This window comes from Macaca thibetana, chromosome 3 (assembly GCF_024542745.1).
Source record: "Macaca thibetana thibetana isolate TM-01 chromosome 3, ASM2454274v1, whole genome shotgun sequence".
Taxonomy (NCBI): Eukaryota; Metazoa; Chordata; class Mammalia; order Primates; family Cercopithecidae; genus Macaca; species Macaca thibetana.
The window spans coordinates 160,556,953-160,623,198 of record NC_065580.1 but is presented as its reverse complement, the minus strand read 5'-3'; the positions used below and the strand labels follow the sequence as shown (position 1 = coordinate 160,623,198).

Here is a 66,246-nt window from a genome sequence, read left to right as displayed (position 1 = left end):
AAAAGTTAAGAAACCTTTTAGAGCCACAATTTGAGAGTCATCAGGACCCAATATCTTGGTAACAAGACAGAATAAATTTAAATTTGAATATAAAGGATTTTTACCCCAACCTGGCTAACAATATTTAGGTTATGTATGTGCTTGATATGTGAATATCTAGAATTTGGCTGTAGTTTTGTGTGTTTTTTTGTGGGGTATTTTTTTTTTTTCTTGGAGACAAAGTATCACTCTGTTGCCCAGGCTGGAGTGCAGTGGCATGATCACAGTTCACTGCAGCCTCGACCTCTCAGGCTCAAGTGATCCTCCCACCTCAGCCCTTATGAGTAGCAGGAACTACAGGCACATGCCACTGCACCCAGCTAATTTTTGAATATTTTGTAGAGACGGTTTGCCATGTTGCCCAGGCTGCTGCAACTTCTAGCCTGAAGCAATCTGCCTGCCTTGGCCTCCCAAAATGCTGGGATTACAGGCGTGAGACACCATGCCCAGCTGGCTGTATTTTCATAATAAAATGTAATGGTGTTTTATATTCACAAAGGAGTCAAGTCTTCCTAATCTCCCATGGGGTTCCTTTTGGAAGTGAGGCCCTTGGTTTGTGCTGTGATCTGAACCAAGACTCAAGGTAATTTGAGTATATAATTTTTTTTTTTCCTAGGCAATTGTCCCTTGTTTTGTGACTCCCTTGGTGGGAATCCCTCTCAAAATGTGATATTCATGGAGGCAATTGAGGTACCAGCAAGCTTGTCCAACCCACCTTGCTTAGTTGTTTTGTTTTGGGTTTTTTTTTTTCCCCAGGCTGGTCTCAAGAAATTCTGGGCTCAAGGGATCTGCTCACTGTGGCCTCCCAAAGTGTTGGGATTACAAGTGTGAACCACTGCTTCCGGCCTTAAAAAATACATATTTTTGAGACAGGCTCTTGCTTTGTCATCCAGGCTGGAGTAGCAGTGGCGCGATCACGGCTCACTACAGTCGTAACCTCCCAGGCTCAGGTGATCCTCCCACCTCAGCCTCCTGAGTAGCCAGGATCACAGGCAGACGCCACTATGCCCAGCTAATTGTTGTATTTTTTTGTAGAGACAGATTGTTGCCTTGTTGCCCAGGCTGGTCTCAAACTCCTGGGCTCAAGCGATGCACTTCCCCCACCTCTTAATCTCTCAAAGTGCGGGGATTACAGGAATGAGCCCTAATTTATGGTTTTGTTTTTTTGTTGTTGTTGTTTTTCTGTACTCTGTATACTCCAGGGTATTTCAGATGTAAGGTATTTCAATACATCTAATAAATTTCCTTGTCTAGACTTGGTGACAGCCATTTCTCCAAGAGCTCTGCTTCGTTTTGTGGGAAATGCTATTTGAAGACCATAATCTAGGCACAGATATAGTCATTGTTTTTAGTTAGGCCATTTCTTTTTCTTTTTCTTTTTTTTATTCTTTTTTGCTTTTTTTTTTTTTTTTAGACAAGGTCTTGCTCTGTTGTCCAGGCTGGAGTACAATGGCATAATCATAGCTCACTACAGCCTCAAACTCCTGGGCTCAAGTGCTCCACCTTCCTCAGCCTCCCAAGTACCTGGGACTATAGGTGCGTCCCACCATGCCTGGCTGATTTGTTTTTTTTTTTTTCTAGATACAGTGTCTTGCTACATTGCTCACGCTGGTCTTGAACTCCTGGGCTGCTTCAGCCTCCCAAAGTGTTGGTATTACAGGCATAAGCCACTGTGCCTGGCCTAGTTTGGGCATTTCTAGGCCTTTTTAGTGGACTGAACTAAAAGAGACTATAGTCTCTTTTGCTGAAAATCTTGGTTCCTAACCACATAATTATTTGCTCTTCCCAATGTATACATAAATACATATGTATGCATATATGTAACAATACCAGTATTTTCTAGCCATAGTATGACTGGAGGTAAATTTTCTTTGGGGTAGTATAAAATTTCTGTGTTTGCCAATCACTTGAAATAACTCCTTGTGTGCATCACAATGTTTCTTCATCCATGTTGCTGCCTGTGTCAGTCAGTGTAGAGTTCTCCAGAAAAACAGAGCCAATATGATAGATGCAAGAGATTGATCAGGAGGAGTGGCTTAAGTGGTTATGGAGGCTGAGAGGTCCCATGATCTACTGTCTGCAAGATGGAGACCCGAGGAAGCCAGTGGCATAACAGTCCCACTCCTAAGCCCTGAGAACCAGGGACACCAATGGCGTACGTCCTGGAGTCGAAAGGCCTGAAAACCAGGAGCTCTGACATCTGATGGTGGAAGATGGATGTCCCCAACTCAAGAAGAGACAGAATTCGCCCTTCCTCCACTTTTTGTTCTTTTCCGACTCAACAGGTTAGATGATGCTCCAGATACTGCCCAGGTTGGTGAGGGCAGATCTTCTGTACTCAGTCTACTGATTCAAATGCTAAAGTCTTCCAGAAACACCCTCATAGTCAGAAATAATGTTGACCACCTCTCGGGTATGTCTTAGCCCGGGCAAACTGACACATAAAATTAACTATCACAGTCAGTATTTCTTTTGGATTACTGAGTAGAATGCTGTGGAATGAATATGGCACAGTCTGATTACCTTTTCTCCTGTGGGTGGACATTTGGTGTCTTTCCAGTTTGGGGCTATTATGAATAATGATTCTTGTACGAGTTTGCTTTTGTTTTCCTGATACATATGCCAAGGAGTGGAATTGCTGAGTCATGGGGTAGGCATATCATTACCTTTATTAGACACTGCTGAACAGTTTTCTAAAGTATTTACATCAGTTTATACTTCTACCAGTAGTGTGCCAGAGGTCCTGTTGTTGCCATTCTCCTGTACTGATTTCTGTCATTTCTCCTATTTTTCTTTTTTTCTTTTTTGAGACTGAGTCTCTTTCTATCACCCAGACTGGAGTGCAGTGGCATGATCTTGGCTCACTGCAACCTCCGCCTCCTGGGTTCAAGTGATTCTAGTGCCTCAGCCTCCCAAGTAGCTGGGATTACAGGCGCCGCCACCATGCCTATTATTATTATTATTATTATTATTATTATTATTATTATTTTGAGATGGAGTTCTGCTCTTGTCGCCCAGGCTGGAATGCAATGGCGCAATCTCGGCTCACTGCAATCTCCGCCTCCCAGGTTCAAACGATTCTCTGGCCTCAGCCTCCTAAGTAGCTGGGATTACAAGCGCCTGCCACTGCGCCCGACCTATTTTTTGCATTTTTAGTAGAGATGGGGTTTCACTATGTTGGTCAAGCTGGTCTCGAATTCCTGACGTCAAGTGATCCACCCACTTCAGCCTCCCAGAGTGGTGGAATTACAGGCATGAGCCACCACGCTTGGCTTCTCCCTATTTTTCTTATTCTGATATTTCCTCAACATTTTTTTCCAACCCTTTACTGAACTTTTTATTTCTGTTATCAAATTTTTTTTTTTTTTTTTTTTTTTTTTTTGAGATAGAGTCTCACTCTGTCGCCCAGGCTCCCAGTGGTGCGATCTCAGCTCACTGCAACCTCCGCCTCCCGGCTTCCAGCGATTCTCTTGCCTCAGCCTCCCGAGTAGCTGGAATTACAGGCACACACCACCACTCTGGATAGTTTTTGTATTTTTAGTAGAGAAGGGGTTTTGCCATGTTGGCCAGGTTGGTCTGGAACTCCTAGCCTCAAGCAGTCTGCCTGCTTTGGCCTCCCAAAGTGTTGGGATTACAGATGTGAGCCACCATGCCTGGCTCAGATTTTGATTTTAGAATGTTCACACTTACAAATGGAAATTAAAGTGTGTTGAGAAGTTTTTTTCGAAGCTGAGTTAAGAGTTAGTGCTTTTTAGCCGGGCGCGGTGGTTCACGCCTGTAATCCCAGCACTTTGGAAGGCCGAGGTGGGCGGATCACGAGGTCAGGAGATCGAGACCATCCTGGCTAACACAATGAAACCCCGTCTCCACTAAAAATACAAAAAAATTAGCCGGGCGTGGTGGCGGCGCCTGTAGTCCCAGCTACTCGGGAGGCTGAGGCAGGAGAATGGCGGGAACCCGGGAGGCGGAGCTTGCAGTGAGCCAAGATCGCGCCACTGCACTCCAGCCTGGGCGACAGAGCGAGACTCCGCCTCAAAAAAAAAAAAAAAAAAAAAAAAAAAAAAAAAAGAGTTAGTGCTTTTTAGCCGGGCGCGGTGGTTCACGCCTGTAATCCCAGCACTTTGGAAGGCCGAGGTGGGCGGATCACAAGGTCAGGAGATCGAGACCATGGTGAAACCCCGTCTCTACTAAAAATAGAAAAAATTAGCCGGGTGCAGTGGCGGGCGCCTGTAGTCCCAGCTACTCGGGAGGCTGAGGCCAGAGAATGGCGTGAACCCGGGAGGCGGAGCTTGCAGTGAGCCGAGATTGCGCCACTGCACTCCAGCCTGGGCGACAGAGCGAGACTCCGTCTCAAAAAAAGAAAAAAAAAAAGGCCGGGCGCGGTGGCTCAAGCCTGTAATCCCAGCACTTTGGGAGGCGGAGGCGGGTGGATCACGAGGTCAGGAGATCGAGATCGTCCTGGCTAACATGGTGAAACCCCGTCTCTACTAAAAATACAAAAAACTAGCCGGGCGTCGTGGCGGGCGCCTGTAGTCCCAGCTACTCGGAGGCTGAGGCGGGAGAATGGCGTGAACCCGGGAGGTGGAGCTTGCAGTGAGCCGAGATCGCGCCACTGCGCTCCAGCCTGGGCGACAGAGTGAGACTCCGTCTCAAAAAAAAAAAAAAAAAAAAAAAAGTTAGTGCTTTTATATCAATTTTCATTATTAAAAAGTTCTCAGGAACCAAATAACATTGGTCCCCTTAAATTGAGGCAGTTCTGCCCAAAATGGATGCTTGGGGCCCAAGCTGAAGGCCAGTGGTTGTTGAGGAATCTAGTTAGAATTGCGTTAGAGGAATTCCTTTCTTTTTCTTTTTTTTTTTTTTTTTGAGATGGAGTCTAGCTCTGTCGCCCAGGCTGGAGCGCAGGGGCACCATCTCAGCTCACTGCAAGCTCTGCCTCCCAGGTTCACACCATTCTCCTGCCTCAGCCTCCCCAGTAGCTGGGACTACAGGTGCCCGCCACCACGCTCGGCTAATTTTTTGTATTTTCAGTAGAGACAGGGTTTCACCGTGTTAGCCAGGATGGTCTTGATCTGCTGACCTTGTGATCCACCTGCCTTGGCCTAAAGTGCTGGGATTACAGGCGTGAGCCACCGCACCCGGCAGGAATTCTTTAGTCCAACATTTGTGGTGCAAACTTTGAGGTTTTGAGCAAATAACTTTTCTTTTTTTTTTTTTTTTTTTTTTTTTGAGACGTAGTCTTGCTCTGTGCCCCAGACTGGAGTGCAGTGGCGCGATCTCGGCTCACTGCAAGCTCCGCCCCCCTGGGTTCACGCCATTCTCCTGCCTCAGCCTCCCGAGTAGCTGGGACTACAGGCGCTCGCCACCTCGCCCGGCTAATTTTCTTGTATTTTTAGTAGAGACGGGGTTTCACCGTGTTAGCCAGGATGGTCTCGATCTCCTGACCTCGTGATCCGCCCGTCTCGGCCTCCCAAAGTGCTGGGATTACAGGCTTGTGCCACCGCGCCCGGCCTCTTTCTTTTTTTTTTGAGAAAATATTTGAGATAGCCCAGGGCCTCTCTCTGGAGCCGCATCCCCTGCCCGTGTTGGCTTATCAAGTTGGCACTGAAGTTGGATCTCTAAAATGTTCACCAAGAAAGCCAACTCCTTCGTGTACTTTCAGTACTTAAAGCATGTGTTTTTATCTTTTAAATCCACGTTCAGCGTCGTGACACTTCAAGAGGTGGGCAGATTATTCGTTTGTGAATGAACAGCATTTATGAGAAATTTGGAGAAATTTGATGTTGAAGAGACACGAAGAATCCCGAGCTTTCCAAAACAGACTGAATGAAAATGCAAGCTCCTGGAGCAGGGGCCTCTGCTGGATGTTCGGAATCATGGGGCTGGTAGGGCCAGGAGTCTGTACTTTCATAACAGCCAAATTATCTAAAGTATATAGTCATTCCCAGTCCAAACTCTGTATGGAGAGAAAAAAATCTAAAAATGGCATATTCGGATTATGTTATTCTAGCTTCCTGTAGAAATCAGGCTTCAAGGAGCATACAGCCATTCTTATCAACATGAGACACTGATTTTTAGGCAATATCTGTACCTTTCATAAAGCTGGCTAAAAGCATCAGCCAGTATTTATATAAGAATCCATGTCTGTTCTTTTTTTCCAAAAATCCTAGAGCAGTTGGTTCCTCAGATAAACCTGTGTGTTTCTTTTATCCAGTAAAAGCAGCGCATCCAGAGGTACTTGTTTCCTGGCCTTCTGCGAAGCCCACAGATAAATTAGGTCTCATCTGGAAACGTCCCATTTCAAAAGGCCTGCGGTATCTGTGCCTACCGATCAATTTACCGCCTCACTTTAAAATGTGAGTCTGTTCTTAGAAAGGATTTATAAGGCCGGGCGCGGTGGCTCAAGCCTGTAATCCCAGCACTTTGGGAGGCCGAGACGGGCGGATCACGAGGTCAGGAGATCGAGACCATCCTGGCTGACACGGTGAAACCCCGTCTCTACTAAAAAAAATACAAAAAACTAGCCGGGCGAGGTGGCGGGCGCCTGTAGTCCCAGCTACTCGGGAGGCTGAGGCAGGAGAATGGCGTAAACCCGGGAGGTGGAGCTTGCAGTGAGCTGAGATCCGGCCACTGCACTCCAGCCTGGGCGACAGAGCAGACTCCGTCTCAAAAAAAAAAAAAAAAAAAAAAAAAAAAAAAAAAAAAAAAAAAAAAAAAAAAAAAAAAAGAAAGGATTTATAACTGCGTCTACTATAATAATAAAATGTAAGCAACCTTGCGCTAGGTACTGAAGAATTTCATAGCTTTGAACTCTCCAAAATGTTCTAGAAGCCAATATAGAAACCCAGAGATCTCAGTTTTTGTTTGCAGAAGGGACAGGAGAACCGGTCGTGTTCGCCCTCCCAAGTGCACAGCGCCAGCATAGGGTCTAACACACAGCCCAGGCTCTGTAAACGTTTGCTAAAAGAACGAATCAACAAGGAATAAATAATGGATAATAATAATAAATAATAGTGAATCCATTCTTCCTGCAGTCGTGGGTCTGGCGGGAATAAATTCCGGCCCGGATTCCGACCCCAGGGCCAGACCGGGACTCGCCTCGGCGCCTAGGAGGGGGCGGGGCTTCCCTGGGGTGCCGCCCACGTCGGGCGGGACCTGAGAGGTGCTTGAGGGGCGGGGCGTCCATGAGGTCCCACCCATGCGGGGGGCGGGGCCTGCGGCGCGCGGGAAGCGGCGCGCGCTGCGCGGGAGGTGACGGCGCCTCTGACCGTCCGGGTTCCTGCAGGTACGGCTTCCCGGGGCTGGCCCGGGCGGCTCCGCGGCTCTTTTGGTCGGGTCGATCTGGAGCCAGAGGCCCTCGCCCAGGGCCTGGGGCCCGGGATAGCTCCGGAGGGCGCGCGTTCGGGCGGCGGGGCCCCGTCCACCCCCGGCCCCGCGCGGCCTCCTCCCGGCGGCCTCTGTCCCAGCTTCCCGGGCCCAGCGCCCGGTCCCTGGGAAAGGCGGGGTTCTGCTCTCGCCCCGCCGCCCCGGTCCCCTACCCCGTTTGCCCCCCTCTTCCGGGAGGCCCCTCCCGGGGCGGGCCCCTACCTGGGCTCTCAGGGCGCGCCCCTAGACCCTACTAAGCGGGGACAGGCCGTGCAGATGGCCGGGGCCCCTAGGTAGCCTCTACCTGGATGTTTGGTTTTGCTTTTCTGGACGTAGCGTCGTATCATAAACTTGTGGATGTCAGGACCCAGCGAAGCATTTTAGGTGGAGCTAGCAAGGTGTTCTTGTCAGATGGCAACGTTAACATCCTTTCCCAATGCAGTGTGCATTTTAAATGGCTCCTGCCCTATTCAGCGCTCAGTAACCCTTCGCTGCTGCTAACACTGTTGTTTAATCCATCACCAGCATTTTGCAGCTTTCCTCCGTCTTGAAGTAGAACGGTGCCCGAGAAACGTTTTGCCCCTTCAAGACTCAGGAGGATGAAAGTCATCACTTGTGAAATAGCCTGGCACAACAAGGAGCCCGTGTACAGCCTGGACTTCCAGCATGGGGCGGCCGGGAGGATCCACAGACTAGCGTCTGCGGGCGTGGACACCGCTGTCAGGGTAAACTGGGGCAGAGATAGCCATCTGGGAACACTGCTTGAAGCAATAGTTTTCATTCTTTTATTTAAAACCAATGTCGGCTGGGCGCGGTGGCTCACGCCTGCAATCCCAGTGCTTTGGGAGGCTGAGGTAAGAGGATCACTTAAGTCCAGGAGTTCGAGACCAGCCTGGGCAACATAGCCAGAAATGAAAAAGTAGCAGGACGTGGCGGTGTGCAGCTGTAGGCCCAGCTACTTGGGAGGTTGAGGTGAGAGGATCGCTTGAGCCTTGGAGTTTGAAGCGAGCAACCATCACTCCACTGCACTCTAGCCTGGGTGACACAGCCAGACCCTTCTCTTAAGTAAATGAATGAATGAATTGAACATATGTCAACAAATTCAAACTACTCTGTCATCTAGCCCAGAATGCTAAATTTCCAGGGCCTGCGGTGAACAATGAAAGCAAAAGAGAGCTGCTTTTTTTTTTTTTTTTTGAGATGGAGTCTCGCTCTGTTGCCCAGGCGGGAGTGCAGTGGTGCAATCTCGACTTACTGCAACCTCTGCCTCCCAGGTTCAAGCTATTCTCTTGCCTCAGCCTCCCAAGTAACTGGGACTACAGCCACTCATTACTACACCCGGCTAATTTTTGTATAAAGTAGAGATGGGGTTTCACCATGTTGGCCAGGCTGGGCTCGAACTCCTGACCTCAGGTAATCCACCCACCTTGGCCTCCCAAAGTGCTGGGATTACAGGCCTGAGCCACCATGCCCTGGCTCTGCTTTCTTATTTGATTCATTTTCCCTAGATTATTGTAACTGGACGTTCATTGTTTTGGGATTCTGATCCTGGTTCCTATTGGGTAACAAGTTGCTCTAGAAAGAAGGCGGAGGGGAACAGTAGACATTTATGTTTTAGATAGGGATTTCTTTCTGAAAATAAGCATAGTTTTTTTTTTTTTTTTTTTGAGACAGGGTCTTACTGTGTCGCCCAGGCTGGAATGCAGTGGCCTGATCTCGGCTCACTGCAGCCCTGACCTCCAGGGCTCAAGTGATCCTCCCACCTCAGCCTCCCGGGTAACTGGAACTACAGGCATGTGTCATCACACTTGGCTAATTTTTAAAATTTTCTGTAGAGACCAGGTCTCACTATGTTTCCAGGCTGGTCTTGAACTCCTGGCCTCAAGTGATTTACCCACCTTGGCCTCCTAAACTGCTAGGATTACAGTTGTGAGCCACCGCACCCAGCCCATAGTATTGTTTTAATACAAACAGTATAATATGTGCCCATTCTATGTTTTTCAAATGAATGTTTTGGTATTGACAGATCTGGAAGGTAGAAAAGGGACCAGATGGAAAAGCCATCGTGGAATTTTTGTCTAATCTTGCTCGTCATACCAAAGCTGTCAATGTCGTGCGTTTTTCTCCAACTGGGGAAATTTTAGCATCGGGAGGAGATGGTGAGTATTGCTGTTCTTCAGAGATTCTTTAGGCACCAGATAGATACCTGTGTGTCTCGTGTCAGATAGTGAGATTTGAGCTGAATATGCTTTTTTAGGAGGGGTGGGATAGAGTGTTGCTCTTATTCCCCAGGCTGGAGTGCAGTGGTGCAATCTCGACTCACTGCAACCTCCGCCTCCCGGGTTCGGGCGATTCTCCTGCCTCAGCCTCCCGAGTAGCTGGGATTATAGGCACCTGCCACCACGCCCGGCTAATTTTTTTTTTTTTTTTTTTTGTATTTTTAGTAGAGATGGGGTTTCATCATGTTGGCCAGGCTGATCTCGAACTCCTGACCTCAGGTGATCCACCTGCCTCGGCCTCCCAAATTGCTGGGATTACAGGCATGAGCCACCGGGCCTGGCCTGGATATGCTTTTTATTTCAGATATGGCCGACCTTCTCAATCTGTCATTTAGGTAGTTCAGTAAAATAATGTTCTAGGGAGTGCGGTAGAATCGGAGAGGGAGGACAGCAAGATGACACTGGGAACACCTGTTTGAAAACAGCTGCTTTCCTGCTAGGTCCCACTGGGCTCTTCCGAGACAAGATGGAGAGGCACTTACCTTTCCATCACATCCCAAGTAAGGCGGCTGTTCTGGTTTTGTTTGATTGTTAGTTTAATATCTGTGGTGATCAGAGTCAGTTCAGTGTCTCTGTATAATTAATTAATTGGCTTTAGGACTGCATTATTAATTAACTGCCTTTGGGAGTTTTTTTTTTTTTAAACCAGTCATCTTTTATTTGGGTTTTTTTTTTTTTTTTTTTTTTCTTGAGAGAGTCTCACTCTGTCACCCAGGATAGAGTGCAGTGCCACGATCTTGGCTTACTGAAACCTCCGCCTCCCGGGTTCAAGCGATTCTCCTGCCTCAGCCTCCCAAGTAGCTGGGATTACAGGCACCTGCCACCACCCCGGGCTAATTTTTGTATTTTTAGTAGAGATGGGGTTTTGCCATGTCGGCCAGGCTGGTCTTGAACTCCTGAGCTCAGGCAATCTGCCTGCCTCGGCCTCCCAAAGTGCTAGGATTACAGGCGTGAGCCACCGTGCCTGGGGTATTTGGGCATGAATTCTAAAGTGGGATATGAAAGAATTCAGCAATGGCCAAGTTCCTCATGGAGGGGTGCCATGCTCAGAAGCGCAGCATGCCTCCCACTGGCCCCTCTTCAATGGGCTCTGAGTAGCTGCTGGTGTTTGATCTCCCTGTAAGAAAACTAGTAGCTGAAAAGCACATAAGCTGCCAGCACTGTGGAAAGCCCCACGATGCTCCCCTTCCCCACAGTGACATACTTGTTGTAATACCCATAGTAGCCTCTGAAACGCTCCAGCAGTGCCCGTCGGGGTAAGATCCCACATCGGTACCCAGCTTGGCAGCTCCTCTGGTCTGACATCCATGCGTTTTCTCCCATTCCCTGCTGTGCCTGATGCTGCTTTGGAGGCCTGGTGTCTGCAGTGCCGGGCTGCTGGAGGGTGCTGGGGAGGGAGCATACCGGGAGTGTCGTTAATGAATGGTCTTGTGATTTGTGCTTACTTGTTTGGTGGGAATAGATTGATTCTTGTTTTCTGCCTGTGCTTAAATGGGATAAAACTATATGGAAAAAGTAAACCAGGCTGGGTGCGGTCGCTCACACTTGTTATAATCCCAGCACTTTGGGAGACCGAGGCAGGTGGATCACTGGGGTCAGGAGTTGGAGACCAGCCTGGCCAATATAGTGAGACCTTGTCTGTACTAAAAATACAAAAATTAGCTGGGCATGGTGGTGCACTCCTATAATCTTCGCTACCCGGGAGGCTGAGGCAGAGAATCGCTGGAACCTGGGAGGTGGAGTTTGCACTGAGCCAAGATAGGATCATTGCACTCCAGCCTGGGCAACAGAATGAGACTCTGTCTCAAAAAAAAACAAAAAGTAAACCTTCCTTTTTACCATACTTTGAAACAATCTAGAAACTATTACAAAATAAAACAGAAATCTAAAGTTTTATTTTTGCAGAAGGAGGAAAAGAGACCTGGTTGAGTTCAGTGCCATGATGCCCAGAGCGCATGACGGGGGTGGGTGGGTGTGTGTGTGTGTGTGTGTGTGTGTGTGTGTGTGTGTGTATGTGTGTGTGCACGCATGCACGCATGCTGATTTGTAGAGGGAAAGGTGGGGAGCAGGAGCGTCACCTAGGGGTGGCTGCCTGCTGTTTGCCCTGAGGTTGCACATGGCAGCCCCCATTTTCCAGAGTCCCTTGGCCTTGGAGGCCCAGAAACCTGCTGTTGTCAGCACACAGAGAGTGTTCATCCATCAGGGCCAATGGCATCTTAACCAAGCTCCCAGACTAATGTGTGCAACCAGGATTCCGGTTAACTTAGCATGGGAATGCAGGCTGGGTGCGGTGGCTCACGCCTATAATCCCAGCACTTTGGGAGGCTGAGGTGGGCAGATCACCTGAGGTCAGAAGTTCGAGACCAGCCTGACTAACATGGAGGAACCTCGTCTCCACTAAAAATACAAAATTAGCTGGGTGTGGTGGTACATGCCTGTAGTCCCAGCTATTCAGGAGGCTGAGACAGGAGAATCGCTTGAACCTGGGAGGCGAAGGTGGCGGTGAGCTGAGATTGTGCCATTGCACTCCAGCCTGGGCAACAAGTGTGAAACTCCATCTCAAAAAAAAAAAAAAAGGAATGGGAATGCGCATGTCCTCACAACCTCATTCATTCACTCTCCTGCTGTGCACATTTCTAAAGGAAGCCAAGGGATGGTCAGAAGGTTATGTGGTAATCGTGGAGTCAGAATGTGGAGAGTCATCGGACTCAGACAATGGGTGACCTCGGGCTAAAGTACCTGATATGTCTATAATGATTAATAGCTGACACTTCCATGGGGCTTACTATTTGCCAGCCGTTGTGTTGTAAGTGCGTTATACACATTGACCAATTTAATCCTCACAACAGCCTGTGAGGTAGATATATTGTTTTCCCCATTTTTGAGACAGGGTCTTGCTCTGTCACTCAGGCTAGAGCACAGTGGCAAGATCAGGACTCACTGCAGCCTCTACCTCCCGGACTCAAGTGATCCTCCCACCTCAACCTCCTGTGTGGTGGGACCACAGGTGTGTGCCGCCACACCTGGCTAATGTTTTTGGTTTTTAGTAGAGACAAGGTCTTGCTGTCTTGCCCAGGCTGGTCTTGAGCTCCTGGGCTAAAACAACCCTTCCGTCTCAGCCTCCCAAAGTGCTGGCATTACAGGCGTGAGCCACCCCACCCTGCCTATTGTCCCCACTTACAGGTGAGGAAACTGAGACATCAAGATGCTCAGTGACTTGCTGAAGGTTTCTCAGCAGGAACATTTGCCAACCCCTGCACTAGGGGTTCTTTGCTGTTTTGTTTTTCTGTTCGGCTATTTATAGATTATGCCTTCAGTTTTGTTAATGTAGCCAGTGTCATTTTGCAGTGGCATTTTGCTGGCCTAGGACCCTTCTGTTTCAGGTGATTTTGTATAGCTCTGATCTATTATGAATTTAATTTTGGAGTTTTAGCTGAGAAGGCAACCCTACTTTCCCTGTTGAAATGCTTGGAAGTAAATCATCGTGGCCATGGTGTCCACTGAACAACATAAATGTTGTTTTAATGCCCTAAAAATCCTGATGTGCGGCTCATTCTTTTGTATTTTTAGTAGAGACAGTTATCCAGGATGGTCCCGGGAGGCGGAGGTTGCAGTGAGCCAAGATCGTGCCACTGCACTCCAGCCTGGGCGACAGAGCGAGACTCCGTCTCAAAAATAAATACATACATAAATAAAAATCCTGACATGAAGGAGTGTGGGTGAGGCGTGGATCACTGTAATTGAATCGCCCCGCAGATGCCGTCATCCTGTTGTGGAAGGTGAATGATAACAAGGAGCCGGAGCAGATCGCTTTTCAGGATGAGGACGAGGCCCAGCTGAACAAGGAGAACTGGACAGTTGTGAAGACTCTGCGGTAACTTGGGAGGGACCCTGGCAGTGATCTCTCTTTACTCTGAGCGCATTAAATGGAATATACATTTTGACTTTTTTTGGGTGTGTTTCTTTTGAGATAGGGTCTCATTGTCACCCAGGCTGGAGTGCTGTACTGTGATCACAGTACCCTGCAGCCTTGACTTCCCGGGCTCAAGTGATCCTCTCACCTCCCAAATAGCTGGGACTACAGGCACATGCCACCACACCCTGCTAATTTTTACATATTTTGTAGAGATGGGGTCTCACTGTGTTGCCCAGGCTGGTCTAATTTAGAAGTTTTATTTATGTGAAACAGTCCTAAGACAATAGTTTTAAAGGATGAAAGCATAATTAAAATGGATTTTCTTAGTTTCTCCTATGAATTTTTCTCAGTAAAAAGGATTCAATTTTAAAGATACAGCTATCCTTTTTTTTTTTTTTTTAAGATGGAGTTTCGCTCTTGTTGCTCAGGCTGGTCTCAAACTCCTGACCTCAGGTGATCCACCCACCTCAGCCTCCCAAAGTGCTGGGATTACAGGCGTGAGCCACCACGCCTGGCGAGATACAGTAATCCTTGAAAGTAGTTTTTTATAGCTAATATAGTGCCAGTGGAAATTTTGGAATCTCATTTTATGCATAGTTCTGGAGCTTGCCCTTATATTTTTGATAACTTGTCCTTTTTTGAGTTAATAATTGTTTTTTGTTTTGTTTTGTTTTTTAGATGGAGTCTCACTCTGTCGTGTGGGCTGGAGTGCAGTGGCATGATCTCAGCTCACTGCAATCTCCACCTCCTGGTTTCAGGGGATTCTCCTGCCTTAGCCCCCAAGTAGCAGGGACTACTACAGGTGTGCGCCACCATGCCTGGCTTTTTTTTTGGCTAATTTTTTTTTTTTTTTTTTTTTTTTTTTTTTTGAGACAGAGTCTCACTCTGTCGCCAGGCTGGAGTGTAGTGGCACAATCTCAGCTCACTGCAATCTCCGCCTCCGAGGTTCAAGTGATTCCCCTGCCTCAGCCTCCCGAGTAGCTGTGTCTACAGGTGTGTACCACTGCACCCAGCTAATTTTTTGTATTTTAGTAGAGATGGAGTTTCACCATGTTGGCCAGGATGGTCTCGATCTCCTGACCTCGTGATCTGTCTGCCTTGGCCTCCCAAAGTGCTGGGATTACAGGCGTGAGCCACCGCACCTGGCTGATTTTTGTATTTGGAGTAGAGATGGGGTTTTACCGTGTTAGCCAGGCTGGCCCTGAACTCCTGACCACAGGCAGTCTGCCTACCTCGGCCTCCCAAAGTGCTGGGATTACAGTTGTAAGCTGCTATACCTGGGGAGTAATTGCTTTTTTCCTCTTTGTTTTTGGATTCTAGGGGCCACTTAGAAGATGTGTATGATATTTGCTGGGCAACTGATGGGAATTTAATGGCTTCTGCCTCTGTGGATAACACAGCCATCATATGGGATGTCAATAAAGGTAAACTATATGTTTTTGTTATTAGCAGGAAGAAATATTCTAAGCATCTATAAAAGCCTAAAAGCCTAACTTGCTTTAACTTTTTTTTTTTTTTTTTGAGACAGGGTCTCGCTTTGCCGCCCAGGCTGGAGTGCAGTGGTAAGATCTCGGTTCACTGCAACCTCCACTTACTAGGTTCAAGCGATCCTCCTGCCTCAGTCTCCTAAGTAGCTGGGACTACAGGCATGTACCACCACACCCAGCTAATTTTTGTATTTTTAGTAGAGACAGGGTTTCATCATGTTGGCCAGGCTGGTCTCAAACTCCTAACCTCAGGTGATCTGCCCACGTCGGCCTCCCAAAGTGCTGGGATTACAGGCATGACCCATCGCTCCTGGGCTTAACTTACCTTAACTTTATTTTTTATTTTTGTTTTTTTGAAAACAGAGTTTTGCTCTTGTTGTCCAGGCTGGAGTGCAGTGGCACAATCTTGGCTCACTGAAACCTCCACCTCCTGGGTTCAAGCAATTCTCCTGCCTCAGCATCCCGAGTAGCTGGGACTACAGGTGTCTGTCCCCAGGCCCGGCTAATTTTTGTATCATTAATAGAGACGGGGTTTCACCATTGGCCAGTCTGGTCTCAATCTCCTGACCTCAGGTGATCTACCTGCCTCGGCCTCCCAAAGTGCTGGGATTACAGTCATGAGCCACCATACCCGGCGTACTTGCTTTAACTTTAAAAGCAACACAAAAAATTGTTTTAGTGAACTAGAGCAGGTGGTTGGCTCAACAGGATAGGGTTTAGTCCCATATGCCATGGATTGTCAGAGGGTAAGAGGCTTAGTAGTGGTGCTGCAAGTTACTGATACTGAGGCCAGGCAAATCCCACATGGTGGGGCCAGCAGATAAGATGACAGGCCCGAGCCCTGCCTTTATGGAGGTTAGGATCTCGGAAAGATTAACAAGTCACTTATAATTTATAGGGCATTGCATGCTAGTTGATGGAGTAGGTGGGATCAGGTTTCCATTTTAGAAGATCAAGGAAAGCCAGGGACATTCTGTTCTCCAGCTGGGGAGACAGTGGACATGTGAAAAGTTATAGTGGTGTAAAAATAGCTGTGAAATGCCAAAAGCAAGTAGTGGCTAACTCCTAACCATTTTTATCTCCCGCCATCCTTTACTCAAACTTTGTTTTCTCCCAAACCTCTTCCTGCCAATTCTACAACTCAAGTACCTGGGTAAGGAGTTGTTATTGGCTGCCCCTGCAGCACTGTGTCAGCCCAGTTCTCATCAGCCTATAAAAATTGTTGCTCTTTTTAGTTCCGTGCTGTCCAGCCAAGCCATCCTCCATCCTCCATTCTGTCTTGTTTCATGTTTTTTTTTTTTTTTTGGGATGGAGTCTCCTTCAGTCGCCCAGGCTGGAGTGCAGTGGTGCGATCTCCGCTCACTGCAACCTCCGCCTCCCAGGTTCAACAATTCTGCCTCAGCCCTCAAAGTAGCTGGGATTACAGGCGCCCCCCCACCCCAGCTGATTTTTGTATTTTTAGTAGAAATGGGGTTTCCCCATGTTGGCCAGGCTGGTCTTGAACTCCTGACTTCAAGTGATTTGCCTGCGTCAGCCTTCCAAAGTGCTGGGATTACAGGCGTGAGCCAGGATTTTAGGTTTTACCATAAGTGTGATGGGTTGTTACTGAACCTCACCAAAAACCTCAAAAAAAAAGAATGACTTGTCAGGCACAGTGGCTCACACCTATAATCCCAGCACTTTGGGAGGACTGTGGAAGCCTAGGAGTTAAGACCAGCATGGGCAACATGGCAAAAACCTCTCTCTACCAAAAAAAATGCAAAAATGAGCTGGATGTGGTAGTACATGCCTATAGTCCCGGCTACTAGGGCTGCTGAGTCTCTTGAGCCTGGGAAGTTGAGGCTGCAGTGAACTCTGATGGCACCACTGCACTCCAGCCTGAGCAACAGAACCAGACCCTGTTTCAAAAAAAAAAAAACAAAAAACAAAAAGGAATCGCCAAAGCTTCATAACTCCCTTGTCTTTTCGTAACTCCCTTGTCTTTTTATGCAGGCAATCTCTGTGTGCTAAATATTTTCCCCAGAGCCCCTTGTTCATCCCTGCTCACACTGTCTGCTCTGTGATGAGGAGGGCCCTCATCTCTCTCTTGGTCTACTCTGTCACCTCCTAACTAGCAACCCTCTTTGTCATCTTCTAAACCTGTTTCACCTTTAAAATGCAGGTGACTCCTCAGCTCGAATGCCCACAGCCTTTTCCTTACACACAAGGTCTCTGTAACACTTCTCGTTTCCTCCTTATCTTCTGTTCTTGGCCCTCCTGTGTGCCCATTAGCAGTTCTCAGCTGCCTCTCACTGCTCCATATTCTCTTCACTAAGGTGTCTTAACCCGGGGATTCCCTGACGATACCTTCTTCCACCCTTCATCTCCTCTTCATCCTGCCTGACCTGGGGAACTGAACTTAGATCTTCTCAGACCCTCTGCCCTGTGCTGTCAGCTCCCCTCCCCGGGTCCACGTGTGTGATGCTTGCCTGTTGATGGGTCTGTCTGATCTGTGAGCTCCCTGAGGGTGGGGACTGCATGAAGTCATCTTTGTGGCCCCAGAGCCTGACACGGGGTTCAGTACGGAGTCCCTCACTTACTGCCTGCTGAGTGATGCATGGTAAAGGGAATAATATTTAAGTCATAGTTTATACTATTTGGGCTCAAATAGGTTTTGATAATGCTGTTTCGGTATGTGTGTTTTTTTGTAGGACAAAAGATATCAATTTTTAATGAACATAAAAGTTATGTCCAAGGAGTAACCTGGGACCCTTTGGGTCAATATGTGGCTACTCTGAGCTGTGACAGGTAAATTTAGCTTTAGCATTTACTTGGAATTTCTTTGTATTTACTTGTAATTTTCTGAAGAGAGGTATTTATTGCCACTTAACCAAGATTTATCATAGTCTAGCTTTGATTCTTTTGTTCTTGTTTTCATACTCATTCTTACAACATAATCAGAAATTGGAAATTAATTAGGACAAGTGCCTTCCACGAAGTTTGTACTTAGTAAATCTTTTTTTTTTTTTTTTTTTTTCTTTAGACAGAGTCTCACTCTGTCACCCAGGCAGGTGTTGTGGCACAGTCTCATAATCTCAGCTCACTGCAACCTCTGCCTCCTGGTTTCAAGCGATTCTCCTGTCTCAGCTTCCCTAGTAGCTGGGATTACAGGCACATGCCACCATGCCCAGTTAATTTTTGTATTTTTAGTAGAGACAGGGTTTCACCATGTTGGTCAGGCTGTTCTCAAACCCCTAACCTCAAATGATCTGCCCGCCTTTGCCAATATGCTGGGATTACAGGCATGAGCCATCACACCTGGCCCTGAACTTAGTAAATCTTTATTATTATTACTATTTTTTTTTTGAGAGAGAGGCTCACTGTGTCACCCAGGCTGGAGTGCAGTGGCGCAATCACAGCTCATTGCAGCCTTGACCTCCTGGGCTCAAGCAATCCTCGTACTTCAGCCCCCCAAGTAACTGGGACTACAGTTGTGCACCACCACACCCGGCTACTTTTTGTATTTTTTGTAAAGATGGGATTTTGCCATGTTGCTGAGGCTGTTCCTGAACTGTTGAGCTCAAGCCATCTGTCTGCCTTGGCCACCCAAAGTGCTAAGATTACAGGTGTGCTACAGTGATTTTTATTTTTATTTTTATTTTTTAATTGTTTTTTGAGACAGAGTATCACTCTGTCCCTTAGGCTGGAGTGCAGGAGTGCGATCTCAGCTCACTGTAACCTCCACCTCTGAGATTCAAGCGATTTTCCTGCCTCAGCCTCCTGAGTAGCTGGATTACAAGCATGTGCCACCATGCCTGGCTAATTTTTGTATTTTTAGTAGAGACAGAGTTTCACCACATTAACCATGATGGTCTGAAACTCCTGACCTCGGGTGACCTGCCCGCTTCGGCCTCCCAAAGTGCTGGAATTACAGGCGTGAGCCACCTCGCCAAGCCCAGTGATTTTAATGACTCCATTTAAATCGATATAAAAATAAACTATTTTTGTCCTTTCTGAAAAGAAGTCTTGTTGCTGTGTTTACTGGCATAATTGCATTTAATTGTATTGTTGGAATAAATATTTTAAAAATGAGGAGTGCCTCCTATATTACTTAATAGTCCTTTTGGATATTTATCTAACTACTTTTAATTAAAACAAATTGAATATAAGATGGCCTTGTAATAAAAGTGGTAGGGAGGAGTTAGTGTTTATTTTTCATAGAATTTCCTGTTGTATTCTAAATACCATTTATTTTCTGATAAGTGTGTTTTATTCAGACAGTCATCAGTAAAACAATCTGATTAGCTAGTGGGAGTAATGTGACTTACCAAAATTTTTTTTTTTTTTTTTTTTTTTTTTTTTTTGAGACAGAGGCTCGCTCTGTTGCCCAGGCTGGAGTGCAGTGGCATGATCTCGGCTCACTGCAACCTCTGCCTCCTGGGTTCAAGTGATTCTCCTGCCTCAGCCTCCCGAGTAGCGGGGATTACAGGCGCCCACCACCACACCCGGCTACTTTTTTGTATTTTTGGTAGAGATGGGGTTTCACCATATTGGCCAGGCTGGTCTCAAACTCCTGACCTCAAGTGATCCACCCGCCTCTGCCTCCCAAAGTGTAGGGATTATAGGCGTGAGCCTCTGCGCCCAGCCTGTGATATCCTTTAGGTTGTTAATGCTTGCTTCCTTCTTCATTACCCAGTTGTGAATATCATGGGTAAAGGCTTTTGCAGACTGAAAGTTGCTGAGGTGGTGATAGGCTGTTGGTAATAAGTTGTTTCTGTGTGAAGCATAATTCATTTACTACAAGTGGTAAATCAGACATGTTCCTTCTTCAGGGTGCTGCGAGTGTACAGTATGCAGAAGAAGCGTGTGGCTTTTAATGTTTCGAAGATGCTGTCTGGAATAGGTGCTGAAGGAGAGGTATAAAATATTTTGCTATTCTTTTTCAGCAGCGCTTTAACTGAGACTTAGGAAGTCTTGAGCTCCTCCCATACCCTTGCGGCCAAATCACTGGTCTCAAGGAGCCGATTCCTGAACTACAATAAGGTTTCCTTTTGGACAGTCAAGGCTCAGTTACTGTGGTGGGCTAGTCTGTATGGAAATGGGGACATCTGGAGCCCAGGGGAGAGCCACTGATGGAGGATAGGACAGTGATTTTCCACCCTGGCTGCACCATGGAATCACCTGGGAAGAATTACAAATATGGTTGCTGGCCGGGTGCGGTGGCTCATGACTGGAATCCCAGCACTTTGGGAGACTGAGGCGGGTGGATCACTTGAGGTCAGGAGTTTGAGACCAACCTGGCCAACATGGCCAAACCCCATCTCAATGAATTACAAAGATTAGCCAGGTATGGTAGTGCAGGCCTGTAATCCCAGCTACTAGGGAGGCCGAGGCATGAGAATCACTTGAACCTGGGAGGTGGAGGTCTCAGCAGTGAGCCAAGATCATGCCACTGCACTCTGGCCTGGGCGACAGAGCGAGACTCTATTTCAAAAATAAAATGAAATAAGGCTGGGCATGATGGCTCACGCCTATAATCCCAGCACTTTGGGAGGCTGAGGCGGGCAGATCACCTGAGGTCAGGAGATTGGGACCAACCTGGCCAACATGGTGAAACCCCATCTCTACAAAAAATATAAAGTTAGCCGGGCACATGCCTGTAATCCCAGCTACCCAGGAGGCTGAGGCAGGATAATTGCTTGAACCTGGGAGGTAGAGGTTGCAGTGAGCTGAGATCGCGCCATTGCACTCCAGCCTGGGTGACAAGAGCAAAACTCAGTCTCTAAATAAATAAATAAATAAAAATAAAATAAAAATAAAAATATGGATGCCATGGCCCCAGCCTCAGTGGCGTGATTCACTTGGCTGGAGCTAAGCAGGGCCTCCGTGATTCTCAGGTGTAGCAAGGGCTGGTCACTACTGGTCTGGGAAGATCCCTACACGAGGCAACAGAAGACAGGCAGGTCAAGCGTTGGATCTGTCTGGCAGCAGGCAGTTTACTGTCTTGGCAGGTAGGTAGAGAGCTTTGCTAGCAGACAGCAGAGACCCAGCCAAAACACTGGTATTTAGGAATAGAAAGGATTTTGACTTTGAAAGAATTGGCAAATGAAAATAAGACCCTATTTCTAAAGGAATCAAGGCTACTGAGGCAGGCAGCGAGGTGCAGGCGAGCAAGCTGGTTATTGGCTCCACACGGGGACAAGGTGCAAATGCACCCAAGGAACCAGGGTAAGGCAGTGTGGGCTGGACGCTGACAGGCACTGAGAGGTCACACCTGTGAAGTAAGAATAGTAATGCTGGCCAGGTGTGGTGGCTCATACCTGTAATCTCAGCACTTTGGGAGGCAGAGGTGGGCAGATCACCTGAGGTCAGGAGTTCGAGACTAGCCTGGCTGACATGGTGAAAACCTGTCTCTACTAAAAATACAGAAATTAGCTGGGCATAGTGGCGCATGCCTGTAGTCCCAGCTACTCTGGAGGCTAAGACAGGAGAATCACCTGAACCTGGGAGGTGGAGTTTGCAGTGAGCCGAGATTACGCCATTGCACTCCAGCCTGGGCAACAAGAGTGAAGCTCTGTCTCAAAAAATATATATATATAAAATATATATTTCTGTATATTATATAATATATATTATATATTTTATATATTATATATGATTTTTTATATGTTTGTATTTATATATTACATATATTTACATATTTTATATTACATATAAATAAATATATATTACATATATTTGAATATATAAATTCAATATATATGAATAGTAATGCCTGCTTCCTTGTAGTCTTAAGAATTAAATGCTTGTTTGTTGAGACAGTGTCTGGCTCTGTCACCCAGGCTGGACTGCAGTGACACGATCTTGGCTCACTGCAACCTTCAATTCCTGGGTTCAAGCGGTTCTCCTGCTTCAGCCTCCCGAGTAGCTGGGATTACAGGTGTGCGCCACCACACTTGGGTAATTTTTGTATTTTAGTAGAGATGGGGTTTTGTTATGTAGGCCAGGCTGGTCTCGAACTCCTGGACTCAAGTGATCCGCCTGCCTTGGCCTCCCAAAGTGCTGGGATTACAGGTGTGAGCCACCATGTCTGGCAAATGCTTGATGTTTATAAAATGTCAATAAATAGTAGTAAAAACTGTCCCACACAGGTGTTCAAGAAATGTTGTTTTAAAAGATTAATGGTTACCAGTTTAATAATCCACAATTTTCTTTTTTTAAAGGGTGCATTTATTAATAGCTGGATGTGGTGACATGTGCCTATAGTCCTAGCTACTCAGGAGGCTGAGAAGGGAGGATTGCTTTGAGCCCAGAAGTTCTAGGTTGCATTGACCTATGATTGCGCCACTGCATTTGAGCCTGGGTGACAGAATGAGACTGTCTCTAAAGAGTGCGTTCAGTTGGAAATTCTAAATGAATCCGCACAGATAGAAAGCAGAGGCCTCCTGGTCATCTTCCCAGTATCTCCCAGTCTCAAGCCCCAGACATGCCACTGTTGACCCTGTGGTTTGTGTTCTTAAGAGTTTTTAAAAATAATTTTAGAACACATAAAACACACATATATACATATAGCTTTACCTAACAAAAACATGTGGTCAGTTTTCATGAACGTTTACCCTTGCGGTATTGTCCAATTATCTGATTTGTAATGTTTCAGTTTCATTTATGATTATGTCAACAATAAATGACACTATGTAAAGAAAATCATAGGCACATACAGCAGTTGGGAAGCCTTTATTGTGAGTGTAAAGATTTGGAAAAATGTTTAAACTTTGTGTGTAGAAAAGAAAGAAAACAAAATAATAAAAAAAATAATAAAAATAAATGTTGTGTGCGACAGGCAAGAAGCTACCGGATGTTCCACGACGACAGCATGAAGTCTTTCTTCCGTAGACTGAGTTTCACTCCCGATGGATCTTTGCTCCTCACGCCAGGTGTGTTTTGTAGTTTTGGACTTAAGGGAATGAGGGCCGAGCGGGGATGTCTGCTCCCGTTTTACGCTGCTGCTTATCAGTTCAGTGAATGCTGGTTAGAATGAGGGTCCCTGACTTACCTGCCCATTGGAACCTCCAGGAGAGCTTAAAAAAAAAAACGCTGGCTCCTATGTCCCACCGCCAGAGATTATAGTGTAATTGGTCTGGGTGGCGTGGCTTTTGGAATTTTAAAAAGATTTCCAAGTGATTCTAACGTGCAGAAAACTTTGGGAGTTATGAGATTAAAATGATAGGCATTTTCTCTTAGATAAATTTAACTTTTGGCCGGGCATAGTGGTTCACACCTCTAATCCCAGCACTTTGGGAGGCTGAGGTGGGTGGATCACTTGAGGTCAAGAGTTCATGACCAGCCTGGCCAACTTGGTGAAACCCCCTCTCTACTAAAAATACAAAAAATTAACTGGGTTTGGTGGCTCATACCTGTAATCCCAGCTACTTGGGAGACTGAGGCAGGAGAATCGCTTGAACCCGGGAGGCAGACAGTGCAATGAGCTGAGGTCGCACCACGGTACTCCATCCTGGGAAACAGAGTGATAACTTATCTCAAAAAAATAAAATAAAATAAAATAAACTTTACTATGTAAACCTTTTAATGAATGCTTTTCCATTCATTAACATGTATATGGAAGTCATAGTGCTAAAGCCAAAAATAAAGCTCCTTTATTGTTTTTATTCTCCGCAATAAAGAAGCGCATTTGTGACAGCATTAGACACATGGACAAACTTGTAAAGCAGCACTGGTCAAAATCAAAAGGTCAGCCAAGTAGCAAGGACAAGATAGGTTTATTGTCCCTAGGAAGGAAAGGAGCTCAGCCCAGCAAGTAAGGCTAGGCAGTGTTGTGGCCACAGTGTTCTCAGAGGAGAATGTCTGCTCATTGCCATGGCTCCAGGGCCATCCTGTGCACAAAGATGACAACAGAGCCCAGGGTTGGGCCAAACGGGAGGGCACCGGCCAGCTTTGCCACTGAGTCCCATCCCAGCTGAGCCAGGGAGTGCCTGAGAAGGGTGTGAATCACACATGCAGCTGTGTGGGTAGGGCTTTAAAGAACACTGCAGAACATGTGGGAACGACACTGTGGCTCAAGAAGTCTCAGGCCCAAGAATAATTGTTTAGGTTATATTTACTAAAGTTAGTTACTAAACATTTATTAGAAGTTAATCACTAAACCCGGTAATAAATCATTTTTCCTTTCGAGACAGAATCTCGCTCTGTTGCCCAGGCTGGAGTGCAGTGGTGCGATCTCCGCTCACCACTGCAACCTCCGCCTCCTGGGTTCAAGCGATTCTCCTACTTCAGCCTCCTGAGTAGCTGGGATTACAGGCGTGCGCTACCACTCCCCACTAATTTTTTTGTGTTTTTAGTAGAGACAGGGTTTTACCATGTTGCTTAGGCTGACCTTATGATCCACCTGCCTCAGCCTCCCAAAGTGCTGGGATTACAGGCGTGAGCCACCGCGCCTGGCCTTTTTTTTTTTTTTTTTTTGAGACGGAGTCTCACTCTGCCGCCCAAGCTGGAGTGCAGTGGCCGGATCTCAGCTCACTGCAAGCTCCGCCTCCCGGGTTCACGCCATTCTCCTGCCTCAGCCTCCCGAGTAGTTGGGACTACAGGCGCCCGCCACCGCGCCCGGCTAGTTTTTTTGTATTTTTTTAGTAGAGACGGAGTTTCACCGTGTTAGCCAGGATGGTCTCGATCTCCTGACCTCGTGATCTGCCCGTCTCGGCCTCCCAAAGTGCTGGGATTACAGGCTTTTTTTTTTTTTTTTTTTTTTTTTTTTAAAGGAATCTCTCGCTTGGTCACCCCAGCTGGAGTGCAGTGGCACCATCTTGGCTCACTGTAGCCTCCACCTCCTGGGTTCAAGCGATTCTCCTGCCTCAGCCTCCTGAGTAGCTGAGATTACAGGTGCCTGCCACCATGACTAGATGATTTTTGTGTTTTTAGTAGAGACGGGGTTTCGCCATGTTGGCCAGACTGGTCCCAAACTCCTTATCTCAGTTGATTTGCCCACCTTGGCTTCCCAAAGTGCTGGGATTACAGGTTACAGGTGTGTGAGCCACCGTGCCCGGCCCCAGTTTCAAATCCTTTACTAAGTGGCCACTCTAAAAATATTTTCAATTAAAATCAAGCAGGGTGGATGTCTGTTATCAACATTATTATTCTTTGTGGTGTTAGTGTGGGAAAAACAGGAAAATGAAATTACAAAGATCGGAAAAGAAGAGATAAAAATCTGTAATACGATTGTGTTTCTAGAAAATCCAAGAGATTTAAAAAATACTATTAGAACAGAGCTTGCAGTGAGCTGAGATCCGGCCACTGCACTCCAGCCTGGGTGACAGAGCGAGACTCCGTCTCAAAAAAAAAAAAAATACTATTAGAATTTTTAAAATAATTTGATAAGATGGCTGGATAGTGTAAAATATATAAAAATCTGTGATCTTTCGTCTATATTGGCAGTGAGTACTTAGAAATGGAAGGAGGAGAAATATTTTATTCATTGTAGTGCAAAGCCTGCAAAACACATGGAGTAAATGTATTTATTTATTTATTTATTTTGAGACAGGGTCTCACTCTGTCACCCAGGCTGGAGTATGGTGGTGTGATCATGGCCCACTGCATCACTGCAGCCCTGATCTCCTGAGTTCAGGGAATCCTCCCATCTCAGCCTCCCTAGTAGCTGAGACCATGGGCATGTAGCACCATGCCCGGCTAATTTTCTTATTTTTTTGTAGAGACAGGGTCTTGCTGTGTTGCCCAGGCTGGTCTTAAACTCCTGGGCTCAAGCAGCCTTCCCATCTCAGCCTTCCAAAGAGCTGGGATTACAGGTGTGAGCCACCACACCCCGGCAGAAGTAAATTTAATAAGGAAGGGGCAGGACCTTTATGGAGAAGCCTAGAAGGTCTTATTGAAGGTTATAAAACAAGTTCTGAACAAATGGAAAGATATATCATGTTCTAACAATTAACATACCAATTTCATTTCCAATTAGAATTGCATTAAAGTTTTTTTTTTTTTTTAATTGGATGAAATTTCAGCTTTGTTTAGTAGAATAAATGCTGAAGAATAGCCAAGGAAGTATGAAAAAAACCCAGTGATACTTGGTTGGGAGGGCATTTGCCTCGCCACATGTCAGAAGATACTATAACACTACTTTTATCCAATCAGTATGGTGTTGCTAGAGGACCAAACAAATAGATTAGTGGACCAGAACACAGAGTTCAGAAGAAGATCTCAGGATATAAGGCAATTTAATATATGACCTCAGGTACTGTTCCAGTGGAAAAAAAATCTGTTATTTATTTGTAATTAATTGTATGTTACTTAAATAATTCTCAAGAGAATTAGACACTGAAGGCAAATAGGACAAGAATTTGTCATTAAGAAGGCTGGGAAGTGTTGAGATTGGACAAAGACCTATTCCTCTTTTTTTTGAGACAGAGTTTCACCCTTGTCGCCCAGGCTTGAGTGCATTGGCGTGATCTTGGCTCACTGCAACCTCCATCTCCCAGGTTCAAGCGATTCTTCTGCCTCAGCCTCCCGAGTAGCTGGGATTACAGGCGCCTGCCACCATGCCCAGCTAATTTTTGTATTTTCAGTAGAGACAAGGTTTCACCGTGTTGGCCAGGGTGGTCTCGAACTCCTGACCTCAGGCGATCCACCTGCCTCAGCCTCCCAAAGTGCTGGGATTACAGGCATGAGCCACCACACCCAGCCTCCTCTCTTTTTTTTTAATTGACAGATGAAATTGTATGTAGTTGTGTATGACATGTTTTGAAGTATATATATGTTGTGGAATGACTAAATCTAGCTAATTAGCATAGCATGATCTCACATAATTAGGATTTCTGTGGTTTGAACACTTTATATCTACTCTCTTAGCATTTTTCAGGAATATAGTACATTGTTATGAACCATAATCACCATGTTGTACAAGAGATGGATCTTGCAAAGGGAAGACTCTGTTATTGAATGAGTAGTGCTGGGGTAGCCAGATATGTGGAAGAAGATAAAATTGGACCCCTTCCCTAGATATAAAAAATAAATTCCAGGTGAATTCAGTACTTAAACACAAAAGGTAAAAATAGAAAACTCTTATAAGGAAATATAGAAGGACATTCTACGAATGGAGAAGACCCAATTAAGACTGGAAACTGGCCGGGCGTGGTGGCTCAAGCCTGTGATCCCAGCACTCTGGTAGGCCAAGGTGGGTGAATCACCTGAGGTCTGGAGTTCAAGACCAGCCTGGCCAACATGGCAAAACCCTGTCTCTACTAAAAATACAAAAATTAGCCAGGCGTGGTGATGCACACCTGTAGTCCCAGCTACTCAGGAGGCTGAGGCAGGAGAATTGCTCCAACCCAGGAGGCAGAGGTTGCAGTGAGCCAAGATCACGCCAATGCACTCCAGCCTGGGCAACAGAGTGAGACTCTGTCTCAAAAAAAAAAAAAAAAAAAAAAAAAGTGTATGTTCAAGTATGCTTATTGCAAGCATTGTTTATAGTGGTAAAAAACCAAAAGCAAATAAATACTCATTAACAGAGGTTGGGTGAATGAATCTTGCAGTAAATATTATGCAGCTACAAAAAAATAATGCATCAGTGCTATGCAAGTTAATTTTCATGAGTAGTGGATTGAAACTAGCAAAATAAGGAGAAGTGTCAATAATACCCTGCTTTGTAAAACAAATGGACTAAATAAAAAAAAATCCTCCGCCAGGCGCGGTGGCTCACACCTGTAATCCCAGCACTTTGGGAGGCCAAGGTGGGTGGATCATGAGTTCAGGAGATCGAGACCATCCTGGCAAACACGGTGAAATCCCATCTCTACTAAAAATACAAAAAGATTCGCCAGGTGTGGTGGTGGGCGCCTGTAGTCCCAGCTACTCGGGAGGCTGAGGCAGAAGAATGGCGTGAACCTGGGAGGCGGAGCTTGCAGTGAGCCGAGATCGTGCCACTGCAATCCAGCCTGGGCGACAGAGCTAGACTCTGTCTCAAAAAAAAAAAAATCATAGAGGTATATATGTGATTGAGTTATAACTGATTGTAATGATTTTGTGAGCATGGGGGAAATATACAGATGACATAATGGTTTGTTGAATGTTAAAATGGATTTCTTGGGGATGGAAGAATGGAGTGGGATGAAAAGAGGGGCCTGGGTGCAGTGGCTCATGCCTGTAATCCCAGAACTTTGGGAGGCCGAGAAGGGCAGATCACTTGAGGTCAGGAGTTTGAGATCCCTCTGGCCGACATGGTGAAGCCCCATCTCTACTAAAAATACAAAAATTAGCCGGACATCGTGGCAGGCGCCTGTAATCCCAGCTAGTCAGGAGGCTGAGGCAGGAGAATTGCTTGAACCCTGGAGGTGGAGGTTGCAGTGAGCCAAAACCCAGTCTTGCCTGGGTGACAGAGCAAGACTCTGTCTCAAAAGAAAAGAGGGCAGCTATGTAGAATGTATTAATTAAAAAAAAAAAAAGACTATTGATACTGTCTACTGCCCTCCCTGGTAGATATGAAACGGTCATATGTAAAGTTATGTGTGTGTATATGTATCAAGAAATAACATAAAACAGGGAGATGTTAGTGTAAGAGCAGCAGTGTATGATGGTCACTCTGACAGGCCTGAACTGTTTTAAGTACAGCACGGGGTGAGTGGAGAAGAGCTCTCAGATGGAGACTGTTCCCCAGAGCAAAGTCAGGTTCTGAAGGAGGCTGGAGGTTTCAGCAGAGGGCAAGGTCTCCTGGCAGCCTCATGGCTGGATAGGGAAGTTGGGGAAAGGCTAGTCTCAGCCTTTGGATAGCATCCAAGGCTGGAATCCAGGGAATAGAGATGAGGGTCTTAGGGAGAAAGGAGCCTGGGCAGCTGAATCTAGTCACGGTGCATCAATCGAGGAATTGCCTGGAGGCTCAAAGGTGCCCTGTGGCAAAGGCTCACTATGTTCTCCCGGCCCAAGATCAGAACCGGGTCCCCAGGGACTGCCCACAGGTAGGTGGAGATGACAAGTAGGTAGAACTGGAGTAAAGGCCGAGACCAGACAGTGCTGGAATATTTGTTTTTGTGCTCAGTCACAACATTGTCTAGAGAATATAACTTCAGGGGGAGCTATTTTGCAAACCGGAACTGAAGGCTCTTGAGTTTCCGTTGGTGAACAGAACAGAACAGTTTGCTGAAACAGTGACTTTTCTTTCCTCTCCCTCCCTTCCCTGCTCCCCAGCTGGATGTGTGGAATCTGGTGAAAATGTAATGAATACCACTTATGTTTTCTCCAGGAAGAATCTTAAAAGGTATGCAGTCAAGGAAATGTTTGAAATATTTACCTTTATTTTAGTCGGAGTTTTGCTCTTGTTGCACATGCTGGAGTGCAATGGTGCGATCTCTGCTCGCTGCAACCTCTGCCTCCCGGGTTCAAGTGGTTCTCCTGCCTCAGCCTCCCGAGTAGCTGGGACTACAGGTGCCCGCCACCACCCCCAGCTAATTTTTCTGTTTTTAGTAGAGATGAAGTTTCACCATGTTGGCCAGGCTGGTTTCAAACTCCTGACCTCAAGTGATTCGCTTGCCTCAGCCTCTCAAAGTGCTGGGAATACAAGCATGAGTCACTGCACCCGGCCTGTATTTTTTTTTTAGTAGAGATGGGGTTTTGTCATGTTGGTCAGGCTGGTCTCAAACTCCTGACCTCAGGTGATCTGCCTGCCTCCTCCTCCCAAAGTGCTGGGATTATAGGCGTGAGCCACCGTGCCCTGCCGAAATGTTTACCTTTTATTTTTGCTTTCGCTGAGTCACAGTGCCTTTTCCTAACACTGCAATTAATCCATTAGGCCCATCGCTCATCTTCCGTGTCCTGGAAAAGCCACTCTTGCTGTTCGCTGCTGTCCGGTCTACTTTGAACTGAGGCCAGTGGTGGAAACAGGTATCCTCAGTGCCTCAGGGTGCATTATGTTTTCTCTCCGAAATGGGTCACCAGAGTGGGGTGGAGATTCGGATTCTGTCTTACAGGGAAAGGTGTGTATGTGGGTTTGGTTCAGTTCAGTTATTTTTAAAATATTTTATTTTTACATTTAAATCTATTTATTTATTTATTTTGAGACCAGGTTATGAGACTGGTTAATTTTTGTATTTTTGGTAGCGACAGAGTTTCAGCATGTTACCAAGGCTGGTCTTGAGCTCCTGGACTCAAGTGATCCACCTGCCTCGGCCTCCCAAAGTGCTGGGATTACAGGTGTGAGCCCCCGTGCCTGGCCCGGTTTAGTTATTCTTAAAAGCTGGAGCAAAGACTGAGGTTATCAAAATACATGTCAGTTTTTTTTTTTTTCTTTTTTCAGGATTTATTTTCTTAAGGCACTTTAAAAGGAATAGCCGTACTCCTTTTGTTTGTCTATGTCTCTCATTATCACTTTTCTTTTCTCTTTTTTTTTTTTTTGAGATGGAATCTTGCTCTGTCGCCCAGGCTGGAGTGCAGTGGTGCAATCTCAGCTCATTGCAACCTCTGCCTCCCAACCTGTCCTCCAGAGTAGCTGGGATTATACGCACACGCCACCACACCCAGCTAATTTTTGTATTTTTAGTAGAGACGGGGTTTTGCCATGTTGGCCAGGCTGGTTTCGAACTCCTGACCTCAGGTGATCTGCCCACCTCAGTTTCCTCTTGCTTCTTAAGCCTATAGAATACAGTTATAATAGCTCCTTTAATGTCCTTGTATACAGGTTGGTTTTGATTTTTTTTCTCCTCCTTGTGGGTCATATCTCCCTGTTTCTTTGTTTGCCTGGTACTTTTTGATTAGATACCAGACACTGAATTTGACCTTAGTGGATGCTGGATGTATTTTATTCCTATAAATATTCTCTTTTTTTTATTTGAGATAGAGTCTTCCTCTGCCGCCAAGGCTGGAGTGCAGTGGCACAATCTCAGCTCACTGCAACCTCCGCCTCCTGGGTTCAAGTGATTCTCCTGTCTCAGCCTCCTGAGTAGTTGGGACTACAGGCACACACCCGCATGCCTGGCTAACTTTTGTATTTTTGATAGAGACGGGGTTTTGCCATGTTGCTTAGGCTGGTCTCAAACTCCTGAGCTCAAGTGATCCACCCAGCTCGGCCTCCCAAAGTGCTGGGATTCTAGGCGTGAGCCATTTTGCCCGGTCAGAAGCCTTGTTTCTGTGGTTTTACTTTGTCTCTGTCCCCGACCCCCAGGTGTGGAGCTGATGACTCTGCCCTACCGCCTCGTGTTTGCTGTGGCCTCGGAGGACTCCGTGCTTCTGTATGACACCCAGCAGTCCTTCCCTTTCGGTTACGTGTCTAATATACATTACCACACGCTCAGTGACATTTCATGGTGAGTGGCTGCTAATGAGGGAGAGTGAGTGAAGGAGCCCATGGCCGTACCCTGGAAGAGACCCTGGGGTTAGGGAGCATTTCGTTACTAAAGATGGCTTTGGGGGACATATTCACCAATTTTGTTTCTTATTTGCTTTTTTGAGACCAAGTATCACTCTTGGCGCCCAGGCTGGAGTGCAGTGGTGTGATCTCGTTTCACTGCAACCTCCACCTCCCAGGTTCAAGTGATTTTCATGCCTCAGCTTCCCAAGTAGCTGGGATTACAGGTGTGCACCACTACGCCTGGCTAATTCTTGTGGTTTAGTAGAGATGGGGCTTCGCCACGTCGGCCAGGCTGGTCTCAAGCTCCTGGGCTCAAGCGATCCTCCTGCCTCAGCCTCCCAAAGTGCTGGGATTACAGGCATGAGCTACTGCACCTGGCCCAATTTTATTTTTTAAATGAATCAACATTAAAAGGAAAAGCCATTTCTAGTTTGCCATAATACTTGCTTCTTATTTTCACACTGGTGGGTTTTGATGGCATTCAGATTGCCTTGTGGGGTTAACTGGACTCTGATAAACTGAGCGGAGGCCCTGTAGACTCCCTGGCCATCTGGGGATTCCTGAGGCCCTCTGGGAAGAAGCCCTCCCCTGCATGTCCCTGCTGCCCAGGACAGGGAAGTGCCCCGAGCTGGGCCTGTCTAGAGAATGTCACTCACCGCTGCCCTTCCACCATCTTTGGGTCCCCAATTCAGCCCCCACGGCTTGCTTGGCTCAGTGTGAGTTTTTTTTTTGAAATGGAGTCTCAGTCTGTCACCCAGGCTGGAGTGCAGTGGCACAGTCTCAGCTCACTACAACCTCTGCTTCCTGGGTTCAAGCGATTCTCCTGCCTCAGCCTCCCGAGTAGGTGGGATTATAGGCGCCTGCCACCATGCCTGGGTAATTTCTTTGTATTTGTAGTAGAGACAGGGTTTCACCAGGTTGGCCAGGCTGGTCTTGAACTCCTGACCTCAAATGATCCACCTGCCTTGGCCTCCCAAAGTGCTGGGATTACAGGTGTGAGCCACTGTGCCCGGCCTATTCAAGTGCAAGTTGCTAGTAGCACAGATAGGTTGCAGTGACTTAGCAAATCGTGATGAAACTGCATGAGTGAGTTGCTATCACACACTCTTTTCCAGTCGTATCTTTTCCCTGGTCTTTGCCTTCAGACAAGCTTGTGATTTTGCTTGAACTTCCCTCTTCTAACTAGATGTGAGAGTGTTGGTAAGGTCTGTAACTTTTCCCTATTTTGGGGATGAAGGTCCAGCGATGGCGCCTTCTTGGCCATTTCTTCCACGGACGGTTACTGCTCATTTGTGACATTTGAGAAAGACGAACTTGGAATTCCTTTGAAAGAGAAGCCAGTTTTGAGCATGAGAACTCCTGATACAGCAAAGAAAACCAAGAGTCAGACACATCGAGGGTCTTCGCCAGGACCCAGACCAGTAGAGGGAGCCCCTGCCAGCAGAAGCCAAGACCCCAGCAGCCCCGGCACAACCCCTCCTCAAGCCAGACAGGCCCCAGCCCCAACAGCCATCAGAGACCCTCCCTCCATCACTCCTGCTGTCAAAAGCCCCTTGCCGGGGCCTTCAGAGGAGAAGACCCTGCAGCCCAGTAGTCAAAACACAAAAGGCCACCCATCCAGGAGGGTCACTCTGAACACACTGCAAGCCTGGAGCAAGACAACGCCCCGGTAAGACCTTGTTGGAACAAGTTGTCATTGCAAAATGAAACGTGAAATGCAAACAGAACGCTCCCACCCTGCCGCAGGTGAAATTCCAGGCGGCGAATACTTCATGCCAGTAGGTTGCCAGAGAGATTCTTAACTTCAAATCCGAGAGTGTCATTTCTTGCATATAGGCCTGTTTGTTCCTTCAGTTCCTGCCTGTCAGATAAAGCCCAGGCTTGTGATTTGGCTGCAGCCTGTCATCCAGGACTGTGGCCACTCTCTCTCCTGAGTCCGTGGCCTTCATCTCTAGCCCAGTCCTGAATGTCATCTTCCCAGAGCACACTCTGCCCTTTGAGGCTTCTGTCCTTCCCTTCTCTGGGGAAACCCTGTACCTCTCTTCCTCTTGGTGACGCCAGGAGTCTTCTGAAAGACCCATGTGAATGTAGCCTCTCTGTTCGCAGGCTCTGTGGCCCTTCAGCCTTTCCCTTGTCACCACACATCAGATTCTGTAGCAGGTGCTTTGATGCTTCAGTTTCCCTGCTGGTTATGAGCCCCCAAGGACAGGAAGCAGAGCCTGTGTTTTATTTATGCTGTCCTGCCCAGGATGTAGGCAATTCCAGGAGTGTCTTCCTGAGACTCCGTTTGATGTCTCCAGCAGTCTGGTCCGTGAGAAACGGGGGTCCTGATCTCATAAATAATCCCCAGGGAGGTGCAGAGTCATTTCTTCCCTGCTTACGTCTGTGTCTGGCACGCACGCCTGTGTCTGCCACTCCTACTGGATACAGAGCCGCTTAGCACATCCCTCGCCGTCAGGCAGCACAGCCTCCCGTTTCCATCCTTCCCTGCGGCTGATATCCAGTTACTCCTCTGATCCTGTGTAGTTCCTTCTCCACCAGGCCCTCTGCCTCCCAGCCTGCCCATAAACTGAGTCAGGAGGAGGGCTGGGGAGTGGCATGCAGAGTGGAGTGGTGGGGACGCCGAGCTGGACAGAGCGCCCTGTGCCTCTCAGCCTCTCATGTGCCCACAGGTCTTCTTTGGCAAGTTCATAATATGTGTGTGGGTTGCTGGCTTTACTGCCCTCTTAAAATCTCTCATTTCTTTCTACAGATTAGCAACGTATTTTACAATTTTTCTATTTGTTTTTATGTGACGGAAGGTATTCCTTGAACTATTTTTGGTATTAAATTATTTTCCCCCTCTTGATTTCTTCTGAATTATTTACCAAGCTTCTTGAAGGTGTAATCTTCTACAAACAAGAATAGTTGTTGAAAATTAAGACTCTGGGTTTTTATTTATTTATTTATTCATGTGAGACAGGGTCTCTCGCTCTGTTGCCCAGGCTGGAGTGCGATGGCACGCTCTCTGCTCACTGCAACCTCCGCCTTCTGGGTTCAAGTGATTGTCCTACCTCAGCCTCTCAGGTAGCTGGGATTACAGGTATGTGCCACCATGCCTGGCTGACTTTTTGTATTTTTAGTAGAGATGGGGTTTCGCCATGTTGGTCAGGCTGGTCAAAAACTCCTGAGCTCAGGTGATCTGCCCGCCTCGGCCTCCCAAACTGCTGGGATTACAAGCATGAGCCACCTCGCCCAGCCCAACACTGTGGATTTTTAAAAAGTATTATCTGTGTTTTGGCACTTTCTATGTGTAGAAGCCATATCTGACTGCCTTTTACAGCAGCCAGCAGAGTGGTCACAAAACCATGGATAATGAACAGAACACAGGTTTTGAAACTTTTACATGACTGGTTATGGTTTAAGTTGACTATTATAAATGTGATGGTTTAACTTAATACATGAATGTAACCCTCAGTTGTTAAACAAGTGGTCACATCTTACTATTTAATGCCTTGAACCATATGTTCAGCTGAAAATCTAAGTATTTCCTTTGGTAGTTTTGAAGGTTGGTATGGTACATAAATAATTCCTGTGATACTAATGGACCATGCACCCCTCTACTTTTTTTTTTTTAAATGAAGGAGAATAAACTTAACACCCTTAAAGACAGACACTCCACCAAATTCTGTACCAACCAGTGTGATTTCCACCCCTTCTACAGAAGAAATTCAGTCAGGTACGTAATATTGTTACTGGTTTAATATAATTAAAGGTGCAATATCTTTTCTTTTGTTCTTTTGGAAATTAATGCCATCTAATTTTAAGTCAGTTCTGAGACAGCAAGGATGCACCTTATTGGAACCATTGTTTAAACCCACTGGCTGCGTGTTGACCCCTCAGCAGGGAGACACCTGGCCAGTGAGAGCATCCTGGTGAGCCATGGAGTGGGTTCAGTAGGAGATCGTTTAGCTCAAGTGTCTCCACCTGATGGCTATTGACCTTTTGGGCCAGGTAATTCTCAGTTGTAGGGGACTGTCCTGTGTATTACAGGATGTCTAGCAGCATCCCTGGGTGCTACTTCTTGGCCATGACATTCTTTTTTTTTTTTTTTTTTTTTTTTTTTCCTTTTTTTTTGAGATGGAGTCTCGCTCTGTTGCCCAGGCTGGAATGCAGTGACACGATTTCGGCTCACTGCAACCTCCACCTCCCGGGTTCAAGCAATTCTCCTGCCTTGGCCTCCCGAGTAGCTGGGACTACAGGCATGCACCACCACACCCGGGTAATTTTTGTATTTGTGGTAGAGACAGAGTTTCACCATATTGGCCAGGCTGGTCTTCAACTCCTGACCTCAAATGATCCACCCGCCTCAGCCTCCCAAAGTGCTGGGATTACAGGCGTGAGCCACCGTGCCCGGCTTGCCCATGACATTCTAAAATGCCACTAGGCATTGCCCACTGTCCCTTGAGAGGCAAAATCACCCCTGGTTGAGAACCACTCTATAGACCCTTCCCTTATATCAGTATAGGATCTTGCCAGGCAGCTCAGTTCCATGTCTTGGCTCTGTATTCTGTAAATGTCAGCCCTTGACTTCCAGAATTCTTCATTTACTTGCCAACCTTATGTTTGTTAATGTTGCAGAGACGCCTGGAGATGCTCAGGGCAGTCCCCCAGAGCTAAAGCGGCCCAGACTCGATGAAAACAAAGGAGGCACGGAGAGTCTGGACCCTTGATGGGACCCCGGCTTCTGCTTGACACTTACCAGGCCCCCGGTGTGTGCAGGGAGACGGTGAAGCTGGAGGTGCCTGAGACCAGGGCTTCCGTGGAGTGGGACAGACACTGTAAATGGATTTCTGTAACAGAAGTGACACGTGTACTGATTTTTCTCCAGAAATATGGGTGCCGTTGTATTCAGTATCCATTTTTAACTTGGGGACATGAACATCTTAACATTGTAAATCCTCTTTTTGATGAGTTTCTGAAACTGGAGCGGTTCACCGTTATCCCGTGTGAAAATCAGTGAGTCCCCCCTGGCATCCTCGTGAAAGCGCACACACTTCATGGAGGGACTCCTTTTAAATAAGAATTAGGAAGAGGAGAAAGTAATTCGAGATTTTACTCTGTTGAATTTTAGAGTATTTGAAGTGATTGTTAGATTTCACTTCTAAGGAGTTTATTGATTAAACTTTGGAAGGTAGTTGTGTTTGTTTTCTGATTTTAAAGGTAACGGTGCTTATTCTATTAGTAACGAAGTGAAGTGAAAAAGATGGGAATCACCCATCATCTTCCCACCAGAAGTAACCCTCGTTAATGTTGTGGTATATTTCCTTAGCATTTTTGTGGATCTATTTATTCTAAAGAGAGAGTTGAGATTTTATTTCATATACAATTTGGTATCTAAATAGGTTAGTTTTTTAGATTGGTTTTTCAAAGCAAAAAAAGTATCTTTTTTGTTTTTTGAGACAGGGTCTTGCTGTGTTGCCCATGCTGGAGTGCAGTGACGCTGTCTCGGCTCACTGTAGCCTCGACCTCCTGGGCTCAGGCGATCCTTCAACCTCAGTTTCCTGAGTAGTTGGGACCACAGGCATGTGCCACCATGCCGTGCTAATTTCACACACACACACACACACACACACACACACACGATATATATATATCATATATATATATGTACACACACACATACACATATTATATATGTATATTTTTTTCTTTTTTATTTTTTGAGATGCAGTCTCGCTCTGTCTTCCAGGCTGGAATGCAGTGGCATGATCTCGGCTCGCTGAAACCTCTGCCTCCTGGGTTCAAACGATTCTCCTGCCTCTGCCTCTCAAGTAGCTAGGATTACAGGCGTGCGCCACCATATCCAGCTAATTTTTGTATTTTTAGTAGAGATGGGGTTTTGCCATGTTGGCCAGGCTGGTATCTTAACTCCTGACCTCCGGTGATCTGCCTGCCTTGGTCTCCCAAAGTGCTGGGATTACAAGTGTGAGCTAATGCACCTGGCCTATTTTTAGGGGAGACAGGGTTTTGTCATGTTCACCAGGCTGGTCTCGAACTCCTGGGCTCAAGCGATCCTCTCACCTTAGCCTCACAAAGTGCTGGGATTACAGGTATGAGCCACTGTACCCGGACCAAACAAAGTATCTTTACTTAGCAATTTATGTCTGCCTTTGCTTTCTCTAGGCCGGGATGATCATGTGTTCTCTTTGTTAGAAGTAAGCATGAGAGTTGTGGGCTCAATGTACAAAGTGATGCTGTCGACCGAAGGTGGCAGTCACATACATTGGAGTCTTGTCTTAGCTCAGGAGACCCCTGGCTGCCTGGATGAGAGGGTTGAGGCCTCTAGAAGCTAGTGTTGCTACCTCCCCTTGAGAGATGTTGTCACAGTTGAATTTCCTAATGTGCGATGCTGTTGCTGTGACATAGGAAGGCACTAACCTCAGGGCCATCTTCACAGTCTGAAGCTGGCCAGAGAGTTCAGTACCTGCAGTTCAATCTGATGGAAATTGCGCTGAGGACTTGAGGAGGCACTTTTGGTTTTTTTTTTTTTTTTTTTTTGAGACAGAGTTTTGCTCTTGTTGCCCAGGCTGGAGCGCAGTGGTGCGATCTTGGCTCACTGCAACCTCTGCCTCCCGGGTTTAAGCAATTCTCCTGCCTCAGCCACCTGAGTAGCTGAGACTACAGGTGCATGCCACCACACCTGGCTAACTTTTGTATTTTTAGTAGAGACGGGGTTTCATCATATTCGTCAGGCTGGTCTCGAACTCCTGACCTCAGGTGATCCGCCCGCCTTGGCCTCCCAAAGTGCTGGGATTACAGGCATGAGTCACCGCGCCTGGCGAGGAGGCACCTTTTTAACGTAGGTCACCAGCGACAAAGAAATTAGTTGGAAAGAAGTATCACTTTATTGCTTAATCCACAGCCTAGTAAACCAGAGAGTCTGCCTCCGTTTTAGATGGAAGGTGGTAACCTAGAGATAATTTACACTGTAGAGAATGGAAAGGGGAACACATGTATACTTGTGATGCAGGTGTGGCTCACATTCAAGATGAAAAGGTATTAAAATGTCAAATGATATCTGTTTGTTTGTTTTTAGAGATGCTGTCTTGCTCTGTCGCCCAGGCTGGCATGCAGTGGCCTGAACGTGGCTCACTGCAGCCTTGATCTCCTGGGCTTAAGAGATTCTCCTGCTTCAGCCTCCTGAGACCACAGGTGCACACAACTGCACACGGCTAATTTTTCAAACCTTTTTTCTAGGGATGGGGCTCTTGTCATGTTGCCCAGGCTGGTCTCAAACTCCTGGGGCTCAAGTAATCCTCCCTCCCCAGCCTCCCAAAGTGTTGGGATTACAGGCGTGAGACACCACGCCTGGTCAAATGGTATCTGTTTTGACGGGTGGTTCTCAACTGTAGCTGCATATTGAAACCACCCAAGAGTTGACATACCAGTGCCTGGGTTCCCGCTCCGGAGGATCTGGCCTCATCGGTCTGGGGCATGGTCTGAACATTAGGATTTCTTAAAGCTCCGGGAGTAATTCTGATGCACAGCCAAGGTTGAGAAATCTAAGGGAAAAAACTTTCCCTGGATACGGTCTGTTCTGGTTAAATGCATTTCCACTGAAAGCATTTTATTTTATTTTTTTGAGACACCCAGGCTGGAGTGCAGTGGTGCCATCTCGGCTCACTGCAACCTCCACCTCCCGGGTTCAAGTGATTCTCCTGCCTCAGCCTCTCGAGTAGCTGGGATTACAGGTGCACGCCACCACGCCCGGCTAAATTTTGTATTTTTAGTAGAGACGGGGTTTCATCATGTTAAGTCAGGCTGGTCTCCCACACCTGACCTCTGCCCCGTCACTGATTGACATCCTTCTTTACTGGGGCCGCTGGACTGAAGGAGAGTATGTAGGAGGTGCTGTCAGCTCTTCTGAAAAGAGATAGCTTTCAGTGTCATGCAGCTGCTGTGAGGTGGGATGTGCAGTTGTTGATCTTGTGCAGACAGATGAGTGACCATGGGTCCCCTGTCCTTAGTGAGCAGCCCGCTTCCTGGCCACACCTGGGGAGGAACAGTGTTAGGTTTGCTGGGCGCGGTGGCTCGCGCCTGTAATCCTTGCACTTTGGGAGGCCAAGGTACACGGATCACTTGAGGTCAGGAGTTCGAGACCAGCCTGGCCAACATGGTGGAACCCCGTCTCTACTAAAAATACAAAACTTAGCCAGATGCGGTGGCATGCACTTGTAATCCCAGCTACTGGGGAGACTGAGGCACGAGAATCGCTTGAACCCGGGAGGCACAGGTTGCAGTGCGCTGAGATGGCACCAGTGCACTCCAGCCTTTTTTGAGACTGTCTGAAAAAAAAAAGAAAAGAACAATATTAGGTTTTACAAATCTGTTTCTTATGCATTGATAGTGGGGGTTCGGGTTGGGGGCAGGGTGCGCCTTCAGCCTGAAGTGCGCATTTATTGGAATGATGGCCCGCCTGTTCTCAGCCATCATCCTTAAATATAAATCAAAATTGGCAATAAAAGACCAAGTGAAGTCACCTCAGTGTCATAGTGTAAAACTGCCTGCGACCATCTGGGCAGTGCACTGGGAAAGCCTTTGCAAAGGGAGCCCAGCCTGAAGGCTGGCAGGGTTCCGCCTGACAGTGGGTGCTGTGTTGAAGATGCTTCCACCGTTCTGGATCTGTACTTGGAGGGGTCTTTGTTTCTGTTTTGAGCAGTGTTTCCAGATGTCTCCAGTAACACTACTGTTGAATATTAGTTCCTGCTGCTGGGGGTGCCTAGAAGAAAATCAGGCTCAGGCTTGGGGAGACTGCTTGGGAGAATTTGACCTGCGTTCCCTGGAATCTGGGACTGTGACGATAGGTCGGGCGTTCGAAGGAAGAAAGCTGGAGGCGCGGTGTGGGCAGCAGAGGGTGAAGCCTCCACTTCATGCAGAGGCACGTACGGTGGCCTCGGGTGATCGTGGATAACGGGCCCAGCCATCCTTGGCAGGTGCCCGCAGGGCCAGGGTCCTCCAGCAGGGAGAGGCAGGAGGATGTGCCACGGGGCAGGGGAGAAAGTCTCCTGGGGTCCTTGTTTACTCCAATTTCCTCCCTCACATCCACTTCCGTCGTCTTTGCTGAAAGCACATCTGTGTAACGATGCCCTTGGCCCTTGTTACCTAAATAGTTGTCAGCGTTCACTTAAACAACATAGGTCTGAGTCCTTGGCTCTGGAAACATCAAGTAGGGAGAGGGAGGAGGTGGAGGATGAGCTGCTCCAGCCCCTTCTTCCCTGGCCTGGGGTCTCCCAGGACTCCTGCAGCTTCCGTGGTTATTTGGCTACAGTTCAACCTTGGGTGTATGTGTAGGACAGACAGACAGACCTTGAACAAATTACTTCATGAGTCTGTGCCTGTTTCTTCACCAGAAAAATCTCTACAGCTAGAAAACCTTGGATTTGCTTGCTTTGGTCGGGGAGAGGGGTAAGAGAAAATGCAGGGGAGTCACCCAAGCAGAAACGAGAAACTGAAATAACGCGACTGGAAGTTGAGCCAGATCGCACTTCCCTTCCCTGGCATGCGGAAGTAACAGACACTTGTTTTCGTGCACAAATCCTCAGTGGCCACTGGGGGTCACTGTCCCCACTGAATCCACTCAGCAGTTGTGCCTCCTAGGCCTGAAGGCCCCATCTCTCCGCCCTACCTCCTCTAAGTGATCCGAGTCCCTGTCCGGTCTTGGGAACAGAGTGGCCTTAGACGCCGGCTTCCGCCCCTGGTGGCCAGACCCGGAGTGGAGCATTGTTGAGCAGACACGGGTGGGAGAGGATGGTGAAAGCAGTATGTGCATGGCCATGCCTTTGTTCGTTCGTTCGTTCATTCATTCATTCATTCATTCATTCGAGAAATGTCTATCAAATATCCTTTGGTACACACCTCAGGAACAAACCAGACAAAAGCCACCACCGTCATGCGGCCTACCTCCTGGCTCGGGGAGACCAACATAAGTAAATACAGGGAAAACAGAATGGTGACGTGCCCTGGGAGAGCTGGGTTGGAGACTGGGTTGCAGCCTGGAGTGAGGAGGGCCGAATTGAGAAGGTCAAGAGGCAACACAAGAGAGAAGGGAAAGTGATTGGATGGGGTGTTATAGATTTTTCTAGGAGCAGGATATCCTTGTCATCTAGGGTAACCGGTGTGTTCTCTGGGCAGCCTGGGTGTTTTGGGGTCCTCTATTGCTTCCCCACTTGGCATGAATCCCCAGATTGGCTGGAGTTGCCCTGTCCATCACCCGGCCTCCCTGTTATCCTCGCCTCGGGAGTTGACCCCATGCCTGCTTGTGTGCAGCCTCTGGGGATGTGGTTGGGTGGCCCTCCGTCTCTGGTCAGAGATCTGTCCCAGATCGAAGGCAGAGCTACGTGACATCTAGCTGTTACCTTCCATGTTCTGCTTTTAGCAAATTCTGTGGTGGTTTTAACCTCTCAGTTGCGAGAGGTGGTGGTTGTGGAGGGTGCTTTCTTCCACTGGCCCTGTACCTTATGTCCTGCCTTAGTGCAGACAAGGTCAGCATGGAGAGGAAAATATTTCCACTGATGTGGGCCCCCTGTAGAGGGCTGTTTTCCCTCAAGTTTCAGCTCTGAGAGATGGCGTGAAGCAACAGGTGTTGCCCCTTTAAAAGAGTCTAACAAATTTGTAGCAATGATTATATGGACTGGGTAATAGACTGGTCCTTTTTTCTTTTTTTCTTTCTTTTTTTTTTTTTTGAGATAGGGGTTCACTGTTGCCCAGGCTGAAGTGCAGTGGTACCATCTTGGCTCACTGCAGCCTCCAGGGTCAAACAATCCTCCTGCCTCAGCCTCCCGAGTATCTGGGACTATAGCCATGTGCCACCATGCTCATTTTAAAATTTTTTCTTTTGTAGATCTCACTCCTGGGGTCTCACTATGTTACCCAGGCTGGTTTTGAACTCCTGGCTTCAGGTGATCACCTACCTCAGCCTCCCAAGTGCTGGGATTTTTCTTTTCTTTTTTTTTTTTTTTTTTTGAGACGGAGTCTTGCTCTGTTACCCAGGCTGGAGTGCAGTGGCTTGATCTCGGCTTACTGCAACCTCCGCCCTCCGAGTTCAGGCGATTCTTCTGCCTCAGCCTCCCAAGTAGCTGGGATTACAGTTGCCTGCCACCGCGCCCAGCTAATTTTTGTATTTTTAGTAGAGACGGGGTTTCACCATGTTGGCCAGACTGGTCTTGAACTCCTGACCTTGTGATCCACCCGCCTTGGCCTCCCAAAGTGCTGGGATTACAGGCGTGAGCCACTGCGCCCAGCCAGCCCCTGTTTTCCTAATACCCAGAACAACCTGATGTCTCCTTCTGTCATAGAATATTATCTATAAAAGCCATTTCAAGTGTCATCACAGGTTATTTCTTTGAAATCACTGGTCTCTCTGTTCCTGGTCGGAGCCCTTGGCGGGTCTGTGGAGAAATGCGAGTTTGGGATGAAGTGAGGGCTGGCGTCAGCCCCTCCTGCTCCAGCTCTTCTCTTCCCGCGACTTCCTCCTGGTCTCTTCCGGCCCCCGCCGCTCACCCCGAGTCTGTGGAGCTGGCTAAGCTCAAAAGCAAAACAAAAGAACATCACCTCAAGCCTGGCCTTTGTTCAGATCCCGAGTCGGCCTCTGCAGGTGAGCTGGGCACATGCAATTTCCAAAGCTCAGGAGACTCCAGGCCCTCAGCGTAGGGAACCCCCCACGGGGGAATTGCTAAGTCTGGAAAATTTGAAGGGGAATGGAATACTTTGAGCTCAGCCATTTCATGACGAGCGTCCATATTCCACAACCCAAGGGGCTGAGTGTTGGAGAAAAGTCACCCCCCACGCTGGCGTCATTCTGCTTTCACGTGACAGTTACAGGAAGGAGTAAATGCCTTGTGACTGCAGCCACCCCCAAAGCAAAGAACTCGGGTTCCTAACAGGCCGGGCACTTGCGGACGCCACTAGGGGGCGGTATTGTTAATCCTTCTCTCCTGCTTGCCCCGAAGAGCCCTGTCCGGGTCTCCTTCCCAGGCCCAGGTCTCTTGTCCCTGCTCCGTGGGGCTCTGCTGTTGGAAACTGCTGTGAGTTCCCTGGTGGCCCCTCATCAGACAGGCAGCTGTCCCCGTGACTGTCCCATCCAGAGCCCAACCATTCCTCCAGGACTGACGTGTCTGCGGGTTGTCGACACCAGAGGCATTTGAGTGTTTGTCCTTTTGATTTCTACAGAATCCTCGACATTCAAGGCCGTCTTAGACGTGGCCTGTCCCCTAATCCTTGATGTCGCTGGGCCACTGCTCTGCCACATTGCCTGGCTGGCCAGGTGGCCTGCCCGCCCTCTAGCAGCGGCCCTCTCTCCACGGCCCCTGCACCAGAGGTGCATTTTGATCGCCTCCTTTCCACCCTGTTGGTGAGGGAGGGATTCCCACACTGGGGTTTCAGGATGGTCAAACCTAGCACCCAACACAGGACACCTGAAGTGCACAGCTGTGTGCTAGTTGCATCACTCACAGCTTGGGAGGAGGAGCACTGCAGGCCAGGCAGGGCCACACGGGGCAGCACTCGAGGGCAGGGTGAACAGCAGGGGTGGTGGGCAGCGGGCTTTGCAGTAACAAGAGGACGGGATTCCCCTGGTTCCCACAGGAGATGCGATGGCTCATGTGACTAACTCCTGGGCTGGTCAGGGAGTGAAGCCCGCTGCTCAGGGATAAACAGGAGATGTGTCTGGGGCCATGATAAGGCCTGGCTGTGGGGACCTTATCCGTGGGAGGAGAGTGGGGAGGGGAGCTTGCAGTTAAGTCATTCAAGGCCCTTCCAGTTTTAGAGGCCAGGCAGCACCTAATATTAGCGTTAGACCTTAAACCAAGCGGGTGGGTGGAAGGCTGACAAGGGAGTTGTCCTTGATGGTGGCAGGGGACCTTAGGCCAGCGAGCCAAGTGACTGTTGGCTTCTCCCCCAAGGTGGGCTGCTGGAGTGTGTGGGATGCTGCGAAAGGGGGTGTGGGAGGTGAGAGCACTTTCGAGCTAGAAGAGGGGCTTAATTCTGTCTTAAGCGATACATTGCCGTGGGTCTTTGCACTTCACCGACCTCGGCCTCCATTTTCCTCTCTGTAAAATGGGGATGCAACATATGCCTGACGGTGTTTGAAGGGATTACCTGAGACAGGTAGCTTCCTCTTTTTTTTTTGAGACAGAGTCTCACTCTGTTGCCCAGGCTGGAGTGCAGTGGCTCGATCGTAGCTCACTGTAACCTCCACCTACCAGGTTCAAGCGATTCTCCTGCCTCAGCCTCCCGAGCAGCTGGGATTACAGACACATGTCACCACTCCTGGCTAATTTTTGTGTTTTTAGTAGAGACAGGGTTTCACCACATTGGCCAGGCTAGTCTAGAACTCCTGACCTCATGATCCGCCCACCTCGGCCTCCCAAAGTGCTGGGATTACAGGCGTGAGCCACCGCGCCCCGTGTAGCTTCCTCTTAAGTTGAGAGTTCCATTTTTCTCACAGGAGAAATGTAGACTTCTGGAGGGATACTCAACCACTGTCAGTCACGGTTCTACAGGACGTGTGTAGAGAGATTCACTGTAAGGAACGGGCCCATGTGATTGTTGGGGCTGGCAAGTCCAAATCAACAGTGTGGACTGGCAGCCTAGAGACCCCCGAGAGCCAGCAATGCAGAGGAGGGCCAAGGCCGTCTGCTGGAGAGTCCCCTCTTGCTCAGGGAAGGTCAACTTTTGTTCTAGTCAGGCCTTCAACAGATTGAGTGAGGCCCACCCACATTATAAAGGGCAATCCGATTCCTCAGAGTTCATGAATCTAAGTGTTAATTTCTCCAAAACACCCTCCAAGTTGACACACAAAATCAGCCCGCACCCAGGCCAGCACTAGGAATTGGGAATTGAGAATGTGTGTGGCCTGGTGGGCTGACCAACAGTCTAGACTCCAAACAGCCGTGGGTCTGGATCCTTAATCCATGGCTCACCTGGCCTCCCAGACATTTAGTACAATACCCTCTCTCCCTCCGAATTTTCTCATCGACAAAATGAGAATACTCTGAGAATAGCAATAAAATACCATACTCTCAGAACCTCTCATGACAATTCAGGAACTATTCAAACAGGGTTAAGCTGGTTCCTTCCCTGTGAGCAGGAACAACCCAAAGCATTTGTGAGTTAATACGTAGCTGAACCCAGCATGACACAGGTTCTCAGCCATCACATGGTTTAAAGGCTACAGACTCCCAGCCAGTGTGCCCGTGCTTGGATCCTGGCTCTGCCAATTGCTGTGTGACCAAGGCTGTGTTGTTTAACCTCTCTGAGCCTTGCTTTTTTCATCTGTAAAGTGACATGACAGAGAGCCCTGGGCTCGGGGTCTTGCAGTGCAGATTAAATGAGAGACCCTGTGTGGAGTGTCTGGTGTTGGTGTCCCCTGTGGTGAGTCTCAGAACCCGTCAGCCAGGGTTGCTTCTCTCTGGACCCCATCACCGTCGCCACTGACCGCCTCATGGGCACATGTGCTACAGGGGTTTCGGTCCAAACCAATGCTTTTGGGCCCCAGCTCATATTGCTCTTCCTAGTGGACCCTTGCCCTGTTGAAAGCTATCAAATTAACATCTCAAAAGCCCTACATGGAGGCAGGGGCTAGAGCCTGTAGTCCCAGCTACTCAGGAGGCTGAGCCCAGGAGTTCAAGGCTGCAGTGAGCTATGGTCATGCCACTGTACTCAAACTTGGGCAACATAGCAAGACTCCATTTCTAAAAAAAACCAAAAACCCTTTACCATTGGGTTTCTTGCTATTGAGAAGCAGATGTTGGGCAGAAAGTTCCCTTTGGGGGACGGTGGGATTCGTACTGTTCACCAACAAAGGAGCAGCTACGCATGGCGGGCTGGTGGCCCTGGACCACCCTGAGGGATGAGTGAGATGCACATTCTCAAGCTGCAGTCATAACACCATCCTCTCGCCCTCCACGGCTGGCTTTGACACCCACCAGAGAAGCCCAGGCCAGAGCAGCCTCCAGGGGAGCTGACTCAGGCAGGGTGGGAGCCGTGAACCAGAGGCAGCTGCAGAAACGTCCGGTGATGTGAGGCAGACGAGGCTCCTATGTGTGGCAAGGCTTCTACAGCTGACAATCCTGAGTGAGGCTCTCACGCACACGTTTGCAAAAAGGAATTTAAAACAGCCAATATGAGAAACAAGCATTTAAAAAACAGAGCAAGGCTGGGCACAGTGGCTCATGCCTATAATCCCAGCACTTTGGGAGGCCGAGGCGGGTGGGTGGGTCATTCGAGGTCAGGAGTTCGAGACCAGCCTGGTGAAACCCCATCTCTACTAAAAATACAAAAAAGTTAGCCAGGTGTGGTGACACCCGCCTGTAATCCCAGCTACTTGGGAGGCTGAGGCAGGAGAATCACTTGAACCCGGGAGGCAGAGGTTGCAGTGAGCCGAGATCGTGCCACTGCAATCCAGCCTGGGCAACAGAGTGAGACTGTGTCTCAAAAACAAACAAAAACCAGAACAAGATTCTATCCACCAAGCCAGCGTGAAACAGAATACTGGAGTTCATTTGTATTCGTTTCTGGGGCCACCATAATACTTCGTCAAGAGTGGCTTGAAACAACAGAAATGTATTCTGTCCGTTCTGGAGGCCAGAAGTCCTAAGTCGGGGGGTCGGCAGGGCCCCACACCTCCCAAAGGCTGCAGGGGAGAATCCTCCCTTGCCTCCGCCAGCTCCTGCCGGCTTGCAGCCACATCACTCCAACCTCTGCATCCGTCTTCACATGGCCTTCTCCTGTCTTCCCGTCTTCTTCCTTCCCTTCTCTTCTAAGGACACCTGCCATTGGCTTTAGAGTCCACCCTAATTCAGGATGGTATCTCAAGATTCTTTTTTATTTTTTTTTGAGATGGAGCCTCGCTCTGTCGCCCAGCCTGGAGTGCAGGGCACGATCTCGGCTCACTGCAACCTCCGCCTCCTGGGTTCGAGTGTTTCTCCTGCCTCAGCCTCCCGAGTAGCTGGGATTATAGGCGTTCGCCACCACACCTGGCTAATTTTTTATATTTTTGGTAGAGATGGGGTTACACCATGTTGGCCAGGCTGGTCTCAAACTCCTGACCTCAGGTGATCCGCCTGCCTGGCCTCCCAAATTGCTGGGATTACAGGCGTGAGCCACCGCACCCGGCCTCAAGATAATTCATGGGAGGGGCCTGGTGGGAGGTAATTGAATCATGGGGGCAGGTTTTTCCCCACTGTTCTCGTGATAGTGAATAGATCTCATGAGATCTGATGGTTTTATAAAGGGCAGTTCCCCTGCACATGACCTCTTACCCGCTGCGATGTAAGACATGACTTTGCTTCTCCTTTGCCTTCTGCCATGATTATGAGGCCTCCCCAGCCATGTGGAACTGTGAGTTCATTAAACCTCTTTTTCTTTATAAACTACCCAGTCTTAGGTATTTCTGCATAGCAGTATGAAAATGGATGAATACACTAATTATATTTGCAAAGACGTGATTTCCAAATTAGGTCACATTCTTAGGTTTCGGGTGGACACAAAATTTGGAGGGACAGGATCTACACTATACCATGAGATGGGCCTGTGAGGAGGGCTGGCTGGAAGATGAACAGCAGTTTCACAACACGTGGCGGGTAAACCCAAGCCAGGAAGAAACCACCATAATTGCAGAAATGCAACATGTCCTTGGAACTGTCCTCAGCTGGCTAGGCATGGCCCTTCTGAAGGTTCCTTTGCCTTGGCTGGTGCTGGCTGGAGGAGAGGAGGCGATGGTATTTCGGTAGCCAGAGGGGCTGCTGAAGTTAGCCTCATGGCACCAGTGTTAGCTCCCAGATCCTCACACAGTTCTTGGAGGTATGAGGAAACTGAGGCACAGGGAGCATAAGAAACTTGCTCATAGTCTGAAACTTGCAGTTAGTAACTGGCTGGGAGCTAGCTGGCTCCAAAGCCTGTGGTCCCACCTACTCTGATACCTGACTGGAATCCTATCTTTACCTGGGGAATGTGGGCATATAATGAGCCAGAACCTGGGTTTCCCTGGGTGTAGGAGAAGCTCCAAGAGCTCAAGTGAAGCTGGACCAAACTCACTCCATCCCTCCTCGAGGACGGATTTTCCTTTCACTAGTAAAAGAGTGAAAAGATGCACTTTGATGGGGTGAGGTGGGAGGATTGCTTGGGCCCAGGTGTTCGAGATCAGCCTGGGCAACACAGAAAGACATCATCTCAAAAAGAAAAAGAAAAAAGAATGAAAAGACTTGCCACCTGGTGGTCCAGTGAAGGTGGCAGGCATCTGGCTTAGCTTTTCTGAGCTCAGCTCTACCATGACAGGTCAGACTGGGTCACTCCGACCATGGAGGTAGCTCGTGAGAGAGCCCTAGAGTAAAAGCGAAGATGAGGGATTTTGAGGTGGAGGCTTCAGTGAAAGAGAAAAGGATTTCTGGGCTTGACTGTGGTCCCCACCCCATGCAGCAGGTGGTCCCAGAAGGCCGCAATGGACAATAGGGGTAGGGGATCACAGGAGAGTGGACCTATTTTTATTTTTTAATGTTTTGAGATGGAGTCTTGCTCTGTTGCCCAGGCTGGAGTGCAATGGCACAATCTCAGCTCACTGCAACCTCCGCCTCCTGGGTTCAAGCGATTCTCATACCTCAGCCCCCCAAATACCTGGGATTACAGGCACGTGCCACCACACCCAGCTAATTTTTGTATTTTTAGTAGAGATCACCATGTTGGCCAGGCTGGTCTTAAACTCCTGACTTCAGGTGATCTGCCCACCTTGGCCTTCCAAAGTGTTCAGGTTACAGGTGTGAGCCACTGTGCCCGGCTGTACCTATTTTTAAAAGCACGTTTATGTAAGGCTGACTTGAGGGATGACATCTGAGCCAGTAGAGGCTTGAAATACAAAGAGAAGTGGAGGTGGGCATTTCAGGCACAGGAAATAGCCAGCAGGCCCTGAAATGGGAAGGCCTGGCCTATTTGAGGGACAGACAGACAGACACGCGTGTGGCTGGAGCTTTGGGCAGCAGCAGGCAGAGGATGCGTGCCGAGGACAGAGGGGCGTCTGAGTATATCCACAGCACACGGGACTCCCCATCTGCATTTTACACAGAGCTGTCTGGATGCTGGGCGGGCAATGAACTGTGGACAGAATCCTAGCCAGGCAGTTACTGCAATAGTCCAGGCAGCGGGGACGGGCCTGGGCCAGATGCTGGCTTGCGGGGTGGAACAATAGGTGCACTGGAGGGGTGTTTTGGCAATCATGACTTTGCTGATGATGTGAAATTCTAGGACTCTGTTACTGGGGGGGCCTTAGAGATTTGAATTTTACAGCCAGAAGCAGCCAACCCAGTGGCATTGCCTATGTCTGTCCAATTTTCCTGAACTTCGCTTCTGGGTGAAGAAGGGACTGAGACCCGGGAAGGGTAGGTGCTTGTGTTGGTCTCTCCAAGGAGCAGATGCCAAATTCGCTTTCAAGAAAGTGGAGCCCAGGGCTGGGCTGTTTTCCACAAGGGACAGTATCCACATAATCCACCCTCTTTCCAACACAGGGATACCGTTCACTCCATCGTGCTTCGTCTCACTCAGCCTCAGCTGGAAGCCCTCTGGCAATGGGGGAGCTCACCACTTTGTGAGCTCAGCCCTAGACACTTTTCCCACTCAGCCCTAGGCAGGCAGCTTCTCCACATACGGAATCAAAACTCAGCTCTGTGGTCAGGCACGGTGGCTCACGCCTGTAATCCCAGCACTTTGGGAGGCCAAGGCAGGCAGACTGCTTGAGCCCAGGAGTTCAAGACCAGACAACATGGCAAAACCCTGTCTCTACAAATTACAAAATATTAGCTGGGTGTGGTGGCGTGTGCCTGTAGTCCCAGCTTCTCAGGAGGCTGAGGTGGGAGGATCATGTGAGCCCAGGGAGATCGAGGCTGCAGTGAGCCGAGATCGCACCACTGTGCTGAAACCTGGGCAATAGAGCGAGACCTTGGTTCCAACAAACAAAACCCCAGCTCTAGGTGTGCCCTCGGCCCCTCTGGGCAGCCTGCGTCCTCTCCCCCAGGATTTAAGATCATACCGCTCTTGTTTTCAGCTTTCTTTTTCAGGACAGTTAACTCTCAGGAAGAGGGGGACCTCCAAACCTCTAAGTCGCCAAATCACCGCACTGCCCTGGGTGGAAGAAATCGCTTCGGCAGCAGAGGAAACAACAGCTTCACAGAGCAGCCTGGCCCGAGGGGCTGCACGGGGTCTGTCTGGTCTCAGCTGTGGCCTCTCAGTCATTAGCGTTTTTTTCTTCTGAGGCCAGGGCTTCAGATTAGTCAGGGGCTCCTGTTTCCTGGCTGATGAAGCAGGTGGAAGAAACACAATCTGGCTGCCTGGAGGCTGCGTGAAGCTCATGACCCTGCGGAGTGACTACCCGAGCGAGCGCAGCTGGGTGGGACCAGAAACCACCTCTGGGCACTCCTAAGTCACAGGCACAGGAGCCTTCGCCTCCGCCTTCAGGCTGGCCCTCGGGCTTCCCTGCTCAGAGGCAGGGAATTGTGCAGCCGGAGTTTCATTTTCCAAGGTAACGTGGGATTTTTATACTGTGCTAAATGAGAGAACGGGAAATGGAGCCTGGGTCGAGATGCCCACAATATGTAACACAAGCCTGCAGGGGAGTCGGTTTCTCTGGGTGTGTACTTTTTTTTTTTTTTTTTTTTTTTTTTGAGACAGTCTCGCTCTGTCACCCAGGCTGGAGTGCAGTGGCGCGATCTCAGCTCACTGCAGCCTCGACAGCCCGGGCTCAAGCAATCCTCCCACCTCAGCCCCAAAAATAGCTGGGACTACAGGCATGTGCCACTACACCCGGCTAATTTTTGTATTTTTTGTAGAGACGGGGTTTCGCTATGTTACTGGATCAAATGATGTAAAGGGTTGAATTATGTACTCCCAAAAAGATACGTTGAAGTCCTAACCACCAGTACCTCAGCATGTAATGTTATTTGGAAATAAGGAGGGTCTTTACAGATGTAATCAACTGAAAATGGTACACCCTAAAGCAATCTGACTGGTGTCCTTCTAAACCAGGGAGATTTGGACACACGTAGACGTGTATGGAGGGAGGACATTGTGGACACACAGGGAGAAGGTGGCACCAACAAGCTAGGGACACCAAAAGCTGGGAGAGCCTGGAACAGATCCTTCCTTTGTGGAAGGAGCCAACTCGGCCAAAACCTTGATTTAAGTTTTGTTTTGTTTCTCAAGACAGTCTGGCTCTGTTGCCCAGGCTGGAATGCAGTGGCGTGATCTCGGCTTACTGCAACCTCCACCTCCCAGGTTCAAGCGATTCTCCTGCCTCAGCCTTCTGAGTAGCTGGGATTACAGGCACCTGCTAGCACACCTGGGTAGTTTTTTGTAATTTTAGAAGAGACAGAGTTTCACTATGTTGGCCAGGCTCATCTCTAACTCCTGACCTCAAATAATCCACCTACCTCGGCCTCCCAAAGTGATGGGATTACAGGCATGATCCATTGTGCCTGCCAAGACCTTGATTTTGGACTTCCCACCTGCAGAACTGGGAGACAACATATTTCTTTGTCTAAGCCACTAAATTTGTGGTGCTTTGTTACGGCGGTCCTAAGAAACTAATACATATTGTAATTCTGTTTAGGTTTTTGAAGAACTGCCAAATCACTTCCCTCCACAGCTGCACCACTTTCATTCCCACCAACAATGTAAGAGGCGGCCAATTTCTCCATATCCTCGTCAAAACCTGCTATTTTCCATTCATTCATTCATTCATTCATTTATAGTTTGAGTCGGAGTCTTGCTCTGTCACCCAGCCTGGAGTGCAGTGGTGCGATCTTGGCTCATTGCATCCTCCGCCTTCCAGGTTCAAGTGATTCTCCTGCTTCATCCTCCTGAGTAGCTGGGATTATAGGCACGTGCCACCACGCCCGGCTAATTTTTGTATATTTAGTAGAACTGGGATTTTGCCGTGTTGGCCAGGCTGATCTCAAACTCCTGACCTGAAGTGATCCACCTGCCTCAGCCTCCCAAGTGCTGGGATTACAGACGTAAGCCACCGCGCCCAGCCTTCCTTAACAAAAAAAAAAATTATTGCCATCCTAGTAGGCATGGAGTAGGATCTCACTGTGTCTTGTCTTGCATTTCCCTCGTGAGTGGGGTGCTCAGCATCTTCACTGGCCATCTGTACATCTTCTCTTACTTGTTTTTTATTATTTTTTTTTTTTTGAGACAGTCTCAGTCACCCAGGCTGGAGTGCAGTGGTGTGATCTCAGCTCAATGCAACCTCCGCCTCCTGGGTTCAAGTGATTCTCCTGCCTCAGCCTCCCGAGTAGCTGGGACTACAGGAACCTGCCACCACACCCGGCTAACTTTTTGTATTTTTAGTAGAGATGGGGGTTCACTGTGTTAGCCAGGATGGTCTCGATCTTCCGACGTCTTGATCCGCCCGCCTCGGCCTCTCAGAGTGCTGGGATTACAGGCGTGAGCCACCGCGTCCGGCCCCTCTTCCTCTCATTTGTATTTAACTCCCCATTGTACAGTGCCCTGTCTGGTTTGCTTAGTCACTCTGTTTGGATGTATGAGTGGGTGGGAAGCCCTGGCCTTGGGCTTCCCCACTGCTTTCATTCAGTGTAGCTGGTTCAGTAGGAACGTTACAGCAGCCCCATCCCGTCGCTTCTCAGAGGGCTTAGAATAAACCTGAATTCCTCACACAGTCCTCACGGTGGCTCCCCGACTCCCCACCCACTTCACTTCTTCCCTCTCATGACCAAGGGAGATCATGAGATGCAGCGTGTACACGGGATGTTTTTGAAAGATAAACGAGGACAACAGACATCCACTGCGACTGTCTTCAGCACACCAGGAGGGGAGGTCAGCCTGGCCATTGCTCTCAGCCACACTGGCCCTAGTGTGTCCTTGAGCGTCTCAGCTCTTCCCCGTGTGCGGCCTTTGCACAGGCTGCCCCAGAGCCCGGATGGCTGTTCTCTTGCTTTTCTCCCTTCTGGCTCTTTCCTGGCCTGCGGGTTTCACCTCCAGTGTCTCCTTCTCAGGCTGCCTCTGCCAACATGCCTGTCTAGGGGAGACCTACCCTGTCACCCTCTCACCACTCCTTGCCTATTTTTTTCATCGCATGGATCAGAGTTCAAGATGATCAATTCATTGCTTACCTACTTTCTGTTTGCTTACTCTAGACTGTATTTGTTTTTTGTTTGAAATGGAATGGAACCAGCATGTTGCCCAGTGCCTGACAAAAGTTAGATGACAAATCAATAGCTGTTGAAGGAATGAGCTATTCATAATGGTAAGAAAGGCACTGTTGTGTGGCTATACAGATGACAGCCGGGAACTGATAAAACTTGTCTGAAGATCCACATTCTGTGAAGAGCAAACTTGCAAGCTGGAAAATATTAAACCAATGAGGAATGCTTGGCTCTCAAATTGTACTTCAACCAGAGGATGGGTTGGAATCATTGTCAATGGTGTCAATAAGCTGTTGTGAGAATGGGTTTTTGCAGCTCCTGCCTTCTTTCTTGTAGTTACTTATCTCCCCAACTCCCCGCCACCATTCACTGCCACCTCTACAATCCACCTAACACCTATGCATCCACCCACCCAGCCACCATTCCAACCAACGTCCATGCACCATCTGCCTACCATTTAACCTTGCATCCCCTCCAGCACCCACGAAGCCAGCACACACCCACCCATCCCTGGCGCTTGGCCATGGTTGCATGGCCCCACGGGAGGCTGAGTATTACCAGTGGGGGGAGTGGTTGACTTAGGGGAGCTCCCTTTCAAAGTGTCCAAAGATGAAGGTTATATGTGAATAAAACAATGAGGAGAGATACCTGACATTTCCGTCCAGACCTGGTGATTTGGGGACGCAGGAAGTCCCAGCCACAGAGGCAGTCTTGGTTATTGCAAACATCAGCCTGTGCATGTATCTGCCTGGACCCAGAGGTTTGTGCTTGACAATCTCCCGCCCAAGGGGAGAGTCGTAGGGTGTCAGAAAGGGCCTCGAGGCCGCCGCTGCTCTCACACGCAGCCCTTACTGCTGCTTTTTTTTTTTTTTTGAGATGGAGTCTCAATCTGTCACCCAGGCTAGAGTGCCGTGGCGTGATCTTAGCTCACTGTAACCTCCGCCTCTGGTGTTCAAGCGATTCTCCCACCTCAGCTTCCTGAGTAGCTGGTATTATAGGCACGCGACACCATGCCCGGCTAATTTTTTTATTTTTAGTAGGGGTTTTGTCATGTTGGTCAGGCTGGTCTCAAACTCCTGACCTCATGATCTGCCTGCCTCGGCCTCCCAAAGTGCCGGGATTACAGGCATGAGCCACCATGCCCGGCCAGCCCTTGCTGCTTTCTTGCCACCAGTAGATGAAAAAGAAAGTGTTTGGAGTCATAGAATGTTGAGTGTTGCCAGGGCCTTCAGCTGCAGCCAATCCCTCCTTTGCAGAGGAGGAAGCCTGGGCCAGGGGCTACTGTTACCAGTGTCCAGCCAGAGTCTCTGGGGGACCTGCCAGGCCAAGCACAACCTCAGAGAGGATGCGATTGTGTTGCTTTATGGGATGTCCCCTTCTCTGACTCCATAGTCTTTGGGAGATCACCATGCCTGCATGCCATTTAGCTGTAGTAAACAGGGTTACTGTCTTTGTGTCTTTTAAATTTTAAACGCTTGCTACAGACTAGGGAATTCTTTGTGTCTTAAACACAAGGGTGCTAACATCTATTGAAGAAGTCACGCCAGTGCTGTCTGGGGTTATAATCTGCACTGCTTATCTTATCCCTGGAGAGCCCCTTCTGGAAAAGTCTGCAGTCAGACGGAAGCCAGAGCCCTAGTTCAAGGGAGGGAGGTTGCTGAGAATCAGCCAGGTGGTTTAAGGGCCCGGCCAGCCTCAGTAATTAAGCGTGATGTATAACCCTGGGCTCTCCCTGCAGCCTCTCCGCGTATCACTCACACCTTCTAGGCTGTCCTGTTGAGACTTGTGCCTGCACCAAAGCATCCTGCAGAGCGCTGGGGCCTCTGAATGTTATTTCTCCCGCCTGACAAATCCAGACTTTCCCAAATTCAAAAGCACACCTCAAAAGAGAGATGACTCTATCAAAGCTCTGCAAGTACATTTTCCGCCCCCACCACCCTGCCAAGTCCCCCATATTCTGCTATGGATTCGGCTTTTGACGGACTTATTTATTTAGTCCATTTAGAAAAACTGTACCTTTGGAGACAAAAGGTGGGGTAAAGAGAGGAAATAACAGTGGGAATACAGAAAAAAACAAAAGGCAGTGGCTGGCATGTGTTAAAAGTCAATAAAATGCAGCCAGGCGCAGTGACTCATGCCTGCAATCCCAGCACTTTGGGAGGCTGAGGCAGGCGGAACACTTGAGGTCAGGAGTTCAAGACCAGCCTGGCCAACATGGTGAAACCCGGTCTCCACTAAAAATACAAAAATCAGCCAGGCGTGGTGGGGGGCGCCTGTAATCCCAGTTACTCTGGAGACAGGTGGGAGAATTGCTTGAACCTGGAAGGCAGAGGTTACAGTGAGCCGAAATCACACCATTGCACTCCAGCCTGGGCAACAGAGCGAGACTCTGTCTCAAGGAAGAAAAAAAAAAAGCCAATAAAATGCCTATTTGAAAGGGTTCTTCTTTGGTTCTCTCGTAATGGATTGACTGAGACTCCCCTCTCCGCAGTGCTAATGCTCAAAGGGAGAAGTGTCTTTTCAAGCAGCCCCATCTGCAATGATTTTCCGAAGGCAGACGCCCCGGCCTGGGTGTGTGTGTCTGTGTTTCCCGGCCAGCTGCAGCTGAGGCTTCTGCATGCATCTGCTGCTGGCCCCCCGTTTTCTAGCCTGGGGATCAGAGGTGGTATCAACTGTTGGAGGGTTAGGGCAACTCAGAATTATGAATTTTCAGCCGGGCACTGTGGCTCGTACCTGTAATCCCAGCACTTTGGGAGGCCGAGGCGGGTGGATCACCTGAGGTCAGGAGTTCCAGACCAGCCTGGCCAACATGGTAAAACCCTGTCTCTACTAAAAATACAAAAATTAGGCGAGGTGGCAGGCGCCTGTATTCCCAGCTTCTCGGGAGGCTGAGACACGAGAATCGCTTGAACCTGGGAGGCAGAGGTTGCAGTGAGCCGAGATTGTGCCACTGCACCCCAGCCTGTGTGACAGAGCAGGAATCCATCTCAAAAAAAAAAAAAAAAAAAAGATTTTTCTTTTAAAAGTCATTCTTGGCAGGTGTGGTGGCTCACGCCTGTTATCCCAACACTTTGGGAGGCCAAGGTGGGTGGATCACGTGAGAGGTCAGGAGTTCAAGACCAGCCTGGCCAACATGGTGAAACCCCATCTCTACTAAAATACAAAAATTATCTAGGCATGATGGTGCACACCTGTAGTCCCAGCTACTTGAGAGGCTGAGGCATAAGAATCACCTGAACCCAGGAGATGGAGGTTGCAACGAGCCGAGATCCAAGATGGCACCACTGTACTCCAGCCTGGGCAACAGAACAAGACTCCGTCTCAAAAAAAAAAAAAAAATCATTCTTTGCCAGACCAGCAATTTAGGCAGGTTACAGGAACAGGAGAGGATCTCACAGCTTGCTGAGCTTTGGGGACATCTATAAATCTGTTTGCTGCTAATTTTCCCGGCACTTTGGGAAGTCAAGGCCAGCAGATCACCTGAGGTCAGGAGTTCAAGACCAGCCTGGCCAACACAATGAAACCCTGTTCTACTAAAAATATAAAAAAAATTAGCTGGGTATGGTGGCACAACCAGGGAGGTGGAGATTGCAGTGAGCCGAGATCACCCCACTGCCCTCCAGCCTAGGCAACAGAACGAGACTCTGTCACCAAAAAAAAAAAAAAAAAAAATTAGAAGGAGCCAGAAGCTAGACCTAGAATGCAGTAATGTGAAGACAGCTAATATTGGTCTCCTAGACAAATAATAATTGATCAAGTAAACTTTAAGTTGTGGCTTAAAAATGGCACCCCACTGTGTGTGTGTGTGTGTGTGTGTGTGTGTATGTGAATACCAGATAGTCGAAAGATTTAAACGTAAACATAAACTACTTCATGTCTGTTGCCTCATGGTCACAATGTGGCTGCTCACCTCCAGCATCACCTATGTGTTTTAGGCATTGTTAAAAAGCTGCTAAAATGAGTTCCTGGAAGCCTTGGTAATTTCCACTTATATTTCACTGGCCAAGATCTAGCTGTAAGGGAGATTGGGAAAAATGAATGTCTTTATCTGGGTACATTGCTCACCCCAAACAATACTGGAGTTTTTTAAAGAAAAAATGATAGAAGGGATAATAGTATACAACTAGTAGCATCTGCCCAGTGTCTCACTGACTAACTGTTGTAAGATGTTGGGGGAAGAGAGAAACAAGAATGATATCTGGGCTCTGGGCCCCAGGGACTGGGAAGCCAATGACACTGTCTACTGATTTGGAAAACATAAGGTTGGGGAATCAATACTTCTCTTTTAGCCACATTCAGTTTGAGATGCCTGTGAGATTTCTGAGTAGAGAAATCAAGGAGACAGTGGAGCATGCGACCCTGGAGCTCCAGGATATACAGATTTGAGAGCACTGCATATGAATGAAATTTTAAAACCATAGACTGGGTGACATCACCAGGCAGAGGAGAGGAGACAGTCCAGGACAGGCTGGATGCAGTGGTTCATGCCTGTAATCCCAGCACTTTGAGAGGCAGAGGTGGGCAGATCACCTGAGGTCAGGAGTTCGAGACCAGCCTAACCAACATGGCAAAACCCTGATTCTACTAAAAATACAAAAATTAGTCGGGCGTGGTGGTGGGCGCCTATAATCCCAGCTGCTTGTAATCCCAGCTACTTGAACCTGGGAGGTGGAGGTTGCAGTGAGCCAAGATCACACCATTGCACTCCAGCCTGGGCGACAAGAGTGAAACTCTGTCTCAAAAAAAAAAAAAAAAAAAAAAAAAAAAAAAATTCATTACAGAGACCTGGGTCTGGAGGGAGGAAGAGCAAACGAAGAGGTTGCACCAGAACCTGCAGTGTTCCCCAAGCCCCAGGAGGAAGGTTTCCAAGGTGAAGAAGTGGTCAAATATCTCACTTGGCTGCTGAGACTGTGAATAAGATGAGGACAGAAAACCAACTGGTGGTTTTGGCAAAATACGGGCCATTCATGTCCTTGATAAGAACTTTTACTCACTGGCTGGTGGATGTAGCCACTCCCTTAATGATGCACACTTGGCTTGTCTCTCTCTTTTTTCACCCCCCAGATCCCATAGGACTGAGAGTTGTATCTTTTTTCTCTGCTTTTTTGCTAATGAAGGCAATACTACAATGAGTGTCTTGCGCATATATGTTTGCAAACCTGTGAAAGTATTTCTTTTGGATAAGGTCTAGAAACCATTGAGTCAAAAGGTATGCATATGTTAAATCATAATCCACATCGTCAGATGTCTACTAAATGGTTATACCGATTTACATTCCCATCAGCAGTGTTTTTGAGTTTTAGTTTAACACAAGATTAAATCTTCGCTAATCTGGTAGTTGAAAACTCTTGTTAATTTCATTTGAACTTCTTTTTTTTTCATTGGATATTTGCATTCCTGTTTTTCCTTATGTTTCTTTTCAGTTATTCTTTTTTCTTTTCTTTTCTTTTGAGACGAAGTCTCACTCTTTCATCAGACTGGAGTGCAGTGGCGTCATCTTGGCTCGCTACAACCTCCGCCTGCCAAGTTCAAGTGATTCTCCTGCCTTAGCCTCCCAAGTAGCTGGGACTACAGGTGTGTGCCACCACGCCCGGCTAATTTTTGTATTTTCAGTAGAGACAGGGTTTCACTATGTTGTCCAGCATGGTCTGGATCTCTTGACCTCGTGATCTGCCTGCCTCGGCCTCCCAAAGTGCTGGGATTACAGGTGTGAGCCACGACACTGGGTTCTTTTTTCTTGTTGATTCATCAGAGCTCATATATATATATAATGTGTGTGTATGTGTATAATATATACATATATTTATATATACACACAATATATATATAATTTTTTCCAGTTTATGGTTACCTTTTGGTTTTTAAGTGTTTTTTCTTGCCAACTTTAAATTCTGTATTTATGGCCGGGCGCGGTGGCTCAAGCCTGTAATCCCAGCACTCTGGGAGGCCGAGGCGGGCGGATCACAAGGTCAAGAGATCGAGACCACAGTGAAACCCCGTCTCTACTAAAAATACAAAAAAATTAGCCGGGCGCGGTGGCGGGCGCCTGTAGTCCCAGTTACTCAGGAGGCTGAGGCAGGAGAATGGCGGGAACCCGGGAGGCGGAGCTTGCAGTGAGCCGAGATCGCGCCACTGCACTCCAGCCTGGGGGACAGAGCGAGACTCCGTCTCAAAAAAAAAAAAAAAAAAAAAAAAAAAAAAAAAAAAATTCTGTATTTATTACATAGTTAAATTTGTCAGTTTTGTTTCTTTTTTGCTTAGAAACGCCTTCATCACCCCAATATTATAAAAATATTCATTTTCTTCTATGTTTTATAGTTTCTTTTTAAGATTGAAGCTTTGATCTTTATAGAATTATTTTGGTGTCAGAAGAGAGGTTGAAAGCCAAGCTTTATTTCCCAAGTGGTTAGCCAGCTGTTTCAACACCATTTCTTGAACAATTTATTTTTCTCCAATCAATTTAAAATGCCACTCTTCTTATTCAATGAATTTCTACATATTGGTGGCTCTATTTCTGAATTATTTTTTGTTCCATGAGTCTACCTATGAACTTGTCTGCTGTTGTATCAGTACCATACTGTTTTAATCGCTGTAGCTTTATGTGTCAGTTAGGAAGCCTTTCTGTTGCCAGTGCTGGAAAATCCATCTTAAACTGGTTTAAGCACAGAGCAATATATTGGCTCAAATAAATGAAAAGGCTGGGAGTGCTGAAAGTCACCAGGACCCTTTCTTTTTCTGTCACTTGACTTTGCTCCCAAACTAGGCCAGAGCCCGTCTCTTCGAAGGTTCAAGTCCAGCTGCCTCTCTCTGGCTGCTGCACGAGCCCTGTTGGCTCTTATTGGCATTAATGGGATCACAGGCACATGCTGGGGTGGGCCTGAGTCAATGCTAGGGTGGAGTTAGCTTCACTCAAAGTACTTGGGCTGAGAGGGAAAATGGGGTCCCACGCAGGGAAAGTGGGTGTGTCACCAGAATGGAAGGTAAGAGCCAGTAGGGGCTGGGCAGTGAGACCAAAGGATGTCTTCCATTTGTAAATCACTGTTGGTCCCCATGCAGAACTTGTTTCTCCTCATTTGCAGAAATTCCCTGGCTATTCTCATGTGTTAATTTTTTTTTTATTTTTTATTTTTTGAGGTGGAGTTTCACTTTTGTTGTCCAGGCTGGAGTGCAATGGCACAATCTTGGCTCACTGCAACCTCCACCTCCTGGGTTCAAGCGATTCTCCTACCTCAGCCTCTCAAGTAGCTGGGATTATAGGTGCCTGCCATCACACCCAGCTAATTTTTGTATTTTAGTAGAGACAGGGTTTCACAATGTTGGCCAGGCTGGTCTTGAACTCCTGACCTCAGCTGATCCGCCCACCTCGGCCTCCCAAAGTGCTGGGATTACAGATGTGAGCCACCGTGCCCGGCCTCTCACGTGTTAATTCTTATATTTGAATTCAGAAAATAATTTTTTTCAAGTTCTAAAAGAGAAAAATGAAAGCTTATATTCGATTGCATTGGATTTATAGACTGTTCTCAGGGAAAAGGACGCGCTTACGGTACTGAGTGTATTGAGTCATCCTATCCAAACACATGGGCTACGTCTTGATTTCCTCAAGTCTTCCTTAATTACTCTCAGGAGAGTTTTAAAATCTTCATATGGGTTCCACATATCTCTCAAATTCATTACTGGGGCTTTTTGTTTTTTAATGAATAGGCTTTATTTTTTTGAACAGTTTTGAGTTTACAGAAAAATTAAGCAGAAAGTTCAGAGTGTTCCTGCGTACCTCCCACTCTGCCCCGCTCCCCACCCAATCTCCCTTGTTATTAACATCTTGCATAAGTGCTACGTTTGTTATAATTAATGAGCCAATATGGATACCTTGTTTGTTTGTTTAAATAGAGATGAGGTTTTGCCCTGTTGGCCAGGCTGGTCTGGAACTCCTGAGCCCAAGTCTGGCCTCTCAAGGTGCTGGGATTACAGGCTTGAGCCACCATTCCATGCCCCAATATTGATGCATTATTATTACCTAAAGTCTCCAGTTTACAGTAGGGTTCACTGTTTGTGCTGTGCATTCAAAGTTTTGACACATGTATAATGTCAGTTATACATCCTTACAGTATCATACAGAGCAGTTTCACTGCCCTAGAAACGCCAGGGCCCCTTTATCCCACCCTCCCTCCCTCCCTCCCTCCCTCCCTCTCTCCCTCTCCCTCTCCCTCTTCCTCTCCCTTCCTTCCTTCCTCTGAGCCCCTTGCAACCACTGATTATTTTACTGCTTCATAGTTTTTGTGTTTTCCAAAATGTCCCATAGTTGGAATTATGCACTATGTAGCCTCTTCAGATTAACTGCTTTCACTGAGCAATAAGCATGTAAGATTTCTTCCTGTCTTTTTATGGCTTGATAGTCTATTTCTTTTTCTTTTCCTTTTTTTTTTCTTTTTTTCTTTTTCTTTTTCTTTTTTTTGACAAGGCCTTGCTCTGTTGCCCAGGCTGTAGTGCAATGGTGTGATCTCAGCTCACTGCAACCTCAACCTCTTGGACTCAAGAGATCCTGGCTGGGTGCAGTGGCTCACTCCTGTAATACCAGCACTTTGGGAGGCCGGGGCAGGCGGATCACTTGAGGTCAGGAGTTTGCGACCAGCCTGGCCAAAATGGTAAAACCCTGTCTCTACTAAAAATACAAAAATTAGCCAAGTGTGGTAGCATGCAACTGTAATCCCAGCTACTCAAGAGGCTGAGGCGGGAGGATCGCTTGAGCACAGGAGGTTGAGGCTGCAGTGAGCCATGATTGTGCTACCACACTCCAACCTGGGCAACAGAGGGAGACGTTGTCAAAATAAATAAATAAATAAATGAAGTTCAACGTTATCTCACTGGGCTCCAACCAAGGTGTTGGCAGGCTGTGTTTTTTCTGGACGGTCTGGGGGAGAATCCATTTCCTGTATAGCAGTTTCACCTGCAATCCTTGGTTTGTGGCCCCCTCCTTAAAGCCAGCCACATTGGCCCAAGTCCTTCTCAGGCTGCCATCTGTCTGGTTCTCTGGCTCCTGCCTCCTTCCTCCACTTATAAGGACCCTTGTGAAGACATGGGGCCTACTTGGATAATCTAGGGGCACCTGCTTGTTTTAAGGTCAGGGAACTAGCAACTGCAACTTTGCCTGCCGCCTCAGCCCCCTGTACTCTGTAACTTCACGTATTTACGGGCTCTGAGCATTGCCCTATGGGCATCTTTGGGGGTCTTTCTTTTGCCCACCACAGTTCCCTTTTCACTTCTCCAATGCCTGTTTAACCAACTCCTTATATTAACTACTCTCTCTTATGGTAGTGTCTGTGTTCCTAACTAGATCCTGTGTCATATTGATACTATGGTTATTGCATGTTACATGAAACGTTTAAAACCATCTCTCTCCCTCTCTATCCATCTATCTATCTATCTATCTATCTATCTATCTATCTATCTATCTATGTCTAATCCTGTAACTAGTCATCTTATTGAAGTAGATTTTCATCTTGATACTATGGTCATTGCGTGCTACATGAAACTTTTAAAACCATCTCTCTATCTATCTATCCATCTATCTGTCTATCAATCATCTATCTGTCTAATCCTGTAACTAGTCATCTTATTGAACTAGATTTTCCAGACATATAACTATATTATCAGGAAATAAATATAATTTTTTCTCTTATTTTCGACCATTTTTTTTAATCTTATTGACTCTCTTGTTCCATTTTATAGTACAATGCTTCCTAAATAATGGTCAATAATGAAGGCAGTGGGTGCCCTTCCTAACATGTGTTGTAACATGCCCACATGTGTACAAAAAATATATCACCATTTTAAAGAAATCTTAACCCAAACATAGTTTACTAAAAAGTATCTTTCTAGTTTTTAGAAAATTTTTATTTTTTACTCAATTTTTAAAAACTTTTTTGAATATGTAACACATTCCTGTGGTTCAGAATTCAGAAGGTACAAAAGGCTATAATAAGAAGGTATAATATAAAAAATCCTGGCTAGGCAAGGTGGCTCATGCCTATAATCCCAGCACTCTGGGAGGCCAAAGTGGGAGGATCACTTGAGCCCAGGAGTTTGAGACCAGCCTGGACAATATTGTGAGACCTCATGTCTACAAAAAATAAAATTAGCTGAGGGTGGTGGCGCACGCCTGCAGTATGAGTTACTCAAAAAACTGAGGTGGGAAGATCACTGAGCCCAGGAGGTCAAGGGTGCGATGAGCTGAGATTGTACCATTGCACTCTAGCCTGGGTGACCAAGTTTTACCCTGTCTCAAAAATTAAATAAATAAATAAAAATAAATTAAATGTCCCCTTCCCACCCTCATCCTCTGCTCTTCTTTCCGGAGGCAGCCAATCTTACCAGTTTCTGGTGTGTCTTTCCAGAGATACTTTATACAAGTATAAGCATAAAGAACTTCTAACTGCTGTCACTCAACCTTGTTCCCAACCTAGGCCAGAGCCTGTCTCTTCCCAGGTTCAAGTCCAGCTGCCTCTCTTTGGGTGCTTTGTGAACCCCACTGGCTCCTATTGGCATTAATGGGATCGCAGGCCCATCCTGGGGCAGGCCTGAGTGGAGTTAGCTTCACTCAAAGTACTTGGGCTGAGAGGGAAACGGGTGCCACGAAGGGAAGGTGGGCATCACCAGCATAGAAGGTGCCAGGAAGATAAAGTGGGTGTGTCACCGGAGTAGAACGTGAGAACTTCATGATTGCCTTCTCCTTCTGATTAGAAAAGGCAATGGAAGTTTATCAAGTGTCTCAATGGCTCATCTTGTGATGCTTGTATTATTTTCCTCCTTTGAACTACTGAGTCCTCTGGGATGGATTTTGAATAAACTCACTTATGGTGTACATTTATCTTTATGGGTTCTATTTTCTAATGTTTTATTAAGCATTTGTATCAATATTTATTTATTTTTTGAGACAGGGTCATGCTCTGTCACCCAGGCTGGAGTGCGGTGGCATGATCTTGGCTCACTGCAACCTCCGCCTCCCGGGTTCCAGCGATTCTTTTGTCTCAGCCTCCTGAGTAGCTGGGATTACAGGCATGCGCCATCATGCCTGCTAATTTTTGTATTTTTAGTAGAGATGAGGTTTCACCATGTTGCCCAGGATGGTCACAAACTCCTGACTTCAAATGATCCTCCCGCCTTGGCCTCCCAAAGTGCTGGGATTATAGCCGTGAGCCACCGTGCCCGACCCTTTGCCTACTTTTTAATGGGGTTGTTTTTTCTTGTAAATTTATTTAAATTCCTTATAGATGCTAGATAAAATATGGTACATTTACGCCATGGAATAGTATGCAGCCATAAAAAGGAATGAGATCATGTCCTTTGCAGGGATATGGATGGAGCTGGAGGCTGTTATCCTTAGCAAACTAACACAGGAACAGAAAACCAAATACCGCATGTTCTCACTCGTAAGTGGGAGCTAAATGCTGAGAACACATGGACACATGGCAGGGGCTGGTGGGGGTGGGGGTGGGGACAGCAAACACTGGGACTGTCGGAGGGTGAGGGGTGAGAGGTGGGAGAGGACCAGGAAGAGTAGCTAATGGATGTTGGGCTTAATACCTGGGTGATGGGATGCTCTGTGCAGCAAACGACCACGGCACACGTTTACCTATGTAACAAACCTGCACATCCTGCACATGTAGCCCAGAACTTAAAGTAAAAGTTGGAAATTAAAAACAAAAAGTTGGCAGAATTGCCATGAAACCATCTGAATGTGAAGCTTTTGGGGGGAATCATTCACTGACAACTTCTTCCATTTTCCAAAATTACTAAGTAACCCTTTCCATCTTTCTTTTGGTCAATTTTAGTAAGACGTACTTTCCTAGAACACCACTAACTAGCACAGAATTGCCTAAATATTGTCTTGTAATTATTTCCCTTACTTGATCCTAATTTTATTACTTGTGTTCCCCGACCCCTGCCTTTAAAAAAAAAAATGATCAAATGAGTTTGTGATCTTTCTACTTTGTTTTTCAAAGAGAACTAAATCGTGATTTTTTTTTTTTTTTTGGAGACGGAATTTCACTCTTGTCGTCTGGGCTGGAGTACAGTGGCACAATCTCTGCTCACTGCAACCTCCGCCTCCCAGGTTCAAACGATTCTCATGCCTCAGTCTCCTGAGTAGCCGGGACTGCAGGCGCCCACCACCACACCAAGCTAATTTTTGTGTTTTTAGTAGAGATGGGGTTTCGCCATGTTGACCAGGCTGGTCTTGAACTCCTGACCTCGGGTGATCCGTCCGCGTTGGCCTCCCAAAGTGCTGAGATTTCAGGAGTGAGCCACTGCGCTCAGTGATAAATCACGAATTTGCTAACAATTCTGTTTCCCCCTTCTGTCTCCTTTTTGTGTTAATGTTTCTAAGTCCCTCCTCCCTGCAGAATACTCGATTCACTTTTGCTTTCCATGAAGTATTTAAGAATATAAATATCATTTTGCCTTTGGCTTTGACCCTGTCCCATGAGGTTTTGATATATAATATCCTCATTATTGTAATTTCCTAGATAGGCTGCAGTTGTAGTTTGATTTCCTCTTTAAAATGAGGAAAAACAAGATTTTTTTTTTTTTTTACATTTCCGATAGGTTGAGTATTAATTTTCTTTTTGCTTCAACCTTATTA

At 47.5% G+C, this 66,246-nt stretch overlaps 1 protein-coding gene across 1 annotated transcript; it reads left to right on the top strand.

Moving 5' to 3' along the window:
- Positions 1-7,222: 7,222 nt before the first annotated feature.
- CHAF1B (chromatin assembly factor 1 subunit B) lies at positions 7,223-36,595 on the top strand. The gene is made up of 14 exons (XM_050785749.1): positions 7,223-7,324; positions 7,930-8,129; positions 9,431-9,563; positions 13,440-13,557; positions 14,920-15,023; positions 17,777-17,873; positions 19,898-19,982; positions 22,906-22,999; positions 29,265-29,334; positions 29,866-29,957; positions 31,234-31,375; positions 32,657-33,088; positions 35,043-35,137; positions 36,040-36,595. The coding sequence occupies exons 2-14, from the start codon at positions 8,004-8,006 to the stop codon at positions 36,129-36,131; spliced, it is 1,680 nt and encodes a 559-aa protein (XP_050641706.1). The 5' UTR covers positions 7,223-7,324; positions 7,930-8,003; the 3' UTR covers positions 36,132-36,595.
- Positions 36,596-66,246: the final 29,651 nt, after the last annotated feature.

Coding starts and splice junctions, on each gene's coding strand:
- CHAF1B (XM_050785749.1), top strand. CDS start 8,004: ATGAAAGTCATCACTTGTGAAATAGCCTGGCACAACAAGGAGCCCGTG. Junction 17,874..19,897: donor GCTACTCTGAGCTGTGACAG/GTAAATTTAGCT, acceptor TTCCTTCTTCAG/GGTGCTGCGAGTGTACAGTA. Junction 31,376..32,656: donor ACGCTCAGTGACATTTCATG/GTGAGTGGCTGC, acceptor TTGGGGATGAAG/GTCCAGCGATGGCGCCTTCT.